The 72,089-nt window shown below is 40.7% G+C and overlaps 2 protein-coding genes, 1 long non-coding RNA gene and 1 pseudogene across 4 annotated transcripts in view; 2 read left to right on the top strand and 2 right to left on the bottom strand.

Annotated features, from left to right (window-relative positions):
• Nucleotides 1–13,835: 13,835 nt before the first annotated feature.
• On the bottom strand, nucleotides 13,836–14,970 carry LOC103284697 (MICOS complex subunit MIC26-like; annotated as a pseudogene).
• Nucleotides 14,971–15,016: 46 nt separating this feature from the next.
• OSTM1 (osteoclastogenesis associated transmembrane protein 1) lies at nucleotides 15,017–39,877 on the top strand. Its single transcript, XM_054721999.1, has 6 exons — nucleotides 15,017–15,497; nucleotides 22,692–22,806; nucleotides 29,902–29,999; nucleotides 33,373–33,540; nucleotides 35,696–35,861; nucleotides 37,752–39,877. The coding sequence occupies exons 1-6, from the start codon at nucleotides 15,096–15,098 to the stop codon at nucleotides 37,805–37,807; spliced, it is 1,005 nt and encodes a 334-aa protein (XP_054577974.1). The 5' UTR covers nucleotides 15,017–15,095; the 3' UTR covers nucleotides 37,808–39,877.
• A 24,850-nt stretch (nucleotides 39,878–64,727) lies between these two features.
• On the bottom strand, nucleotides 64,728–66,049 carry LOC129150584 (uncharacterized). The gene is made up of 3 exons (XR_008557296.1): nucleotides 66,031–66,049; nucleotides 65,573–65,726; nucleotides 64,728–64,814 (listed from the first exon to the last, which is right to left on the bottom strand). It is a non-coding gene; the product is annotated as an uncharacterized LOC129150584 (long non-coding RNA).
• Nucleotides 66,050–66,854: 805 nt separating this feature from the next.
• Nucleotides 66,855–72,089, top strand: part of SEC63 (SEC63 homolog, protein translocation regulator) — a 68,206-nt gene continuing 62,971 nt past the window's right edge. For both annotated transcript variants that reach the window (XM_054721754.1, XM_008156209.3), the window contains exon 1: nucleotides 66,855–66,993. In XM_054721754.1, coding sequence (XP_054577729.1) covers nucleotides 66,870–66,993 — 124 coding nt within the window. In that variant the 5' untranslated portion in view covers nucleotides 66,855–66,869. The remainder of the gene's footprint in view (nucleotides 66,994–72,089) is intronic.

The raw sequence follows: 72,089 nt of genomic DNA, 5'->3' as shown, positions 1-72,089 counted from the left end.
GTGCCCTTGACCTGAATCAAACCTGGAACCCTTCAGTCTGCAGGCTGCCGCTCTATCTACTGAACCAAACCAGCTAGAGCTGTTATTTAATTGTTAAATTTTAATGGGGAACATCTGGGGCATGAATTTGTGTGCCTAAGCCAGTGGTCAGCAAACCGCGGCTCACGAGCCACATGCGGCTCTTTGGCCCCTTGAGTGTTCTAACACCACTTCTTCAAAACAGACTCGCCCAGGCCGAAAACCGACTTCTACGCATGGGCCACGAAGTTTCAATCGCACTGTACGTGCGCGCCCGCACGTGGTATTTTGTGGAAGAGCCACACTCAAGGGGCCAAAGAGCCACATGTGGCTCGGGAGCCGCCGTTTGCCGACCACTGGCCTAAGGGATGGTGATATCTCAGGCACTAAAGGAAATCAGTGATGGGAGAACCACTGTACTGAAGCCTCTACTGATGCCCAGGGTCAAACAGTTAGAAATAAAAGAAGAAAGAAAAGGTGACATCAAAGATAAAGATCTCACTGATGAGCAAGTCACTGTTTACCCAGAGTGAGCACTTCAGGTTAATCAAGGGAGTGCAAAGGGTGGCATTTATGTCCTTCAGCTCTTTTTAAAGCTTTATTTTTTTTAATCCACTATCAAGATGTGCCTCCGTGTTGCTCCCTCCTCATCTCCCTACCTTATCTCCATACTCTTCTATGTGTCCTGATATTATACAGGGGTTTCTTCACACAGCCATCTCCCCTGCGCCTATGACACACACCAGGAGCATTTTTTCCCCCCCAGAAGTTCACCCCCCCTCATTACCCATTTATCCAGAACTCTGCCTGGTGTCAGTTCTCAGGAAATATTTGTTGAATTGTTGACTATCTCTGAGATTCAGAGTTTGGGCGTATAAGCCAGGACTGTGAGCAGGGTGGTTCTGGGCTGGTCTTTCTGGAATCTGGTATGAATCTGGTATTGCCGCTCCTCGGCAACTAAGAGCAATTATTGCTGTTACAGGAGGCTGTGTCTGAGTGTATGGTAAGAAAGGAAACCCATATGCTGTGCTGTGGCTCTCCAATGCAAGTGTCAAAGACAGGGGAGAGGAAGATGAAGGGTGGGCAGACACGCAGAGAGCACTGGAGTTCTGAAATCTGTTTTGAGTGAAGCAGGTCAGGAGGATCAGATTGGTGTCCTGGATAGAGAACAAAAAGCTTCTCTCAATAGAAATCAATGAAGTAAAGAAAAAATTAATGAAGTAGTTATAGCTCAAATTTACCCAAGATACGGGCTGCAATAAATATTACTAAGAGGTGAGTCCATGTTCCGGAGAGAGTAGACAATGTTATGCCTTATGCCCCACAGAGTTTTGTCAGTGACAGTATATGCCCCTTTTGGAGTTTCTCCACTTTGCCTCCTGGTAGAGCCATCATCAGCTCCAGTAGAGCCTTGACCTCTGACCCAAATGGTGACCTAGGCATGAGATGAGGGATAAAGTCAATAAAGGGAGCCCTGGATTCCTGTGGCCACCCTAGAGGCAGGGCTGTGGTGACCCCAGTTGGCACAGGGCCCTTTCCTCAGGCCACTCCATGTCATCTTTAAAGCTTTCATGAACTCTCAGCAGCTGCATTCTCTTCACTCTCTCCTGTTTAGCAGAGCATCATGACACACTCAGCTCATCCTAGGATTGTAACCACTGTTCCAGCCAGAATGTCTCATGGCTGCTCTGGCCAATTTAAAAAGTGATTTACTTTTTCCAATTCACACTGAGTCTAAACAGTATAAGGCAGAGAGGAATATGCAACTATTAAAGCACGTTAAGAGTCAAGACAGCTAAACTGCACAATTCAGGTCAGAATGTACACTTAAAGACGGAAATATCTGAATTGTGTACCCCACTCTCTGTCACCAGGTGATTGCATGATTCTGCCTTGCTTTGTGTTCTGTAGACATGAGCTTGTTCCTTAGAAGAAGCTTCTTGGACATTCTCAGGGTGCTTGAGGAAGAGCTTGGTATTTTGAATGCTTTTTTTTTATTCCATAATTCCTTTGGTGAAAAATTGAAAATCTGCTTACAGTGTATCTAGATAAAAAGAAAAATGAACACCAATTGGTATTCAGTGAAAAATACTAAACCTGAATTATATGTCACATTATATGTCCTATCATACTTTTAAAATAGGTTTTATTTTTATTGTGAAAATTTTCCACCATACACAGAAGTAGGGTAATAATCCCTGATGAATCCATCACCCAACTCCAATAAGCACCACGTTTTGCTTTCTTGGCTCCTATCTTCTTCTTGGTTTGGCTATGGTTTTTTAAAGTTTACCCCAAATAGTACATGTCCTTTCACCCCTAAATACTTCATTACACATAGAAAAAAATGACATTTCATAGTCACATGGCAATGTCACATCTAATGAAAAATAATATTCTTTAATATCATATAGTACGATTTTAAAGTTTCCCTAATTGTCTAAGAAACATTTACTTTTGCAACTGGTTTGTTCAAATCAGGATCCAAACAAGGTACACTTATATTTGTTTGTATAGCTCTTAAAACTTTTAAAAATATTTTTTGGATGTTGCTGTTATAGCTTTTAAATCTTCAAAAATGTTTATTTACTATAGTCTCTACGCCCCCCCCCCTTATTGTCACATGACATTGACTTTTTTCAGAAATCAGGTCATTTTTTTCCTGAGGAATATTTCACATTCTGAACATGCCTGCTTGTTTCCTCACGGTATCATTCAGCAAAGATTTCATATGTCAATGAAGCAGAGATTTAAATGGCTTTTCTTTCTCTTGCAGTACTTCCTGAAGACTAGAAGTAAGATCTAATGATTTGAATAAATTCAGGTGTTTGTTTTTTGTTGTTGTTGTTTGGGCAAGAATACCACTAGTCAGCGAACCCCCAAAGATAAATATTTTGCATAGTTATTCTTCCTCCAGATTGTGGATGCCCTTTTGACCTTCATCTCCATCAGCTAAGCATGTACCTAATGCTGCTTAAAGCCCCAGGAATCTAAATTGAAAGAGAGGCTGAAAACTATGGTACATCTACACAATGGAATACTATGCTGCCATAAAAAAGAAGGAATTCTTACCCTTTGCAGCAACCTGGATGGAATTGGAGAACATTATGCTGAGTGAAATAAGCCAGTCAATGAAAGAAAAATACCACATGATCTCACTCATTTATGGATAATAAAGAACATTATAAACTGATGAACAAAAAGATAGATACAGAGGCAGTAAAGCATCAAACAGCCTGTCAAATTACAGCAGGAAGGTTAGGGAGAGGTGGGGAAGATAAGAGATCAACCGAAGGACTTGTATGCATGCATATAAGCATAACCAATGGACGCAAAACTCTGGGGGGTGAGGACATATATGGGAGTGGGGTGGGGTGGGGGGCAATGGTAAGATATGTACACATATAATACCTTAATAATAATAAAAAAAAGAAATGAGCAAACTAGAAAAAAAAAAAAAAGAAAAGAAAAGAAAGAGAGGCTGAGCCCTAACCGGTTTGGCTCAGTGGATAGAGCGTCGGCCTGGGGACTGAAGGGTCCCAGGTTCGATTCTGGTCAAGGGCATGTACCTTGGTTGCGGGCGCGTCCCTAGTAGGAGGTGTGCAGGAGGCAGCTGATCGATGTTTCTAACTCTCTATCCTTCTCCCTTCCTCTCTGTAAAAAAAAAAATCAATAAAATATATATTTAAAAAAAAAAAAAAGAAAGAAAGAGAGTCTGAGTCTCCCTCCTTAGGTTCTGACCCACGTTCTAGTTTAATGTCTGAACTTTATCACTCACTCAAATGACCAATCCCCCAAATGACCTCCCTCTTCAGGTGACAGGTGTATTCATAAGATTGGGGTCTGACTCTGACCCTTGCCTCAGCAGGCTATTCATATCAGAATAGAAACTATCAGCCCCACAGTCCCCAAATTCATACACAGCTGGGAAACAGAATCATGCCTGGGATGGGGGTAGAGTGGAAATGTATGTTCATACAAGGGCCAATATTAGCTCTTCTGAGCAGAGAAGGATGATCTGAATGAGAAGTACGGGGGAACTACAATGTGGAAATGAGAAGAAGGATAAGTATGGATCAGAAAAATATAACTCATGTTTTTCAAACAGGTCATAAGAAGTGCATCCCAAAGATGGTCAGAATTAGCATTTCTTTGTGGGAACTCCAGCCACCTTGCTTCTAAGAGCCCCTTGCTTCTGAGTGTTGCGTTTTGTCCCTAGAACCAGTCCTGTGGCCATTCTGGGGCACTGATCCTTTTCCTCTGATGCACTCCCATTATTATATGTTGTCAGGTCCAGCCTGACGATTGAACCGGGCTGAGGTAGGGAGGTGGGATTTGAGAAGAGAAAGAAAGACAGGACAGCGGGATTCGGGAGGTCCACAGCTCTCGAGAAGCTCTGGCAACTTTTATTAGTAATACAGTGCTTTTTATACATAAGACACTAAGCAGGGAATCACTCACAAGGAAAACATTCTTTGTTTCTCTAAAATCACTACTGGAGGGATAAGTTGAAGGACAGGTTCTTGTTACAATAAATCTCACTAGTTGGATACATATTTCTTGGTAAGCCATGAAAGTAGCTCTTATCCTACTGATAGCAGTCATATAAACAAACCCTGGGAAAGCTCTGTAGGCAGGGGCTGCTCTCGTTATACTGATTAGTTGCCATCCAAACAGGCCTGGGAAATCTGTGCGGGTAGGGTGCCAGCCTTGCTAGCCCCTACAGGTGCAAGGACCGTGTCAGCTTACAGCCCGTTCCCCACAATATGTCTCATGGCTTCCTGCTAAAATCTCATACTAGGCGCCACTACCCTCTGCACCAATCTCCAATCTGGCTATGCAAGTCCCCCAATGCCACCATTAGGGCACATTCCTGGCCCTTCTCCTGTCTCTGACAAGTCCCTGATGCTGCCTGCGGAGTCACTAACACTGCTGCCTCTGGGGACTCATGCTCTCAACTTCTCAAGACAGCATGATTTTAAAAACAAAACTACATATTTTGGTTCTTACTGGTTTAGTTCTTCCAGCCCTTTTGCTGAGAAGAGGAGTCACCTAAGGGGCTGGATTTGGGAAGAAAGTTAATGCCAGACTTCTTTGTATGCTTAAATAAACTCTCTCTCCCCCTTCCTTTGTCCAATGAACCGAATGTCAAGTCCCTGCCCCTGGACATCCATCATTTCCCAGTAAGCCCCTGGGCTTCTCAAGCTCCAGACCTCTAGTAGGCTGCCTTCCCTCCCACTGCCAACATACTCAGATGTGTGTATCCCAGAGCCCACATCTGTTAGGCATATACTGGGACCCCTACGATGTATGTTTTGTCTGCCTCACTACTTTATTCTTCTGCTATCAAAAAGGCCCTAAGAAAAAGTTAATAGTAAGCCTAAAAAAACTCTGCCATACTTAAAAAAATACATAAAAAAAGGCAACAGGTGAAATAGTATAAAACACTTACCTGTGTAAAGACATCATTTCATTCAAAAAGTTTAAAAATATCACTGAATTAAAAATTATAGAACCTGTAGAACATTACATTTTGAAATTGCCTTAAAATCATTTGACCCTTTTGGGTAAATAAACTGAGGCTCAGAGAGATTACATAATCACAGTTGATTAATGAAAGGGCTAAATTAAGTAAAACTGGTTACAAAGTGGAATATATGTATGGGAATTTGCATATCTATATCCATAGCATCAGTTCACATGCTCTATTTTGAAGAGGTGAAGAACCCTTTGCTGTTAGTCATCTTGAGTTTGTTGACTATCAATGACAAACAGCTGAAGTTTGAACATTTCTCTCTTAACTCTAACCCTTTACAAATCAACAAAGGTCAAAAAAAATAATTTAAAGGTCAAGTAAGTGATACTCACAATGAAATAGAGTGCTTCCAATTTTACTCTAGCAGACAATGCAATTTTAATACCTTAGCTTACTTACATGGTTTACATACAAGTTTATACAGCTTATAGTATTTTATCAGATGTCTCTGGAATGTGTGCTGGATGTGAGACTTTGGAACACAGAGATGGTTTTAGCCAAATAATCAATGAAGCAGAGATTTGCACTTATTTGGTTCATGTGAACCATTAGATAGCTTACCTGGGTAACTCAGAGCCCAAGGCTTGGATTTTCTCATGTTAGTTGATTTCTTCTAGTTCTTAGCATAGGTACATAGTAGATGCTTAATTAATGCTCAATCCTGAGAGTGACAACTAACATTTGTAAAGCATGATACACTCTATCAAATCTTTTCACATATAAAGTACTGATAATTATAAAAGCTTTATTATATGCTGTGTAATTCCAGCCTGAATAAAAAATGTTGTGAGACTACTATTAGCATTATATTTCTAACTCAATAATAATTTTTTTTTTGGTAAAAGCTGACACATTAAGCTATGAAGAGAATGATAAGAAGGCATTGTGCCTTTCAAGGAGATATAAATATGTGATAAATTTTCTGCTTGCAAATATTAGAACAAGTATCAAGAGGGAATAGACATAGGCCCACATAGGGTCAATTGGAATCTCCTGGGATTAGGTTTCCTAGTCTAGAGCAGTGAATGGGCATAGGCCTGGGACATAGTTTGTAGGTTTATTGATGCGGTGGCAATGAATGCAAGGACAGTGAATGCTGGACATATGAAAAAATTAATGCTGGCCTGCAAGTCTAGTAAACCTTTTTCTGTTTTCTTTTTATTTTAAACATAGCAAAGGGTAGGGAGACTAACATAATGGACACCCACATATGCATTGCTTATATCTGATAATTGTTAATATTTTGCCATATTTGCTTCATATTTTTTGCTGAAGTATTTTGAAGAAAATATATGCGGTATACATCTCTTAAAATGAAGGATCAGTTGTCTACATAACCTTAATGCCTTTATCACACCTAACAAAATTAGCAAGTATTTTATAATATTATCTAATATCTACTTTATAAAATAAACTTCATATTATCATTTCATAGGCAAATGAAATTATGAGCATTAAGTGAAAAATACATTCTTTAGCAGCCGATATTCACCTTTGTTGTCCCATAGGTGGCTTGGTGTTGTCAATAGCACTCTAGGGCTGAGGACACCTGCATTCTGTTTTTGGTGAGATCACACACTAGTTGCTCAGTTCTCCTTTTCTCAGGTTCCTTGCTTGTAAACAAAGAGAATGGAATGGATTATTTCCACTGGGGTTTATATGAAGAGTTGATAACATGTAGGCCTAACTATTATTTGGCTTTATTTTCACACACTGTTGGGATAATTCAGGAATGACGCAGAAACAAGTTGTTTTGCTCTCTTAATCGATTCGGGATTCCATAACAAAATACCACAGACTGGGTGGCTTATAAACAACAGAAATTTATTTCTCACAGTTCTGGAGGCTGGAAGTCCCAGATCAGAGTGCCAACATGGTTGAGTGAGGACCTTTTTCTCTGTTCCAGACATCTTGTCTCATTCACATGGTAGAAGGGGCTAGGGAGCTCTGTGGGATCTTTAATACACACACACACACACACACACACACACACACACACACACACACACACATATATTTCAGAGAGGAAGGTAGAGGGAGAGAGAGATAGAAACATCAATGATGAGAGAGAATCATTGATTGGCTGCCTCCTGCACGATCTGGGATCAAGCCCGCATATGTCCTGATGGGGAATCCAACTGTGACCTCCTGGTTCATAGTCAAGGCTCATTCACTGAGCCACTGTGGCCATGCTGTGGGATCTTTTTTTTATAAGAGCACTAATCCCATTCATGACCTAATTACCTCTCAAAGCCCCCACCTTTTAACACCATCAAATTGGGTATTAGGATTTGATATGAATTTTGGGGGAACACATTCAGACCATAGTCACAAACATTATTTCTATCTAAGGTAGCATTCTTTCTTTGCACGAATACACTTGTATCACTAACTCCTTATTCTTTTTTTTTTTTTTTCATGGTATTAACTGGATGGTGTTGCTATTGCTGCTCCTTAAATGAAACTAAGCCAGAGGGTTTCCTGACTTTTCCAGGGTGGCATAGGAAAAGAAATGCATGTCCCTAGATTTTCATTTCTTGGCTTGTGTGATGGTTAGTTTTATGTGTCAACTTGGTTAGGCCACACTACCCAGATATTTAATCAAATACTAATCTAAGGTATTTAGTTGATGTAAGTTAACATCTACAATCAGTTGACTTTAAGTAAAGCAGATTACTCTCACTGTGTGTGGGCCTTATCCAATCAGTAATGCCTTAAGAGCAAAAATAGGTTTCTTGAGAAGAAATTTTGCTTCAAGATGTAACATCAGCTCCCACTTTAGTTTCCAGCCTGCCTATCTGCCCTGCAGATTTCAGACTTATCAGCCCCCATAATTGCATGAACCAATTCCTTTATTCCATAAATGAATCTCTTCATATACACAGTATATATCCTATTGGTTCTGTTTCTCTGGAGAACCCTAACTGATACAACCTGCTTTACAGATCATAATAATTTTATTTTATTAAAATATATTTTTATTGATTTCAGAGAGGGAGGGGAAGAGATAGAAACATCAATGATAAAAGAGAATCATTGATCAGCTGCCTCCTGCACACCCTACACTGGGGATTGAGCCCACAACATGGGCATGTGCCCTGACTGTGACCTCCTGGTTTATAGGTCGACATTCAACCTCAGAGCCACGCTGGCTGGGTACAGATCATAATAATTGTAAACGTTATATATGTTTGTTGCAAGTTAACTTGGATTCCTATAATTCAGAATTTTATTAATGTAGAATTTTAATTACTTAGACAGATGTTACTTTGAAGTCTAGCTTTTTAATATCTATGAAGAAAAGCATTGGGCAAAACTGACAGATCTCCCATTACCTAAAAGGAGAATAATGCATAGATTGCATAGAGGGTGAAGCATCTACTACACCCTGGAATTACCTCCTAAATAACTGAGTACAAATCTTTAGCTCAGGCTCTGGTTTTCAGAGGTGTCTAGATTAAGACGATAGCAGAAATGTACTATCAAAGAATGACCTCAAGAAGCATGGCTCGGTGGTTGAGTGTTGACCTATGAACCAGGAGGTCATGATTTGATTCTCAGTCAGCGCACATGCCCAGGTTGTGGACTTAATCTCCAGTGTGGGGTATGCAGTAGGCAGCCAATCAATGTTTTTCTCTCATCATTGATGTTTCAATCTCTCTTTCCCTTCCTCCCTGCAATCAATAAAAATATGCGTATTTTTAAAAAGTAATAAAAAGAAGTGTTAAAAATGTGGATTTTGGGTACATGAGTGTTTGGTATATTATTGTATGTGCTCTTTTGTATTTTCTTTATTTCTCAAAAAAGAATAAATTCCCAATTGCAGATTATGAGAAAAACCTAATGCTGAGCTGCTATCTTCTATATCTCTGGATATGAGAAATACACCTTTTGTTTTCAACGTCGGATCCACAAAGTTGTTGTAGCCTTTCTTGGTATATTCTTTGTCTAATGCTGAGCTGCTATCTTCTATATCTCTGGATATGAGAAATACACCTTTTGTTTTCAACGTCGGATCCACAAAGTTGTTGTAGCCTTTCTTGGTATATTCTTTAAGTTATTATTTCATTTTTTCCTATAAAGCTAGTTTCAGGAGATAATGGAAAAGAGATTAAGCGCATTTAAACTATAAATTCAAAATCATCAGATTTCAGGAATGGTGACTCTATAGGCGGGAGAAATTTAAAAATGGAAGGGGAGTTGATTTATTTTTGAAAATTATTTCATGCTAAGTTGAAAACACAATTACCCAAGTACATGCCAAAAGTTGTAACGAGACAAGTATAGCTATGACTCTATAATTCAGCGTTGGGCTACTTACATTTTTGATCCTTCCTTCTTTTGTCTTTAAGCTAAAACAACTTAAAAATGCTTATTTCACAAGGATAGATTTAAAAATTGGTATGTGATAAAGTAGCAACTTAAATTATTGGATATATCATTTTCATTACATTTTGCCACCTATTCACTGCTCCTTCTGCATTCTGCTGATTTACTCTAATCATACAGGGTGTGGCAACAATAGGTTTACAGTTGTTTGTGAAACACAGTTTATTCTTATATTATTATTTATTAATTCTTGTATTATTTTCCATATGAACAACTGGAAACCTACTTTTGCCCTACCTTGTACATATTTAAATCATTTGGGTCTATCCAAAAAGACATTACTTGTGATAACTTAGTCATTATGTAACTTCTTCTAATGTTAGGCTTTAATTTTAAGGCTCATTTTCACATTTTATTCCTTTTCTTTGGATTAGCCATTTTATGAAGGCCATCTTTAGTTCCTCTTGTGGAAAATACAGTATAACAGTGTTTCTTTCATTTCATAATGAATGATACAATTAAAATTTAATTAGAAGCACAATAGTAAGGGAATTAAGAGCTACTCTGAACCTGTAAATGATATGTTACACTTTTAAATTTCTCACATGTTGCAACCCATCTTCTCTAAAAAGCAACCACATGTAAATTCAATTTGAGATGGAGCTTTTTAAAATAACATGATTGCTTGTTACACTGAACCTCTTCCTTGCCATGTGCCCACCAAAACTCATTTTATCTAAAGGAGAAAGACTCACAGATGCTTCAAGGAAGAAAAGGGGTATTTTCACTACATTTTCTTCACAAAGCACACTCTGTACAAGTATTCAAGGGTGAGAAGACCTTACTCTCATTAACACATGTCCTACCTACTTCTCCCGTTTTCATAGCCCTACAAAGAAGCACATTTGGGAAGTGACTTATCCATCACATAAATCAATTTTGAATAAATATGTAGCTTTATACTTAAAACAATGCTTAAAAACCTAATACTTCCTATTAGAATTTGTGCCATTATTGCTTCTAATCCCATTACTTTTTTCCCCTTCAAATTTAGATGATGTTGCAATTATAGGCTTTCTCATTTGGATTGGGAATAATTAGTTTCCTGAAAGGTAGAATAGAATAGCAATTTAGAAGTTTCAGGTGAGAGAGTTCAAGGCTGCTGACATGACCTACTGACATGTCTATAGGAAGAGGAGTGGCTTTGCTCCCAACTGGATTTCAGGCAATTCATGCCTAGGGCTTGAAAGGTTTCATATAGCATGGCCTGAAGGTTGAGAATTAGTATCTTAAAATCCTATCCTACCCATCTTATTTTTTAAAAATACTATATTTTTATTGATTTCAGAGAGGGAGGAAGAGGGAGAAAGAAACATCATTGATCGGCTGCCTCCTGCATGCCCCCTACTGGGGATCGAGCCTGCAACCCAGGCATGTGCCCTTGACCAGAATGGAACCTGGGACCCTTCAGTCTGCAGGCCGACAGGCGATCTGCTGAGCCAAACCGGCTCCGGCCCCATCTTATTCTTCACATCTGGGTTCAGAGGGCCTAATCATGGAAAGAAGCAGAGAAATAACCAAGTGCTTGTGATCATTATGGAAATGACTTGCAGGAAAGCCTAAACATGCAAGTTCTTAACATTCACAGGATGACCCAGAACTTGTGTTTTGAATGCAGTGGACACCTATTAAGTTTGTTATCCAGCCTCCCTTCTCTGCACACTTCTCCCTTTCTCCCTCATCCACGTGGTCTCACAAGACAGCCTCTGAGCAGCTGTGAGGATAAATTATGACTGCCTAACTCTCATCCTGGCCATAGTTTGGACTGACAGAGACTCAGCTTTGGAAAATTTTGAATCAGGAGTAAGATCTGGCCTTTGTTTAGGTTAGAATCTTCAATGCGGGAGATATAAAAATGGAGTTCGTGCAACCATATTTTCTACTATAAAGACTGGTAGTTAAAGAGATACACAGAGTGAAACAAAGATGGAGGGAATGTCTGGTGCATAGTTCTAGTTCTATCCTGAGACATGGCTTGGTTTCATCCTTATACTTCCCACTTTTTATTTAAGTGAACTTGAATTCGTTTCCCCTTTTTGAAACAGAAATAGAATGTATTGATGGAAGCCTATTGTCAAGTCCCTCAGTCACATTATTGCCTTTATCAGATCAGCCAGGAGTTATTCTCAAAGGTGCAGAGAATACAATCTCTGAAGATCTAAGTAGACAATCCAAGTACCCCATGAGAGTCAAATGAGGATCTTGGTTTATATCTGACAGGTCCAAGATTTATATGTAACTGTGAATGTGTGTGTGTGTGTGTGTGTGTGTGTGTGTGTGTGTGTGTGTAAAATCAAGTAATTAATTTAAGTAATTGTCATAATGTTTAGAATATTAGCATACTAATGAGAGAGAATGGACAGGCAACTGTCTACCCCATGTACTGAAAACAACAGAATAGTTTTGTTTTGTAGGTAATTTTTTTCTCTAATTTTTAGGATGAAAAATAGTGACCCTGTCCATAGTTTTATCATTCAAACACAGAAAGCATAGCTCTCCATTCTACATATAAAACTGGGGTGGACACAGCTGGAAAGAGCTGGATAATTACAATATCAATCAGATCAGGGGAGAATAATGACTTTACTTGAATAGAGCATTTGGGAAGGAATTAAAATGGAAAGGAAAATAAAATAGCAAAGCAAACTATTTAACATTGGTATGGTCTTCAAGTGAGCACAGTTGAAAGATGGTAACAAGTGGTATTTGCTCCAAATGTTGCTATAGGGCCGTGGTGGGCAAACTGCTGCTCGCGAGCCACATGCGGCTCTTTTGGTCCCTTGAGTGTGGCTCTTCCACAAATACCACGGCCTGGGCAAGTCTATTTTGAAGAAGTGGCATTAGAAGAAGTTTAAGTTTAAAACATTTGGCTCTCAAAAGAAATTTCAATCGTACTGTTGATATTTGGCTCTGTTGACTAATGATTTTGCCGACCACTGCAGGGGAATTGAAGAACATCCACTTCTCTTAGGCATAGACATTCAAACACTTTATTTGTAACAATTGCTTCCTTCTGCTTCTGAAGTCATGTACACAGTGAATATAACTAACACAGAATACTTAAAATTTGATATTAAAGAGGCATCTTGATATGAAACATAACATCTTATTGATTTCTTTAGCAATCTGTATATCCCAGAAAATGAAATATAGAACATAAATAATAAATAATAAAACATACTCTGAAACTGTCAAGAGATACATAAATTCCATATGCTGAATAGGAGTTAGTTTAGTAACTGCAATTTACAAAGCATAAATGAAAGAAGAGTGACACAAAACAGATGAGAAATAATTTTCTACCAAACTTGTCAGACAACCATTTTCCAGGTCATTAGCTTAAATTATTTTTACAGCCCAGCAGTAATATAGGATGCTTATTAGAGAGTATTCCCTACTATTGCCTTGGGCATGTCAGAAACTAGATGGGAGTTTGAATTTGAGCAGATTTTCCAGGTTTTTTTTAACTGGATGGAGTTTTGTGCTACACCCCGGGAATCCTTCAGTCCCAAGCAAACCTGGACATTAGCCAGCCTTGGACCAGGCTACAGAGTAAGAGCTTAGTCCTGCCTTGTCCAACACAATACCACTAGCCAGATGGGCCTTTGTACAGTTAACTAAAATTAAACATTCAGTTCCTCGGTCATAGTACAAGTGTTCAACAGCCACATGTGGCTAGTGGCTACTGTATTGGACAACACAGATATAGTCTTTCCATTATCACACAAAGTCTATTGGAACGTGTTGATGTAGACAGTTTAGTGTGGTTTTTGTTGTTGTTTGTATTTTAGTTTTTCCTGAAGAAGAAAGCCAGTTTACTGCATTTAATACCGACTACTCTGCCATTTTTCTGTACAAATAATGGTTTACTGTATGAATTTCCAAGGTTTACCTATAACTGATTAAAGTGGGCAAAGCATGGAGTAATCTGCTTACTTCTAGGAGAATTCTTCTTACATCCTAGCTTTTGAAAGTTCTCCTTCACCAGTCTTTTCCGACTATGCATCCTGGTAAACCCCAGTCATGTAATTTCCTTCCACTGACCTGGACAAATATGATGGCTTGTCGTGGATATTAAAGAGAGGCAACTAATCCCATGAGAGCAGGTGGATACACCAGCGTCTTTGTTTTTGAACTAGCCAAAAGGAGTCCAACAACGCCAGCAACACCAAGTCTTGGAACAAATGCAGAGCGGTGCATTTTGGAGATATTCATAGCTGTGTAACCCCCACTGAACCCAACTTCGCGTCTTGGGCTCAGTGTGGGAGTACCGTTCCCGACACCAACTTTTATATGCTGGAGATAGGAGACGCTTTCTTCAAGCTGAGTCTTCGGCTCCTCCACCTACTTAGTTGACTCTCGGGAACAGAGTAGAGTGCCAGCTCATTAACCTTCACGGAAGTTTGGTGAGCTGAGTCCTTCTTCTGTGATGCATAGACTTTGAAGGTGAGCAGGCTCAGGCTGGCCGGTCGCACGGACCTCTGAGTTACTTTGCACCTGTCGCTGGCAGTGGCGGCTCTGGCGGGTCCGCGGTTTTTTTTGTGTTTGTTTTTTTAAAGCTTGGAAGCCACGAGGCTCCACTACCAAAACTACTCACCAGACGTTTTCACTCTTTCCGAACAGGATGATGGGTGAGATTATGTTAAGAAACACCAAGTAAACCAATCTGCACAGGCACCTGCCAGCGGTCTTAGGGCACTAACTCGTAATTCCCCCGCGTCCGTCTTTCTGCGGTGTGACTTCTGGAGGGCAGGGAACGCCCAATGCAGTGGGCGATCGAAGGCCACGACCCCTCCCTCCCAACCCTTCAAGATTTAATTGTTCAAAAGCGGTGGAAACCCGTCTTCTCAGGGCGGGGGAGTTCGGCTCACGGGCCTTGCACACCCCTCTGTCAGCCGCACGACGCCTGCAGGGGGCGCGAGGCCTCCCGAGCGTGCGCACTGCTGCCCGCGCGCCGGCCCGCGGGGCTGCGAGAGGTTCCGGGCAGCCAATGGGGCGGGGCGCCGCGCGCCGGGGGGCGGGGCCATGACGCGCGCACCTCGTGACCCCACTCGCGGCCTGCGCCCAAGGAAACCGGAAGCAGCGGCGGTCGGCGGCGCCGGCTCGGAGTGGAGCGTCGGCGGCGAGCGCCCTGGGGTGGGGGAACCCCGCGATGGATCCCGACGCGACGGTTCCGCGGCGGAGTTCGTTGCTGCTGCCGGCGCTGCTGCTGGGGCCGCTGCTGTGGTCGGGGCTGGCTCTGGGCACGCTCGCCGTGGACGGCAGCCCCCGCAGGGTCCTGTACGACCTCCTGTCGGAGCAGCAGTTGCTGGAAGTGGAGGACTTGTCTCTGACCCTGCTGCGGGGAGGAAGACTAGGGCCGCAGTCCCTGCCCCCGGACCTGCCGGATCTGGATCCCGAGTGCCGGGACCTGCTGCTGGACTTCGCCAACAGCAGCGCAGAGCTGACGGGGTGTCTGGTGCGCGGCGCCCGGCCGGTGCGCCTCTGCCAGACCTGCTACCCCCTCTTCCAACAGGTCGCCAGCAAGATGGACAACATCAGCCGAGCCGTGGGGGTAGGTAGGGGAGCACACTGGGACCTCTGGCGTGAGGGTTGGGAAAGGAGGGCGAGAGGAGGCTACCTCGGGGGCTGGGGGCGGGGCTCAGCTTTCCCATCTGTGAGGAAAAAGGGGTTGGACTAGGACTGTCGAGTTTGAGCATCAAAAAAGTTGGATGGCGTTTTAGGGCTTGGGCTTGAATTTTTGCCTCCGTAGCTGCTGTTGGGCATCCTCTTGGGACATACTGTGTACAGACAGATATGACTAGTTCTCTTGAGGCTCCTCCACCCCTCACCCTAGCTTTTTCCTTTCCTTCTCCTCCTCTACTCCCTTCCCCAAACTCCGCCACAGCTTCCCATTTGCACCTGGAGTCCCCAGGAAGGACCCCGCCTCCCCTGAAATCCTAAGTGGAGTGGGGAAGCTGTAGTGGTTAGGAGCTTGGAGTTTGTAGCCAGAAATGTTCAGGACCCCCCCGCCCCCCCCACACTTTATAGAAGTTTGTCCTTGTATTATTTTATTTATTTATTTTTTAAAATATATTTTATTGATTTTTCACAGAGAGGAAGGGAGAGGGACAGAGAGCTAGAAACATCGATGAGAGAGAGACATAGACCAGCTGCCTCCTGCACACCCGCCACCGGGGGACGTGCCCGCAACCAATGTACATGCCCCTGACCGGGAATCGAACCCGGGACCCTCCAGTCCGCAGACCGAGGCTCTCTCCACTGAGCCACACCGGTCAGGGCCTTGTATTATTTTAGAGTCTCAGTTTCCTCCTCTTATTAGCCCTGTCCTCCCCGCAAGTGCTTGTTTTCTCATCTGTAAGATGGGGATAAAAAGAACTCTTAGAATATTGGCACATAGTAATTGTTCTTAGTAAACGGGAGCTAAAATTTTAGTACCCTTAGAGCTTTTCTGGTCATGTGGGTAGGGGCTATAAAGGACTTAAAAAAAAAAAGAAAGCCCTGGCTTGTTTGGCTCGGTGGTTAGAGCGGTTGGTAGAGCCTTGGCCCGCTGACCGAAGGATCCGGGTTCGATTCCCTGTCCAGGGCATGTACCTGGGTTGCAGGCCCGATCCCGACCTGAGGTCGAGGCGTGCACAAGAGGAAACCCATCGATGTCTCTAGCTCTCGCCCCTCCTCCCTCCCTTCCACTCTCTAAGAATCAATGGGAAAAATATCCTCGCGTGAGGATTAATAACAACAAAAAGACACAGAAGATACCTTCCTGTTCCTAGGAACCTTGTAGGGTCTAGAGTAGGAAAGGATTAGAGTGGCAAGGGCTGGTGGGAGTCACGAGGTGTGGGTCGGATATGCCTTGTAAAGGAAAAACATGAATAACTGGGATTGTGGAGTGGGGAAGTTTCTCTGGTATTGAGAGCACAAGTAGTCTCATGAAAATGTGGTTGGAATTATTTCATAAATCGTAGTTGGTTTGGCAAAATACATACTTGTATATAGTTACATCTTGTTTTAAGTCAGCCTGATATCACTTAACATAAATCTATTTTTTTATATAAAGAGGGGATTTATTGCATTAAATAAACCCTGTGGTCAATCTTTCTGTAAAGAGCTAGTTTTCAAAGTAGTTTAAATAAATTTAGGTTTACATGCAATATTTTTCAGGCATACTTCTACTGGGTATGGCAAGGGGGAGATATATACATCTCACTATGATTTAAAAATAAAGCCCCCAAGACTTATCCCCGTAAATAGGGTATTATATGGCATCATATTCTGTTTTGAGCAAAGGTGAGTTGTTTTATGGCCAGAATGACTGATCATGATGCAAAGCTTGGGTCTTTTAAGGCAGCAAAAGCTTTTTTCATTTGTGCAGATACTGTGGAATTAAGACGAGGATAAATAATTACTGCAAACTCTAGTACGATATTAGGGGCATCACGCAATCTGTACATATTTCCGCATGAATTGCCCTTCCCAGTGTGGAGGTGGCAAACACTTCCTTCTCCTTCGTGCCTCTCAGATTCCACCAGTGACCTGGGCACCCGGCTCGCCTCACCCTTGTGTGAAAGGAAGAGGGTAAAGAGATGAGAAAAGGCAGAAAACCCTTTCCCCAATCTGCATTTCCTCTCCAACTCATTCTAGACTTTTCTAGTGCAGTTTGGGATTATGGATTTATCGTGCAAATAATCTGCTTGGTTGTTTACTTTTTGCCAAACGGGCATGATGAAAATGGATGGTTGGGTTTATTGTGGTTAGGGTTCTGCTAAGTGGTTATGAGTATTTGAGTATTAATATTTTTAAATACAAACCAAGGGCCAGTGTTTTTTGGTCACTTACTAGGTGTTGGGAATATAAAGATATAATACAAAGTTTCCTTCCCAAAGGAATTTCTGTTCAGATGAGGAACCTAGGCATATATAGATGGATATTAAGGTTTAAGAAACAGCCTCAGAGTGATTATGTAACTTATCCAAAGCCATGTAGTGGAAGAGGCTGGGTTTGAATTCAGAAGGATACCACTACATAGAGTTGTTATAAGGATTAAGTAAGTCATGCATTTGGAGCATTGAGAATCATTACATCATAATGATGTACTCAGTGAGTACATCATTATCATTGGGATTATTCATCACTTCCCTTCCATTTCCATGGTTGCCACCATCTTTTCATCATATCTGAACTATGGAAATGTTCTCTGCCTAGAGACCTATGTTCTCCAAACTCTGCTTTTAATGTCACTGTCCGCAAAAATTTTTTTGAATTTCTCATTGTCTGAATCTCTTGACCCTCAAGACTCTTCATAACCTTGCCCTAAATTGACCCTCTGCTGCCTCTACTCCATTTACTGTATTTTCCAGCGTATAAGACGACTTTTTAACCCAGGAAAATCTTCTCAAAAGTTGGGGGTCGTCTTATACACCTGGGTGTCGTCTTATAGGGCGGGTGCTGAAACTTCCGAGCCAGACTGGAGAATCTGCAGTTGCTGCATACTGTGGGGGGAGCTCAAAAACGGCCGCACTCCATTCATTTCAATGGAGCCGGACAGAGACCGCAAGTGTCTCCCATCGGCTCCTTTTTGTGCCACATACGGTTTCTGTCCGGCTCCATTGAAATGAATGGAGTGCTCGCAGCATACGGCGGGGATGCGGCCGCAGCCGTTTTTGAGCTCCCCCCCGCTGTATGCGCGTATGAAAGCAGCAAGGGCGGCACTGTACAAGTACGGTAGAAGAAAATCCACTCACCAGGATTCGTGGAAAGAAGTGACTTAACGCGGTCCCAACGACAAGGTGAGGGGGCGCCTCACCGGGAAGGTGTAAGTGAAGGGCGGAGCAAGCTGCAGGCGTCCGGGACGCCCGGGGTATGGAAAAAAGAGATAGAGCTGTGCCCAGAAAAACACGCCTCTTTCACCCGTCTGGCCCGCCCTTGTATCCTATTACCGTACCTCCTTCTCTGCCTCTCAGATCTCGCTCCTGAGGACTGCAGTGAAGCGGCGTTGCTAACTCCCCAGGGACTTGCCCGGCACTTGCTCTCTCTCTATTGTTTGTTATCTTCCTCCTATCATCATCAGTTCCAGTTTGGTTGACAGCTTAGAAAACAAACAGCATGGCAGCTCCCGTGGGTTTATTGTCTTATCCTTCCTTTCAGCTTTAGAGTGAATTAGGAAAAGTTTAATCCACTTGCACTGTTTTATGTTTACATGTTTGATGACAAACAGCCTTATGTTTATAAGTGACAGTTTTCCTGCTAAGTACCTGCATGTCATAAGCATTTGAATTAAAATTACCATATTGAAATCAAATCTGATGTTTTTTTAAATTTTTATTTGGTGTGCATTGGAAGAGGGGTAGTCTTATATGGCGAGTATATCCCAAACTCTATATTTTAACTGGGAAAGTTGGGGGTCGTCTTATACGCCGGAAAATACGGTAGCTATATTAGCCTACTGCATACTTCCTGAATACCATGTAATCATTCCATTTTCACCCATTGATCATTTTATTCTCCTAATTTAGAATCCTCTTTATTTTCTCAGTATAGGGCTTAGTTCAAATCTCACTTCCTAGTTTCTCCCAACTACACTGATTCTTCCTCAACTGAACTATCCCACACATTGGCCCCTTATGCAGACTAAGCTGTATGGATTTTAAAAAAATACGTTTTTATTGATTTTAGAGAGAGGAAGGAAGAGGGAGAGAGAGATAGAAACATCAGTGATGAGAGAGAATCATTGATCAACTGCCTCCTGCGTGCCTCCTACTGGGGATAGGGCCCACAACCCTGGGCATATGCCCTAACCATGAATCAAACTGTGACCTCCTGGTTCATGGGTCAACACTCAACCACTGAGCCACACCAACAGGGCTATATTAATTTCTTTGTTGTTACTAATCCTCACCCGAGGATATTTTTCCATTGATTTTTAGGGAGAGTGGAAGGGAGAGGGAGAGACAGAGAGAAACATCAATGTGAGAGACACATTGATTGGTTGCCTCCCACACGAGTCCCAACCAGGGCCAGGGATTGAGCCTGCAACCAAGGTACGTGCCCTTGACCAGAATCTAACCCGGGACCCTTAAGTCCAAGGGCTGACGCTCTATCCACTGAGCCAAACCAGCTAAGGCTGTATTGATTTTTTTTCTTTTAATATATTTTATTGATTTTTTACAGAGAGGAAGAGAGAGGGATAGAGAGTTAGAAACATCGATGAGAGAGAAACATCGATCAGCTGCCTCTTGCACACCCCCTACTGGGGATGTGGCCGCAACCAAGGTACATGCCCTTGACCAGAATCTAACCCGGGACCCTTAAGTCCGAAGGCTGATGCTCTATCCACTGAGCCAAACCAGCTAAGGCTGTATTGAGTTTTTAAATAGCCAGGCATCTGCTTATGAAGCTTCAACTCATGTAACTGATTACACCTAGCCAACTATACCCACCTAGAGCATTTCAGGTTGGCAGCAAGGTAGCTAGGTGAGAAAGCATATATCAGTTACTTACTAGGTGTCAAGTGATTAACGTATGTTATGTAAGACTCATGATTATGAAACTGAACCTCTGAGTGGTTACCGCAGCTGCTCAAGATTGTCAGCTAGTGACTGAGACTTGTCTGACTCCTTAGGCTATGTTGTAATATTTAAGAAGTGATAATAGAAATTTTCTTCTATGGCTGATATTGCTCTGAAAGCAGTTTCAATAAAGGAGCTTTTAAAATGCTTTCTTTAATTCACTATTTTAAAAGCAAGCATTTATTTGGATGTATCTTTTAATGAGATGGCAAAACTAAGCCTCAGCGAGGGTAACCATACTAAAATAAACATTAGATACTAGAGGCCTGGTGCATGGATTCGTGCACCGGTGGGGTCCCTCAGCCTGGCCTGTGGGGATCAGGCCAAAACCGGCTCTCCAACATCCCTCAAGGGGTCCTGGATTGAGAGAGGGTACAGGCCAGGCCAAGAGACCCCACCGGTGCACGATCAGGGCCGGGGAGGGACCGCAGGAGGGCTCCAGGGCGTGTCCTGCTCATCTTGCCCAGTCCTGATGGGCCAGATCCCAGCAGCAAGCTAATCTACTGGTCGGAGCATCTGCCCCTGGTGGTCAGTGTGTGTCATAGCAATTGGTTGAACCGTTGGACACTTAGCATATTAGGCTTTTATTATATAGGATTTCAAAGCAAGAATTCTGCCCTTATGTCCTTCCCTCTTTTCTCATCCCCACATGGTCGATCAATTCTTTTCTAGAGTTATCAGTCTTTCTCTTTTATTACTTATCACACTATTTAATCCCTTATCTTTATGTATCTGGGGAGGTTCTTGAAGCCCAGTGCTAATGGCATTCCCTTATACTTTTGTATCCTCAAAACACCAGGATTTTTATAGTGCTTAGTAAGTACTAGGAGTTCATTAACTTTGAAAAAATGAAGGGTCATCAGGACTCAGTTCCTTGCTTGGGGCAAAAAAGGAAGGGAAATATATAAGGATCAAATAATTTAAGAACTTGGACTTATTATTTGCATAGCCTGAATTTCATTATTAAAGTGATCTGTGGGAAGAAAGCATATTTTTTTATCTGGGTATAAACTTTGGGTACAAACTGGATGTGTCACATTTTCTTGTGGATTATAAGATTTTGAACCAAAAATCACCTAGAAGCCAAAACCGGTTTGGCTCAATGGATAGAGCGTTGGTCTGCGGACTGAAGGGTCCCAGGTTCGATTCCGGTCAAGGGCATGTACATTGGTTGTGGGCACATCCCTGGTGGGGGGTGTGCAGGAGGCAGCTGGTCGATGATTCTCTCTCATCGATGTTTCTAGCTCTCTATCCCTCTCCCTTCCTCTCTGTAAAAAATCAATAAAAAAATATATTAAAAAAAGGAACTTGGACTTACTATTTGCATAGCCTGAATTTCGTTATTAAAGTGATCTGTGGGAAGAAAGCATATTTTTTTATCTGGGTATAAACTTTGGGTACAAACTGGATGTGTCACATTTTCTTGTGGATTATAAGATTTTGAACCAAAAATCACCTAGAAGCCAAAACCGGTTTGGCTCAGTGGATAGAGCGTTGGTCTGCGGACTGAAGGGTCCCAGGTTCGATTCCGGTCAATGGCATGTACATTGGTTGTGGGCACATCCCCGGTGGGGGGTTGTGCAGGAGGCAGCTGGTCGATGTTTCTCTCTCATTGATGTTTCTAGCTCTCTATCCCTCTCCCTTCCTCTCTGTGGAAAATCAATAAAATATATTTAAAAAAAAAATCACCTAGAAGATGAAACTAAATGTTTTGTGATAATTTATCCACCAGAGTAAAAAAGTTATGTAAATAATATATATTCATTGTAGAAAAATTTAGACAGTGTGAAAGAGGCAAAAAAAATAAAAAAATCAGCATATTTCCATTATGCCCACATAACCACTGCTACATTTTGTGAACAACTTTCCAGAATTTTTTCCTATGCACAAAAAGTTAAGAAATATGACATGCATGCAATTTGGGCCTAAATTGTTGACACTTATTTAAGAACAAAGATTTTCTTCCCTTGCAAATGAACGTGGTATCAACAAATGTTAGCTGCTATTGTTTTATTACAATTGTTATTATTAATGACATTACTTGAATATATCAAATAAAATGTTAAAATGCTTAGAATAAATATTTTAATTTTAAAAGGTGTTTCTTTGTTTTTTTGGTCTCAAGTTGTTTGGAAGCTCTTAAAAATACTCACGTTGTATTTTTCTTTTCTTTTTTGTTACAGAATACTTCAGAGAGTCACAGTTGTGCCAGAAGTCTCTTAATGGCAGATAGAATGCAAATAGTTGTGATTCTGTCTGAGTTCTTTAATTCCACATGGCAGAAGGCAAATTGTGCAAGTAAGTAATTCTTTCATGTTCATGTTGCAGTTACAGTTCAATAATATAGAGTCAGATTTTAATGAACCTTGAAATCTTTGAATCTATGGAATACTTTTTATTACTATGTTTAATGAACTGTGATTGGAATCGGGGTTTATTAGTGGGAACCACTTGGGCAAATACTGAAAGGCAGAAAAGTAGCAGTTACCAGCATGAGCTTTGCAGTCAGAGAGATCTGGGTTTGATTCTAAATTTTGGCACTTATTAGCCATAACGTACTAGCTGCCAGACCTTGGGCGTGTAACTTTGCCTCTTGGGATTTCAGTTTCCTTATCTTTAAATTGATAGTAATAATGGAACCTATGTTATACCATTGTCTTGAGGATTAAATGAGATCATTTGTGTAAAGTACTTAACTCAGTACCTGACACATAGTTAATGTTCAAGAAATGTTAACTGTTTAGTAATAATTATGATATTACTGAAAGATGCTAAAGTCTTCTCTTTACCTTTGCACATAAAAGAAAACCCATTTCTTACATATCTAGCCATTGTTTATGAAATCATTTGCCTATAGAAATATGTAAAAGAATAACCCAACAAGGAAAAGCTGGAGTTCATCAACATAAAACCAGTATTACATGAAATGTTATAGGGTCTACTTTAAGAAGAAGAAAAAAATATATAAAAATATGAACAGTAAAATGGCAATAAATACATATTTATTAACAAATGAATCTAAAAAAACAAAATAAATGAAGAAGCCGAACAGAAACAGACTCATAGATACAGAGAACATTTTAACAGCTACCAGATGGGAAGGGGGTTGAAGGGATGGGTGAAAAAGGTGAAGGGATTAAGAAGAACAAATTGGTTGTTACAGAACAGTCATGGGGATGTAAAGTACAGCATAGGGAATATAGTCAATAGTATCCTAATAACTCTGCCTGGTGTCAGATGGGTATGAGATTTATCAGGTTGATCAATCACTTAGAAAGTTATATAATGTCTAATCATTGGGGCGAACACCTGAAGGTATAATGTATGTCAACTATAATTGAAAAATGATTGAAAAAGCAATAATGTAAAATAATACAAGGAGGGTTTGCGGGGAGGGGGTAAGAGATCAACCGAAGGACTTGTATGCATGCATGTAAGCATAACCAATGGACACAAGACACTGGGAGGGGGGTGAGGGTATGTGCCGGGGGGTAAGGGAGACTGGGGGAAGGTCAATTGGGAAAAAAAAAGGAAACATATGTATTACTATTTGTAATACTTTAAACAATAAAAAAAAAAATTAGGAAAAAAAAGAATACAAGGGATATTTACTCTTTTAATGTAATGGAAGAAGGCAATCATATCACACTAATTTTAAACAAATTGTGCCCAATCAGAAGTTTTTCTAGGATGTTGTCATTTTGTATTGTAGGGGACCAAAATATACTACCCCAAAATATAACTATAAGAGACCAGATCATGCCACCCCAAAATATGCCCCTTTGGCATAAGGATTATTTTGAGCTAATTATTTTGAGAAACAGCAGAAACAGGAGAAGCTCTGAAAATAGTAGAAGTAACATTTTGTAAGGGAAATTTGTATTTATAAAATCTTCATTTGTGAGAGTGTTTCTATATATTCCAGGAAGAGCTCAACTCTTTCAATTCACATTACAAATAATATGGAAACTAGTTCTTGTGGAGAATGACTGCTAAGAAGTAAAGGAAATATATCTACTAATTCTCCTGTGCAGAACTTTGAAGCTGTTATCAGAAGTGCATTGTGGACATAAGGATAGTTTTGTTATTGAGATGCTTCTTGGTTGTCTTATGCATGTGACAGTTGAATAACTAGCAGAATGACCAGATTTGATGAGACCATGGATTGTTTTATGGTTAAGTGTTTTCGTTCTTTGGTATTTTTCTCTTTCAACTTTATTGAGATATAATTGACATAAAACATTGTGTAAGTTTAAGGTATATAATGTGTTGATTTGATACACTTATATGTTGCAAATGATTACCACTGTAGTGTTATGTTACACCTCCATCACAAGACATAATTACCATTTCTTTTTTGTGGTGAGAACATTTAAGATTTAATCTCTTAGCAACTTTCAAGTACTTAATCCAGTATTGTTAACTATAATTACTACATCAGATTCCCAAAACTTTCTCATAACTGGAAGCTTGTATCCTTTGACCAACATCTCCCCATTTCTCCCACCCCCAACCCCTGGCAATCACCATTCTCCTCTCTGTTTTTATGTGTTCAGCTCACAGTTGACTGTATGTCAGGGTTTATTTCTGGACTCTTGATTCTCTTCCATTGATTTCCTTTCTGGTGATAAGTGTCAATCTTCCCCAAGTTGATCAAACTCCCAGGGGAGGGATTTATCACAATTGAGTTTCTTTTGGAGGATCTGTCTTTAGGCAGATAAGGGGAATCACAAAAAGCTTCTCTCTGCATCTGCTGTTTCAAGTGCCTTCAGCTCAAAATAATTCTTATGGCAAAGAGGTATATTTTGAAAGGTATATTCTGATACCCTTCACTTATTATATCTTGATTCTTTAAAAATCAATAATAAAACTTAATGGTTAACCTGAAGGTCAATTAACCAGGACCTCTTTTCCCCATATTTTATCTATATGGTAATATACTAAGCACTAGACTCACTCATCCGTATCTTATAATTTAAAATGTCTTAGTTTTCATACTTATTAAACTTACGTTGTCCAGGTTCAAAGTTTCCTTAGTTTATACCATATTTTCTGAAGCTTGCCCTATTTTTCAGAAATTGGTGATTGTCTCTATTGTTTTCTATAAAACTAGTTTTGAAAAACAGCAGATATCTTTATACAAATTCCTATTAGATGCCAAATACTTTACGAAAGATGTATAATTCCTACTATGATAATTCAGTAGGTTTCCATGAAGGTCTTCACTTGAATTGTTAACATCCTTAAGAATGGCTTTTGAGCTGATGCTTCAGCCCTCACTGAGAAAGAAGCTATGCTAATGTGACCTTGATGAGGCTGCATTGATTATCTGAGATGAGGAAAATTTATAATGACCACTTCATTTAGTGCTTATAGGAAGCTTTATTATCATTAATATTCCTTAACTTAATAATTAAAATATATAGCCTCTCACTGTTTATAACTTCATGTTCCCAGTTCCTATAAAAGGATAAAAGGAATTTTCCTGGAGTTCCTTTATTTTAAATCAGAAAGTCAGGGCTCTTTAATAATGAAGACATTTTTAGCCTCATTATATAAATGAATTTCTTTATGCTGTATAATGCCACTGTTTAATGATCACTAAAACATTGATGATACTGCATTAATACAGTATATTACAAGATGTCCAGTCTATATAACTAGCTTTTATTTAATGTTCCAGTTATTTTAAGGGAAGAGGAATGGCTGTCAGTGAAATAGAAGAGATTAACTTCTTTGTTCAGAGAGCTTCCTTTGTAAATCACTTTTTTCTTTTGTTTGCCCTTTTTAATTCTACAAATTACTTTTTTATAAAGAAATTTACATACTTTGTATGGAAGAAATTAGCATTGCTCTCAATTATTCATGTACTACTTTTGTAGGCAACACAGGGATGGACACACACTCATCTATCCCTATATTATGTATGTCATTGCCATGACATGGCTTATTATAACACAGATGTACAATTGCCATGGATGCGATTGTATTCCCAGGAAAACCTATTCAATCTGGTTTGCCCAGTATACTAATATTCTGCATATTTGTTATTGTGTTTCTTTTTATTTATATGTACTCTGCCTCATGCTTAAAATGATTCAAGGCAACTTTGTGATGACATTAAACCAGGATTAAGGCGGGGGGGCTTATGTTATATTTTAAAGAATTCAGTATGTGAACTTTCTGAAAGCTGATGGATGGAGTAAAATTTTTAAATAGTAAAGAAAATGTGGCATAATTAAGAAGATACTTAATTGAGGGTCTGGAAGGTATATTTTATATTTCAATGCCTTACTAATTTGATGTATGATTCCCCAGTGTGCCACTTTGTTTCTCTGGCTATTTGCTAATTTATGAAGTGATCCCTCAGATTTTTAAATGATAATGTGAACAGTTAGAAAGGAATTCACATTCTTGAGAAGAAAAAGCTGCAGGGAATATAGAGAGAGTAAGTGAGCTGAGAGAAGGAAAGACTGTAGAAATAGGTTCACTAGCAGGGCCTTATTATACAAGGTGCAGACTAACCCGTGTACCTGGGGGATTGTGTGAGGGGTGAACGGGGCCCAATTCCAGCTCAGCCTCTGGAAGCAGGAGTGTTGGTGTGTGTGTTGTTTGTGTGTGTGTGTGTGTGGTAATTAGTTTACCCACAGGGGATGTCTTTAAAATTTGCACAAAGAAGTCTTAATTGCTATCGATGACCCATTCACCAGGTTTAGGTTTGTATCTCAGGCACCAACACTGATCATTTGGTAGTGACCGAATCTCTGCATGGTGTAATACATCTATGGGCAGTGGAGGGAGGAGTGGTGGCAGGTATTTTTTTTGACTCTGAGTATTGAACTTTAATGGTTAGAATTTATATGTAAATATTTAATTATTTTTTAGTGTTTGAAGGTGCAGGCTCAGGAATCAGACTGAGTAGAAATTTCAAGTTTTCACTTAACAGTTTTGTGACTTTGGGCAACTTCCTTAATTCCTCTAAGCCCCAGTTCCTTATTTAGAAAATGGAGATAGTGATAGTTCTTGCCTCATGGGATTGTTGTAAGAATGAAATGGGGAAAAAAAGTGTTTAAAGAACAAGCATAGCACAAGTACTCAGTTAATGTTAGCTTTCATTGTAATGATTATTGTTTATCATACTACATGCATATCTCATAGTGTGTCATATCCTAGTGACTACTGTAGGGAAGAAAAACATCTTTTTCCTCTGTTTTAGGTTTTCTGGTTGAGACTCTGTAAATTAGACTGGCCAAAGACAGGTTAACAAGAGAAAAACAAACAGAAGTTTTTAACATATGTATTGCACTTGTATACATGGGAGCCCCCAATGATGAGTAACCCAAAGGGATGGTTAGAGTTTGGGTTTATATGCCATCTTACGCTAATGAAAGAAAAGGGACTTGGGGCTTCTGGGTGGAGGATACAAGTTATGGGAGGGTGACCAGAAAAGGTATGGTAAACAAGGGTTGTATAGTAAGGCTCGTTACAGAGATGGAAGTTGGTGCCTCTCCATTGGTAAGAGTTGTTGAGTCCTCTTCTTCCTTTTACATGATAGGCAAACATCTTTGCAAATGGAAATTTCCTTTATAAATATTTAGAAAATAAAAACTTGTGCCCTGCTTTTAGAGTTTTCTTGCATCTGCTGGTTATCAATGGCCTTTAGCTCAAAATAATCCATATGCTATAGAGGCTTATTTTGAGGTGGCATAGTCTGGTCCCCTTCACTGCCTACTCAGTCTCTATTATCCATTGAATTCTTTCATTTGCATTGCCACCTTTCTCTTGGATAATTGCAATAGCCTCCTATCCTATCTCTCCATTCCCAGTTGAGAGCTATCATAATAGGTGGCCCTGAGGGGGTATATAATACAGCTACCAGTTAAAATTAAGGGGGGCAAGAGTGGGATTGATTGCTACAGAATAGAAAACAGTGGGAACATCCTTTGTAGAGTAATTGGTAGTGCATCTATAAGGATTGTTTTGTGAATTAGAATTTGAATTGTGAATTAGAAGTTTACTGTAACTTTAGAATTTTCTAAAATAATATTCTACAACCAGAATTAGAGTTAAGAAAGTAAATGGAGTCTGTCCAGGGTTGAAAATGTTTGTATGTGCAACACAAAGAGGATCAGGATTCTAGGAGGGTGAAATTGAAACTGCTGACCATGAGTTCTAGGATGTGAAGCTAGGCACTTGAACCTACCAGATGAGAGGGTAAACTGAGAACATGGAGAGGTAAAAGCAAAGTGAGGATAAAGAATAGGTTTATTGAAGAAGGGAGAATAGGTAAATTGGGCTACATTCAACATAGAACATAATTAAAAGGAATGAACTTGAGCTAATGCTAAGCAAGGGAAGCAAGTTGCAGAGGAATATCATTTGTGTGAGATTTTTTAAAACATGTAAACAGTTAGGTATATTTTTTCTCCCCCATGTTTTACTTGAAGCCTCTTTATCAGTATTTCAGGCAAAATTCCCACCAGCTTGTTTCTGTTCTCCCAAAGGGCATATGAAAAAATGTTACCATGTTAGATGCAACAAATGACCCACTAGTGACGATGAGACACAGACCTACAAAATTAGATACAGAAAAGGATAAAAAAGGAGATGAATTTAGGTAAAATTAATGTAGGATAAACAGTCTTATGCCTAAACAGCACTAAATCCTCCTACTAAGGCAGCATTTGATAACGGATGTTCATGATTAAGACGTTGTGCTGACAAAGATTGATTGGTGTATTGTTTTTTATAAAGAAAGAATATGGGATTATTTTAAGATTTTCATGAAAATGGTTATTATATAAAAAACTAGAGGCTTGTTGCACAAAGAGATTTGTGCAATAGGCCTTCCTTCCCTTGGCTTCCACCACCGGTTTTCCTCCGGCACCCGGGACCCAGGCCTTCGCTCCGGCTAGAGTCTGCCATCTTCGTCTTCGCTGCAGACTCTGGCCAGAGTCTGCCGTCTTCCGGGCAGACTCCAGAGTCTGCAGTCTTGTCTTTGCTGTGGCACTCTGTTCCTGTAGATCCCTTCGCCCCCTGCCCTCCCTCTCATAGCAGGCATCCTGCCCCACCAGGCCACTCCACTCCGCACCTGGAGCAGCTGGGCGGCCGCTATCTTTGGCCTTCTAATTTGCATACTCACTGATTGGCTGTGGGCAGAGCGGAGGTACGGTCAATTTACATGTTTGTCTATTATTGGGTAAGATAACTTTTGGAAACTAAAAGGGGTAAACTTTATGTATATGGGAAACTCCCTTATATGGAACACTTTAAGCTTGTTTAAATAAAGAATTACTATAGTGTGAAACAAGATGATAGCTTGAGGGAGAGAAATGGCAATATATAATTGTTGCTTGAGATATATTAATATACTTTTTTGCATTTTTTTGACAGATTGTTTATCGAACAAAAGTGAAGAATTATCAATTAGCACGTTAAACTTCTTCAATCAATTTAATAACACCTTGACCTGCTTTGAGCATAACCTTCAGGTATTTTATATCTGATACTTGAAATTAAAATGAATAAAAAATAATTCCAACTCTTATGGCATTAGTCTATACACACAATATAGAGAAGTTAGTGGACCTAGATGTCTGCTAAGTTCTTCCATTACTAGCCCTTAGGCAAATCACAGAAACTTTAGTTTTCTTTTTTCTACCTCGGGGATAGCAAGATCTACCCAGCCTACCTTCAAGTATTTTGTAGTGAGGACCCAGTGAGATAATGAACATGAACACATTAACTGAGTCGTGTGATTGTTTAACTTAAACGTAATGTTGTTCTGTTGGACAGTAATTGACTTTGACATTGTGCAGTACGGTATTTTGCAATGCATACGATTCTGTGTGTCTATAGGAAGCTTATTCTTTGTGTCAGTATTCACTTACATATATTTTACCTACTTAAAAAGGCACTGTTTAGTTGGTAACTTTGAGTATTGAAGTAATAATATAAAAGGTAGCCTTCAAGAAACCTGCCCTAGTGCTTTTCAGTTTGTCCTCCTCTGATCCCTGAATGTTGGTATTGGAACCTCCTTGATGGTGGTGAGGATGAGATTAGAACTCTGATAAAATTATAGTTTTGAAACTCCCTTAACAAGTAAATAATCCTCACAAGTAGATGTAAACATATTTAGGATATAGATATGTATGATTTCCTCATGATAACACAGAATTATGAATTTTCCTGACAATAATAAAAACCGTGTTCTGAAAGATGTTAGTAGATGGCCTTTGTACTAATACGGTTGGGAAATGCTTTACTACAGGACTTCACAATTATAGTGGAGTAATGTGTGTTGTAAAACTTGAAACCGTAAATTTTGTATATCAAACCTATTTACCCAGAAACTCTTTGCTTTAAGAGATTAGTATTCAGATGAATGCATTTTAGGGAAATTAGCATTTCTCCTGGAATGTTAGTTGCAAATATTTTTCCTAGTTTGTTTTTTGTCTTTTTTTTTTTTTTTTTAGCAAAGATGGAAATTTATTGAAGAACGAGTACAGACTCCTATGTGGGGAGAGGGAAAGAGTCCCACAGAACAGACTCCCACGTGGGGAGGGGGAAAGGGTCTCCTGTTTTTTGTCTTTTTATTGTGCTTTTTGTTATGAATAAATTTTAAAGTTAGATTTATAAATTTTTTTTAATGGTTTGCAGATTTTGTGTCACACTAGAAGGCCTTTTCCCACTTTGAGATTATTTTTTAAAATTCTCTTATGATTTCCTTTAGTACCTTTGTGGTTTTTATTGCTATTTTAAAATATATGTGCATTTAAAATCTAATCTAATAATAGACAAATATGCAAATTGACCATACCTCCGACACACCCAGAAGCCACGCCCACAAGCCACGCCCACCATCCAATCAGAGCGAGTATGCAAATTAACCCAAACCAAGATGGCTACAGCCACAGAGAGCAAGGTTCCCTAGGTAACAGAGGAAGCCAAGCTTTCTGCCAGCCGTTGCAGGCCTAAGCCTCCACTCAAGCTACAAAGTTTCAATTATAGAAGGTAAACAAATTCAAACAAATGGTGGCAGAATGGAGCTTGAGAGAGCAGGCCAGGGTTGCTACCACACCCTGGCCGGGACCACCCGCTTAAGGCAACAAAGTTTCAATTATAACCCCAACACAAATGGATTCGGGCCTCGGAGGGAGCCCCAGGCGTGGCTCTGCTCCAGGCTACAAAGTTTCAATTGTAGAAGGAAAATAAATTCCAGATACCAGGGTCTCCGCTTGCATCCCAGGGGGCATGGCCCACCTGCAAACCACCACAGGCCCCTCGCTCAGGCCGCCCCATGCCCCAAGGGAACCCCACCCTGATCAGGGACACTCTTCAGGGCAAACCAGCTGGCCCCCACCCCTGTACCGGGCCTCTATCCTATCTAATAAAAGAGAACTATGCAGATTGATCATCACTGCAACACAATATAGCTGCCCCCATGTGGTCAAAGATCCTGCCCCCATGTGGATACAGGATCGCCACCACAAGATGGCCAGCCGGAGAGGGCAGTTGGGAGGCACCCGGCCTGCAAGGGAGGGCAGTTGAGAGGGATCAGGCTTGCAAGGGAGGGCAGTTGAGAGGGATCAGGCCTGCAAGGAAAGGCAGTTGGAGGTGATCAACCCTGCAGGAGAGGGCAGTTAGGGGTGACCAGGCCAGCAGAGGAGGGAAGTTGGGGGCAAACAGGCTGGCATGGGAGTGATTAGGGGGTGATCAGGCTGGCAGGCAGAAGCAGTTAGGGGCAATCATGAAGGCAGGCAGGCAAGCAGTTGGGAGCCAGCAGTCCTGGATTATGAGAGGGGTGTCCGACTGCCCGTTTAGGCCCGATCCCAGGGATCGGGCCTAAACGGGCAGTCGGACATCCTTTGAGGGGTCCGAGATTGGAGAGGGTACAGGCTGGGCTGAGGGACAACCCCCCTCCGTGCACGAATTTCGTGCACCGGGCCTCTAGTTTTAATATAAATGCCTAAATTACACTCTCCCATCAAGGGTCTGTGCTCAGTTTTTGATTGAACACTTTTAGCTAAATGCACAGTTGTTCTGTGAAAAAGAGGCAATGGGCCATTTCTTGTGACAGAACTAGAGTCTTAGTTTCTCTGTCAGATAGATGGTGAGGCTAACGTTATGGGGGCTGTATCATGTTAAATCCTCTTATTAGTCCTTTCTCTTTCATTCTGATATTCAGTTAACATAGCATTTCTCCAGGCCACAAGGTGAAGAATAAAGTGAACTGACTCTTTAGAAAACACAGCATTAGTCCTAAGTAGAAAAGACTGAGATTCACTAACATACTATCTTGTATGTTATATCCATTACCTTCATTTTAGGTTAAAGAATTCTTTGGTGTTAGTCCCTTTTTGTTGAGTAGAAGGACCTGGATTATAAACCTTGGGGTAAGAGGATCGTGTGGGATGTAGTTTTAGTGACTTTTCCTTTCCCATTAATGAAGTCCTCTCTGTTGAAGTCAGCACAGGCAAGCTCATATTTTATTTATGCGGTGAAAGTAGGATACATAAGAGCAAATGTAAAATGATAAGATAATTTAGGAAATTTTTGTTGTCCTCAGTTAACAGAGGGTAGTGCAGTGGTTTTCAGAATTTAGAGGTAACTGGAAAGTGCCAAAATATTTTGCTTTGTGCTTTATATGCCAGGTTTCTAATCCTTGGGACCTATAATACAGGTAGTGTAGTCCTCCATTGTAGATGATAAAATGGAGACTCAGAGTGATTTAGTGACCTGCTCAACATCATAGCTCAGCACTTAACATACTCTGTTATTTCCTGTTTTCTAGGAGGGCAAATAGCTTACATTAAAGAGATGTAATGTTTATTGTATGTATTACATGTGCCTTTGACATTTTAGGAGAGCATACACAGTCTTCTGCAGTTAAGAAATTATTCAGAAGTATGCAAAAACTGTCGCAATGCATACAAAACTCTGAGTAGTATGTACAGTGAAATGCAAAAAAGGAATGAACATGAGAATAAGGCTGAACCTGGAACACATTTATGCATTGATGTGGAAGATGCAGTAAGTACTTTGCTTCTAATAAGATACATATTTTACAGTGTTGTTGAATATGCCTTCAGTATCATTACCCCTTTCAGTGGTATATTGGAATCTTCATATTCTGTCTTGAACCAAAAATAACTAATTATAAAGTAGTAAAGTTTTAGAATATCATTATCTGTCAAACTAAAATAGAAATCAACAGGTCTTCAGAACTGAGTTGATACTTTGATACATTTTGATTTTTAAGTTTGATAATGTGTATTTTCTGAGTTGTGTGGGCTTTGTTATTGTTTACATTTCAGTTTCTTATTCATGTGTTGCTGATTCAAGAACTTTTGCTGTCATGTGTTTCTGAAGCCATTCCTCAATTAGTTCCTATCCCATTGCTTTATTTCTTTATATCTATTACTATCTGAAAATTTTCTTTACTTATTTATAGTCTGTCTTCCCCCACTAAAATACAGGCCACATGAGGATAAAAGGACCTCATGCCCCTTTTTGTTTTCTGTTTAGTATTTAGAACAGGGTCTAGCATATAACAGGCCCTTAGTAATATGTATCGATGGAATGAATGGTCAACAAAAAAGCTTTTTCGCCATTGTATAGCCTGCCTTTTTATGGGAATATGATGTCTTGAGTATTGAGGCATTAGAGGAAAGTGAGTAATTACTGGCTAAATGTAGAGAACTCAGGGTCAAAATTGATAAACTTAATGATGAATATGAATTATCATAGCAGCTCAGAGTTAACTATAGTGGATCAATGATATTCAGGATGGCAAAAAGCATTTCAAGTAGATGCACCCTGGGGATTTTTGTGGGTTTTTTTTTACTGCTTTATTACCAATGTCTGGAATAGTACCTGGTTTCTTTCTTTCTTTTTTAATATATATATTTTTATTGATTTCAGAGAGGAAGGGAGAGGAAAAGAGAGATAGAAACATCAGTGATGAGAGAGAATCATTGATTGGCTGCCTCCTGCACGCTCCCTACTGGGGATTGAGCCTGCAACCCAGGCATGTGCCCTTGACCAAAATCGAACCCAGGACCCTTTAGTCCCACAGGCCGATGCTCTATCCACTGAGCAAAACTGGCTAGGGCAGTGCCTGGTTTCTTGTAGCCTCTCAATAAGTAATAAATAGATGTTTTTAAAACAATAGTCTATTTCATTGTTTTTAAAATAAAGAAGAAAAATGAATATTGGTTCTGTGACATAAGTGGAATTACAGAAGAAATCGACATGACCACCTATTTTAGAACATCTTCTTGCAATAAGCAAAACTTACAGTAAACATATAATGTATTATTTGTAAACCGTACCTCAAGTAAACAAAATCCAGAGAAGAACAGTTTTTTACATTAAATTTGATAGTTTCCTTATATTATCAGACTGACAGAAATCAAGAGCTCAGTGAAAGTAAGATATTGCTGCCCCTAACTTGTATCTATTGTATGCTACTAAACAAGATATTATTATTGTCTAAGAAAGTTTCCATGACTCATTGGGTATTATGTACTTAAACAAATATATTTGCCATGAATATGAACCTTTTATATACCTCAGATAAAATATTAAGCATTTCATAAACAGAGAAGCCCTATAAAGTTGATATTTTTATTTTCATCTAAAAATTTTGCAACAAGATTAGAGATTACATATGTTAACAGGAAAAAAAATTTTTCCTGCCCCACTCCCCGCATTTTATTGAGGTATAATTGACAAAATTATAATATAATTAAAGTGTATAACGTGATGATTTGACATGTATGCACTGTGAAAGGATTCCCATAGTCAAGTTAATTAACACATCTATCACATCATATAGTTACCCTTTTAAATCTTTTTTAATGAATGAAGCATGGTCTTACGATACTCTTATTGATACAAGTTCTCTGTTTCAACTCTGTGAAAGGTCAACATTATTTGGACATTAGGACATTATTTTGAACTTAGAATATGAAACTTTTGTATGGATATAAATTTGTACAATGACTAATTGTGAACCACCTTATTTCCTGGCAAAAGATATTATACTCAATGATCCATAGATTTTTTTTACCATGTATATTTAGTTTAAATTCTAAGTGTTTGTTTAGTTATTAACCAAATAATTGTATGAAATTGAAGACAAACCAAATATAAAACAGAGTAATGTTATTTGTTATTTTTCCAGATGAACATTACTCGGAAACTTTGGAGTCGAACTTTCAATTGTTCGGTCCCTTGCAGCGATACTGTGCCTGTAATCGCTGTTTCTGTGTTCATCCTTTTTCTCCCTGTGGTCTTCTACCTTAGTAGCTTTCTTCATTCAGAACAAAAGAAACGAAAACTCATTCTCCGTAAGTGTCTTTTTGTAATTGTTCATTTATTTAGTTAAAAACCTGTATTTTAAAAATTTAGGCCTGGCCTGGCCAGCATGGCTCAGTGGTTGATCATTGACCTATGAACCAAGTGGTCACATCTTGATTCCCAATCAGGACACATACCCAGGTTGTGTGCTTGATCCCCAGTAGGGGGCATGCAGGAGGCAGCCAATAATTTATTCTCTTTCATCGTTGATGTTTCTCTCTCTCCCTCTCCTTTCTTCTCTGAAGTCAATAAAAATATATTTTAAAAATAAAAATTTAGGCCTGTTTTAAAAATGATATATACTCTGAGAACTCAAAAGTTTATTAGCCTTAGACAATTCTTTACTTCAAATTTCACAATTATGCTTACTAATGAAAGAGATGTATAAGAAATTTGTAAGTGTAGATGATCAAAAGTCAACATACAGTATCTTTCAGATGCTTTAATTGAAAAAGCTAGATTCCCTGGAATAAGGTTGGCAACAGTGGAGGAATAAGCAACAAAGATGTTGAAGACCCAAATGGCCACAGTGGGGAGATAGAGACAGCTCTTAGGCCCCCTGGAGCCATGGCAGAAGCACCTGGAAGTGCAGCTGGCAAGGATAAACCATAGCTTACATACAGTTCATTTCTGAACAAATTGAAATTGCAGTTGCAAGAACATTACTTGACATATAACATGTGCTCGATTCAAATTAATACCTTTCCTTGGTTCCCTTCAAATAGGGCAGAGCAGAAAAAGCACTAACTAGAAGATCCCATTTAGCTGAAGAAAAGTGCCTCTAAGTCTCTTGAGATGCTTGTTTATTATCAGAATGAAAGTAAGAGCTTCTCTTTCAGTAATTTTAGTTTATAAAAAGAAAATGTTTTTTAGGGAAAAAAGTTAGGCTCCCCCCCCCCCACCCCCCCTTTACACTATTCTAACACCCCCTATCCCCTCTTTCCCTCTGGTAATCTCCATACTATTGTCTGTGCCTATGAACTGAATTATTATTTTTTTAATCCTCACCTGAGGGTATTTTTTTCCATTACTTTTTAGAGAGAGTGAAATGGAGGGAGGGAGGGAGAAAGAGAGAAAGAGAGAGAGAGAGAGAGAGAGAGAGAAAAGCATGGAGGTGAGAGACATCAATTGGTTGCCTCCCGCAAGCTCTCCCACCAGGGCTGGGGATCAAACCTGCAACCGAGGTACGTGTCCTTGACCGAAAAATCTAACCCTCCACCCTTTGGGCTGACTCAACTACTGAGCCAAACTGGCCAGGGCTGAACTGAATTCTTTTAAGAGAAATTTATATTTGGATTTCTAACTTAGAGTTTTGAATATGTAATTTTATTATACTTTATAGTACTTCCATTTGTGAGTACTTTCACCTGTATTACATATTTAAGATTGTGATGCTCAATATGTTATAAATTATGTCTGTTTTACTTGGTACTGCTTCTAACAAAGTTATGTTGTTTGAGTTTGATAGAAAAAAATAGACGTAGGTTTTTGTTTTGTTTTTTAAATACATTTTATTGATTTTTTACAGAGAGGAAGAGAGAGGGATAGAGAGCTAGAAACATCGATGAGAGAGAAACATCGATCAGCTGCCTCTTGCACACCCCCTACTGGGGATGTGCCCACAACCAAGGTACATGCCCTTGACTGGAATCGACCTGGGACCTTTCAGTCCGCAGGCCAACGGTCTATCCACTGAGCCAAACCGGTTTCGGCGAGACTTAGGTTTTAATTCTTAGAAGATTGAACCTATTTTGATTCAAATATAAATTAATAGATGAGTACTATATTTTAAAAAAATACTATAGTTTACATTAAAACAATGAATAATCATGTTTAGAGAATTAAGTATAAGTTAAATTTAATATTTTTGATTTATATAGCCAAACGTCTCAAGTCCAGTACCAGCTTTGCAAACTTTCAAGAAAATTTAAACTGAAACCTACAAAATGGAGATTTAACATCATATCCCATGGATGAATGGTGAAAGATACAGCTTGGTCCAAAAGAAGATAAAGTTCATAAGAAATTCAAGGACTTCCGATTTATTTTTAAAAATAAGAATTTTCGATTTTTCTTTCCTTTTCCACCCCCTTTTTAAGGTTTTGGGTATTTTTAATTTACAGGCATAGCAGTGTTGTCTATTTTAAAGTGTATTTATTATAATAACAAAAGATGCAAGGACAATCTTTGTTTTATTTTGTAGGCATATTACTATTCGAGACTTCTGGTATCTTATTAACAATATCTCAAGTAGCAAAGTTTTTGAAAACCAACATTTAAAAATTAATCAGTTATAGCAAAGACTTTGAAAAAGAAAATATACTTGCCAAAAAGTAGCAGATCCAAAGATTAATTTACATTACCATGGCAGTATTATTGTTACATATATATTAAATATGTCATACGTTACAAATAATAAGTAATTCATTCTCTAGTTTTCTTAAAGTCATTTTTGAAACCACTAATTATAGACCTCCCTAATAATTTTTAAAAGTGGGAAGACCCATTACATTTATCTTTGTAAAAAGATTTATGGTAACTGGTTTCTTACTTGACTTTTTTAATACTATTTTACACCTTATTTTTGCCTTTATTTCATAAGTAATTTGAAATCATTGGACTGCTTTATTATATTCAGGGCAAGATGGATTCTTTTTATACCAGGGATTTTGCATTGTGAATTACATTAAGTTATTTGACAATTTATAATTTATTACTACTTTAAGTCAAATGTAGCATTATCACACTGTATTTAAATTGTGACTTTTTAATGGAGATTTTCTTAGAATATATGGGGATTTTTGGAAGGGAGATACAGGAGGAGTAAAAAGAAGCTTAAGATTCAGACAATAGACAGGGTCCTGAGGGGATGCTCACAATAAGACCACTAAATGGTTTACTAGTATACTAGGGACATGAGTCAGAATGAGCCTTATATAGAAAGCAGTTAAGATGATGCTTATTTTTTTCTAAATTATTTAAATCAGATAAAAATGATATGATTGTTATGAAGTCAAATATTTCATTCTCAGAAAACATTCTATTTGGAATGTTTCTATCTTTTTAAAAAAAGCTTCATTTCTGAATTGTTTACAATTTTTCCCCTCAGGTTTTTAGTGTTAGGTATTTCATTTGTTAATTCCTACTTACTTTCTTGATGGAAACAGGCTTTGTATTAAAATGAGTTTGGTTAAATGTTACAAGAATTTTAATATCTTCGTGTACTGTAAAATACTCTGTAGAGAGACAAGAAGGTGTTTTTGTTTTTAAATGTTTACCATATAGGCAGAGTGAAAGAAAAGGCTCATCCTTGGATATGTAACATATCCACAAGCTGTAACAGTTTTTCTAGTCTGCTGTGATCCATTAAAAATGTGCTGGGTTTGTTCTGTTGTTACTGTTCCCGCTGCTGATACTAATAGCACTATTATGATTTGAAGCATATAGTTGAGGGCCATTGAAAGCAATCTTTCATTAATGCAGATAAAGCCAGTTTACATGTGCAAAGGTACAAAATGGCAGATTCGATTCTATAAGTAGTGACTCTGAGCACTTTTGAATATTATGTATTTCTAAAAACCATCGCTTTTGGAAATGTTTGCTAATAAGCACTTTAAAAAAGAAAAGGCAGCCTTTACTATTTTTCTGGTTGAGTCATTGCTCTTTAGAAGTAGCATCAGAAAGAGATGTATTAAGTATTAAGTACTATACTAAAGGGTGTAAATATTTCATTTTTTAGTCATATTGAAAAATTCTTTGCATATTCTGAATTCTTAGACACAGCATATGTGTGTACAAGAACATCTTTAGTTTTTTTTGACACTTTGAAATAAAGAAAGTAGCTTATGGAAATTGCAGTGCCATATTTGATTTTTTAAAATTCCTTTTTAAAATTTGAGCTGTAATTAAACATCACATTTCAGTTTTTCAGGTATTGAGTTTAAATATCTACTTTAAAGTACCATCTGTCTTACAATTTTGCTGCAAATAAAAATGTACTTTTGGATTTTGTTGTTTTTGTTGGATTTGAGAAGTAGGAATAGCATCCGCTACCTTAAAGTATAACTCTAAATCAAGAAATAACACCAGGGCATAGTTGGTTAATATTACTTCAAATGGGACCAGTATTTTGATTGTTTTAAAAAAATATGTTTTTATTGATTTTAGAGAGAGAGGAAGGGAGAGGGAGAGAGAGAGAGAAACATTAATGAGAGAAACATCAAAATCGATCGGCTGCCTCCTGCACCTCCCTTGCTGGGGCTTGAGGCTGAAACCCAGGCATGTGCCTTGACTGGGAGAACTGGGACCTCCTGGTACATGAATCGATGCTCAACCACTGAGCCACACTGGCCAGGTGGGTCCAGTAATTTTGTAATCTTTCATGGATGAGCTCTACTTTTTACTGCAATATACTCCTTATAAAATGAAATGTTTTCCCAGAACAACATTGCAGTTGGGTTGCATTTCTGACCCAACTACAGGTATATAATAGGCATCACCAGCAATGAATTGTGAATGCAAAAATATAGTAGTAACCTATGTAGCATTTTGTTTATTATTTTTTCACATTCCATATTATTCTGTATTAGTTTCAGGTGTACAACATAGTGGTTAGACAATCATATACTTTACAGAGTGGTCTCCCTGATATTTCAAGTACCCCTGCCCCCCCCCCCCCCCCGCCCCCCGGCCCGTGCATAGCTATTACAATATTATTTTTCCACCATTGACCTCTCTCTGGCCACTCCCACCCCCAGCACATGCCCTCACCCTACTAGTGTCTGTGTCCATTGGTAATGCTTATATGCATGCATACAAGTCCTTTGGTTGATATCTTACCCCCCCCCCCCCCGCCCCCACCCTCCCTGCCTTCCCTCTGAGGTTTTTTTTGTTTTTGTTTTTTAAATATATTTTATTGATTTTTTTTACAGAGAGGAAGGGAGAGGGATAGAGAGCTAGAAACATTGATCAGCTGCCTCTTGCACACCTCCTACTGGGGATGTGCCTGCAACCAAGGTACATGCCCTTGACCAGAATCGAACCTGGGATCTCTCAGTCCGCAGGCCGACGCTCTATCCACTGAGCCAAATCAGTTAGGGCCCCTCTGAGGTTTGACAGTTAGTTCGATGTTTCTCTGTGTCTGGATCTAATTTTTGTTCATCAGTTTATGATGTTCATTATATCCCACAAATGAGTAAGATCATGTGGTATTTATCTTTCTCCGACTGGCTTGTTTCGCTTAGCATAATGCTCTCCAGGCCCATCCATGCTCTTGTAAATGATGAGTGCCTTCTTTTTTATAACAGCATAGTATTCTATTGTGTAGATAGATGTATCACAATTTTTTAATCCATCTGTCTTCTGATGGGCACTTAGGCTGTTTCTAAATCTTAGATATTGTAAATTGTACTACTATGAATATAGGGGTGCATATATCCTTTCTGATTGGTGTTTCTGATTTCTTGGGATATATTCTTATAAGTGGGATTACTGGATCAAATGGGAGTTCCATTTTTAACTTTTTGAGGAAACTCCATACTGTTTTCCACAGTGGCTGCACCAGTCTGCATTCCTACCAGCAGTGCAAGAGGGTTCCTTTTTCTCCACATCCTCAACAGCACGTCATTTGTTGATTTGTTGATAGCCATTCTGACAGATGTGAGATGGTACCTCATTGTCTTTTTGATTTGCATCTCTGGGATGATTAGTGACTGAGCATGTTTTCATATGTCTCTTGGCCTTCTGTATGTCCTCTTTCGAAAAGTGTCTATTTAGATCCTTTGCCCATTTTTTGATTGAGTTGTTTATCTTCTTTTTGTTAAGATGTATGAGTTCCCTGTAAATTTTGGAGATTAAACCCTTACCAGAGATAATATTGGCAAATATGTTCTCCCATGCAGTGGGTTTTCTTATTTTGTTGATGGTTTCTTTTGCTGTGCAGAAGCTTTTTATTTTGATGTAGTCCCATTTGTTTATTTTCTCCTTAATTTCCATTGCCCTAGGAGCTGTATCGGTGAAGATATTGCTACGACATATGTCGGATATTTTGCTGTCTGCTTTCCTCTAAGATTTTTATGGTTTCCTGTCTTACATTTAAGTCCTTTATCCATTTTGAGTTTATTTTTGTGTATGGTGTAAGTTGGTGGTCAAGTTTCATTTTTTTACATGTATCTGTCCAATTTTCCCAGCACCATTTACTGAAGGGACTGTCTTGACTCCATTGTCAAATATTAATTGAGCATAGTGTCTTGGGTCAATTTCTGGATTCTCTGTTCTGTTCCATTGGTCTGTATGTCTGTTCTTGTACCAGCACCAGGCAGTTTTGAGGAAAATGGCTTTGTAATATAGCTTGATATCTGGTATTGAGATCTTTCCTACTTTGTTCTTTGTCAGGATTGCTGCGGCTATTTGGGGTCTTTTTTTGTTCCATATGAATTTTTGGAGAGTTTGTTCTAGGTCTGTGAAATATGCCATTGGTATTTTAATGGGATTTATATTGAATCTATAGATTGCTTTGGGTAGTATGGACATTTTAATGATGTTGATTCTACCAATCCATGAACATGGTATATTCTTCCATTTGTTTATGTCTTCTTTCTTTTTTCAATGTCCTGTAGTTTTCCAAATACAGATCTTTTACTTAAGTTTATTCCTAGGTATCTTAATTTTTTTGTTGCAATGGTAAATGGGATTGTTTTTTTAATTTCTCTTTCTGTACGTTCATTATTGGTGTATAAAAAACCCCATAGATTTCTGGGCGTTAATTTTGTATCCTCCTACATTGCCGAATTCATTTATTAAGTCTAATAGTCTAAAACTTTCAGCAAACAAAAGCCCTGGGCCATATGGCTTCACAGGGGAGTTTTACCAAACATCCAAAGAAGAACTAAAACCTATCCTCCTCAGATTATTCCAAAAAATTCAAGAGGAAGGAATACTTCCAAGCTCTTTCTTTGAAGCCTGAATTACCAGGTAAGGACACTACAAAGAAAGAGAATTACAGGCCAATATCTCTGATGAACATAGATGCTAAAATCCTAAAAAAAAATCATAGCAAATTGGATCCAGCATTACATTAGAAAGATCATACACTATGACCAAGTGGAATTTATTCCGGGGATGCAAGGATGGTACAATATCCACAAATCAATAATCGTGATGCATCACATAAACAAACAGATAAAAATCACATAGTCATATCGATGCAGAAAAAACATTTGACAAAATCCAACATCCTTTCTTGATAAAAACCCTCAGCAAAGTGGGAATAGAATGATCAGATCTCAACATAATAAAAGCCTTATATGACAGACCTACAGCCAACATCATACTCAATGGGCAAAAACAAACCATTTTCCCTAAGAACAGGAACAAGACAAGGTTGCCCACTCTCACCACTCCTGTTCCACAGAGTAGTGGAAGTGCTAGCCATAGCAATTAGACAAGAAGAAATTAAAGGCACCCAAATTGGAAAAGAAGTAAAACTGTCATTCACAGATGACATACTACTGTACATAGAAAACCCTAAAGATTCCTAGGTAGCATTTTAAAATGGAAAAAAATATGTTCTAAGTCTTTTATAGTTTCTGTCTGCTGAAATTCCCATCAATTTTTGCTTGCTGTCCATCCATTCCACTAGATTCTTTAGAAATTCAATCAGTTATTTTAATTTGTTGATTGATTGATTGAGAGAGAGAGAAACATCAACATGAGAGAGCATTGATCTGTCTCCCACATGTGCCCCAAAAGGGGATTGAACCCGCAACATGAACCCGCAACCCAGGCATGTGCCCTAACTGGGAATTACACCTGCAACTTTTGGTGCACGGGAGGACACTCCAACGAACTGAGCCACACCAACCAGGACAATCAACAGTTATTTTAAAGTTCCTATTGGATAGTATCAATATCTGGGCCACCTCTGGATCTAGTTCCGTTGACTACTTTATCTCTTGATAATGGGCCATTGTAATTTTTTCTTGCTTTTTAATGTATTTTATAATTTTTTATTGAATGTCAGAAATTGCATTAGAAAAAACAGTAGGAACTGGTATAAATAGTATATATACCTACAAATGGGCAAATCCTATTAGCCATTAATGTGGCGGGGGGGAGACCACATAACTCATCAGTAATTGATCTGGATTTGAGTTTTATTGCTGACCTTCAATATAACACAGATTTCAAATTCCTTCGGTGGTGGACTGCTGCTACTTTATGTTTAGTGTGTGGAATGCCAGAGTTTTCCTCAGTGTGCCTCCTTCACCCTCAGCTTTCAGCCGACTGTACATCTATGCAAAAGTGCGATCTCTCACTTACCCTACCTACCTCCTAGCTGTAGAGAGCTGTTGCTTGTTTCTTTGTGCAAGACTTGTAGTTGGGGCCACAGTCTCATGCAGGCCCTGTGCTCTTAACTAGTTAACTGCTACATATCCAAAACAAAAACCATCCCACAAGCCATGATATTTTGAATTTAATTTAAAAAATCAATTTACAATGAATATTATAAAAATAAAGATGTTACTCACAATTTGGGTGTTTTTGAATATTTTCAGCTGAAAATTCTCACGAGAAATGATTTTAAAGTTGGTCAGGGCTGCCACTTAGGGAGATCATGGTGTGCGGGAAAGGTCCGCCGCTTCTGCAGACGCTTACGGCGGCGTACAATGGGTTAAACTAAGGGTGGGCCTTCCTCTCCTGGTGGCAGTCAGACTCTGCATTGTAATGGGGGTCCTAAGTGAGTGGGAGTTTCCTGATCCCCTCATAGGCAGCAGAACAGTATCAGTGCAGGATCCTGGTCACAAGTGCCGTGACTCCTGCCCCCTCCACCACCACAGCCAACCTTTTCCTGGCACCAGGGCACGGGAAGGTTTTGTGCCATTCCTCTAAATGTTAAGAGATAAAACAACAACACGAGATTGATAACTTTGGAAAACAAAAAAAGGAACCAAGTCCCCAAGGGGGCGGGGGTAGTGAAATTAATTCAGTGGAAGGGTTTTGTAGCAAATAAGACATAGAGAAAATTAAGACCATATTAGAATATCTCCAGAGGGAGACACTTAGGAAAATAATTTTAGAAATACAGATGAAGTGTAAGAAATAAGGAACGCAGTAAGATGATTTAAATGTATTTAGAATCCCTGAAGCAAAGAAGAGAGAAAAACGGGACAGAAGCAATTTTTTAAAAAGCTAATAGCTGACAATTTTCGGAAACTGGTAAAAAATGTCACAAATTATGAAGCCTAAGCCAAACCTAAAACAACCCCAAAAAAACCACCCCCCAAAAAACCTAGTCACATTCACAGTAAATGAACAGCAAAGAAAAAAATCTTACAAAACATCTAGAGAAAAAAGACATTACCTTCAAAAGAACAATAGTTAAACTTATTGCTGGTTTCTCAAAAGAAATAATGAACGCCAGAAGGCAAATGGAAAATTTTCACAGTGCTAAAAGAAGTAATAACAATCTAGAAATCTATGCCTAGACACACACACACACACACACACACACACACACACACACACACACACACAAAATGTTCTTCAAAATTAAAAGAGCAATAAAAGCATCTCTGGACATCAAGGCAATTATCACAAACAGGCCTGCATTAATGGAAATAAGACAGGTGTTCAAGCAGAAGTAAAATGAACCTAGATAGAAAATCAGAGGGGCAAGAAGAAAAGATTGATGAGAAGGGTAAAATCTGTGGACAAATCTAAATAAATATTGACAGCATATAACAATAATGCACTGTGGGGTTTAAAACATTATATGTGGAGAAAATGAAAACACACAACAATGGCATGAAAGTCAAGAGGAAATTCTTGGAGTTAAAATGTTTTAAGATCATTGCACTGTCTGGGAAAAAAGGTTCTTTTGTGCTGTTCCTGGAAGTTGAATTGACTGTCAAATGGGTACTGCTAAAGACTTCTGTTATTTTTATTTTTTAAAATATATTTTATTGATTTTTTACAGAGAGGAAGGGAGAGGGACAGAGAGTTAGAAACATCGATGAGAGAGAAACATCGATCAGCTGCCTCCTGCACACTCCCTACTGGGGATGTGCCCGCAACCAAGGTACATGCCCTTGACCGGAATCGAACCTGGGACCCTTCAGTCCACAGGCCGACGCTCTATCCACTGAGCCAAACTGGTTAGGGAGACTTCTGTTATTTTTAAATTGGATTGAAGGAACATTCTCCCTCAGATCCAATTCCACTTCTTTCATGACATTTTTTAAATGACTTTCTTCTGCTTTTGACTCGTAACATTTCTTAAAGAAGCAACTTACCATACAGGACAAAGCCAGGGCTTTGGAGTCAGATCTGGATTTACACTCCTGCTTGTCCCTTTACTTGGACAAGCAATTTACTGGAGCTTTCCCTTTTCACATCCGTGACATCGAAGGTAATAACACTAGCCTCGAGGGATTATTGTGCAAATTAAATGAGATTAAGTATACGAAGAGCCTGCAGTGTCATGGCTGATACCGAGCTGCTCCATAAGAAGTCGTCGTCTTCCTCACGGGCTGCATTGCGCACGAACTGTACTGTGCAGTTTGGCAGTTCACCTCCCGCCCTGCCTTCCAGGTTCCTATGCTTGTGATGATTATCCCTCCCCTCCTGACCAGATTGCAATCTTCTCCAGGTCAGGGACTACTTCTCCTTTGCCTCTTGTATCCCTAGTTCAATGAATGGTTTTTGGAGGCAAGAGTAACACTTGTTTGGAGAAAACGTGTAAATTAGATGAAATACACTCCTGAACCACACATGGTGTTGGAAGGTGTCTTCATAGCTGCCATTGTAGAAGGATGTTTGCAACCTTGAATTAAGGTTCTTCAGCTGCCCACGAAAAGCATAAATGGTGAAAGCGTCACTAATTAGTGAAAAGAAAGAAGTGCTGTTTTACCATTCAGAAACCCTCTAGTTCCATGGTCGGCAAACTGCACTCGCGAGCCACATGCGGCTCTTTGACCCCTTGAGTGTGGCTCTTCCACAAAATACCACGGCCTGGGTGAGTCTATTTTAAAGAAGTGGTGTTAGAAGAAGTTTAAGTTTAAAAAATTTGGCTCTCAAAAGAAATTTCAATCGTTGTACTGTTGATATTTGGCTCTGTTGACTAATGAGTTTGCCGACCACTGCCCTAGTTGAAACACCGAAGAATCCAGCAAGGCCAATGCTGAGTATCATGGATTGCTGCCCTTAAAACCAGCATCTCAAATCATATATAATACCTTTCCTGGGCAAGAATCCCATCTGCTTAATCTCTGCTAGATGAGTGTATATGAGATCTGAGTGTTGAAAAATACCAAGCTAAATCAGACAGTTAAAAAAATCAACAGAATGCCCATAACTGGTTTAATTGATCTTCCGGTAATCACACACATTACCTATTTATTTGCTATAATGAACATGCCATTTCAGCTAAAATAAAATGTAACTGCTCAAACCGTGGCATCACAGGCAGGGCACTTTAATGCCGCTTTGTGTTCCATTGTAAGGTTCAGTTAAACAATACGGTGTTGTCCTTTCTTCCTTTGTAATCAAGACCTTTCACTTAGGATTAGGGCTCCTCAGCCAATTCTCCTGAGGGAACATTTGAAGCAGCAAATTTCTATGTGTAGGTTACAGCCTGGCAGCAATGACAACATTCAGAATCAAACCTGCCGGCCTCATTAGCACTCAAACTGCACGGCTCTTGGTGAGCCCCCTTCTGCTCTAATGGTGATGAATCTCGCCTGCCATGCAGGCTATGCAAGGAAAATCGGAAGGGGGTTGGCTGTGCATCTGGAAAATGGCATTGTGATGACTCAGGTGGGATCAAAGTTCAGAAAATCAATCCAAGTTCCCCCCAAATGAACAAACATTCACCTGTTCTCTGCGTCAAGGTCAAATCCCACTTCAGTGGAGCTTTTTAGACGGTTCCAGCCCCACACATCTCTCTCTCTCTAACTCTGGTTGCAATTATAGTTCTCCCTACATTACTTAGGACTGATTATTTATTCATTTATGTGAGTCATATTGTTGTTCTGTATGGGCTAACACTAGTCTCTTCAGTTAGACTGCACGCTCTCAGAAGTCGGGGACTAACATCTACATGATTCTGGGCCCATAAGAAGGGCCCAATAACAGCACCTGACTGAAGGAAATACCCTCTGTGGGATTTAACCCTTGATGACTCTGCCTAGATAGTCTGCAGTGGGGACAGCAGCCTGCAGGGAGCTCCTAAACCTTATTACGCCTTCTCTGCTGTGGATCAGATTCCATTTTGTTTGTGAAAGGGAGTTATCATGGTGACCAACAGATTTGCCCACCTATTCATTGATTTATTCATTCAATACATATTAAGCACCTACTATGTGCCAAATCTCATTTCTCAGAACTCGAAGAACTGAGAAAATCCTTGCTAACCATTTTGGTTGAAATGGGGAAAACAGTTGAAAAGAGCTAGAAGAAAACTTTCTTCTCACACACTTCCCTTCAACCCCAACTATTGAGCCGGAGCACGCTTGGGTACAGCTTCCTTCCCTTGTGCGTTTATTCACCACTTTCCCCCAGCCTCACCTCTACTGCTAAAACCACCGCCCTGATAGGTGGAACTGCTCCTCCCCTGCCTCCCTGGCCGTGATAATAACAGGCTATTGCATTTTCCTGTGTGAAACTGATTTGCTCAGGTCTCTGCTGGGCAGGCTGCCCTTGCTAGGTTGGATGGGTTCCAGCTATGTTCCTCTGGATAGGATTTAGTGTGGATCAGGATTCCTCCTAGGGCAGGAAGAGGGTGGGGAGGGAAGAGGAAGATTAAGTTCGCTCTGCTCTCTCTGCCTAGGGCCGTGGTTGGCAAACCGCGGCTCTCGAGTCACATGCGGCTCTTTGGCCCCTTGAGTGTTCTAACGCCACTTCTTCAAAATAGACTCGCCCAGGCCGAAAACCGACTTCTGCGCATGGGCCACGAAGTTTCAATCGCACTGTACGTGGTATTTTGTGGAAGAGCCGCATGTGGCTTGCGAGCCGCGGTTTGCCAACCACTGGCCTAGGGGATTAGATAACTTATTTTATAAATTATAAACAAGAAGCCCTGTCTTGGGTCTGCCCTCATCCCTAGCCCAATAACCACTGACCATGTTTTAACTCCTCCAGAGAAAAGTCAGAGCCTCAGTTGCCCATGGGATGATCTGAGCTGTTTCGGGGGTGTTGGAGCAGCTGCCATCTGAGCTGAATCTCTTGGGAAATCTGAGGTCACTCTCTTGACGGCTGTGAATCCAAGAATGATGCACCCTACTCCCTAGCTTCCTTCATTTTCCTACTAGAAACAGGATGTGCTAGAATGATAGGCTGTTAGAACTAAGAGGCGCCTTAATCATCCTTTATTCCAGGCCTCCTTATTTCTCAGGTGGAGAAATTATGAGTCAAAGAGGTTTATCCAAACAGGCAGAGCCAGCGCTGTGTGCAGGTCCCCTGACTCCCAGACTGGGGCTCTCTGATACGCTCTGTCATCTCTCACCATTCTCTTTCTATCACTCTGTTCTCTCAGTCTATTCCTTCTGCCTTGACTGACTCATCTTACTGTTTTTCTTCCTTTTACAAGTATAAAAGCAAAAATTACTAATATAAGAAGGAAAGCAAAAATGAGCAAAACTGGTTTCCTCAACATTCTGCTAAACACCTTTGATTTGTCCACAGTTTGTTAATAACTATTTCTTAGATTTCAATCTGGTTAAGCATTCAGTCTATTGATTTACTGTGGACTCCTAGAAGTTTATTGTCTTTCGCTGCTTTGCAAGCGTAACTGCTGAACGGAATCTGCAGGCCAGCTCGGCGGTTCTGTCCTGCAGTCCAGCATCCTCTTTTCCTCCATGTCACCTCCTCAAGCATCCTTTAGGACAGGCTCGGCCTTCACCGCTGAATTCCTTCATGCCACAGGGAGAAAAGCGCCTGTCAGAGCATACAAGTGAGTAGTAAGTGATGGTCCAATGAAAAGCTGATTCAATGATTAAGACAGAGTTCTTATGTGGACCTACTATCGCCATCTGTTTTTTTGAAATCCATGAATATATATCAGTAGGAACCAAAAATGTATTTCCAATTGCAGCAGATCATGACAAGTGATGATGGACCAAGCCTCGTGCCCCTATCAGTTGGGTTTATTTCAGATTATTCACAGATTTTTTCCATTAAAAGGAAGTAAGTGAAATACAGGCAATTTGTGAGGAAAATATTTTAGGTGAAAGAAAGGATAAATAATTTGATAATCTTTTGATTTCCTAAGAAGGAAAAATTATAAGATCTGTAGCTTCCTCTCAGAGAATGCTTTACACTCGTTAACTCAGAAAAAGTTTGTTATTGCAACGAGAAGGAAAAGGGAAGTTATCACATAAGCCTCTGGGAAGCAGGAGTGATTAAGTGACACTGCCGACCTAGAGTGCAATCTTGTTTTCATGAGAAAACACCTGAAAAAAACGTGAGCAGCCTACACAGTCCACAGCAAGCCTCTGTAAGCAGATATTGCCACCTCTGGGACCACTAGAAAACAAAATCAAATCTTTGGGCAAATAACAAAATGGAACTTTTAGGAATTAGGAAAATAAGGAGCCATTTTACTTTACAAACATGGTGATGAAATCACATTATATCTGTGTTTGTGGTTCCATTTTACTTAAAAGTATTTTATTTTTATTTTTTTTATTTTTTTATTTTTTATTTATTTCTTTCTTTCTTTTTTTTTATTATTTTTTAAAAGTATTTTTTAAAGTTGGTAGGAGTGAAGACACCCCACCCCCATCCTTCCCACACGTACCATCCAGCCAATGGCAGGGCACCCTGGGAAAGTGGAAGTATGAGGGAGCAAAATTTTTAAGTGCCATTATTACTCTGACGTTCCTTAAAACCACTTCTCTGGAGTATCAGGCAAGTTCTCCTAACCTCTGGGGTTTGGAATGGTTTTGTAGGTTCATGTGACAACAGACTTCAAAACAAAGGCTTTTGGAGACGGGTCTGCAACTAGCTGCTCTCATCTCTAAATATGACTTCTAAGCAGGCGTATGCCCATGGGAGAGGGAGTGGGATGGGGAACCAGGGAAATAGTGGGAGAGAAAAAGAGGGGGTTTGGTGGAAGGATGGGCGAGAGGGGGAGTCAGAACAAAGGACACATGGGGTTCCAGTGTTCTGCCTCCTGGCCCCTCTCGTTAGCACAAGTGACTGGGCTGCCCATGGATTCACAATCCACTCTAGCTCTTCTTGGGAGCTGCTTGAGGCCTGAGGCAGAGGCTGACTCTCCCAGGAGAGTGTGGCTGCAGCAGAGGCAGAGGTCAGACTGACAAGCTCTGACGCGTGAGTTGAGCGGTGGGATGATGTCAACAACAGCTGACCTGTCACAAGCCCTGAGGACGAAAACCAATGGGAATCTTGTTTTGGAGCCGCCAGTGCCCAGCTAGCTCTTGGCTAGGTGCTTGGGAACAGACTGACTAACATAATGGAGTAACTTTGTAATCTGTCATAATGCCATAAGCCACAGATCCACAGGCCTTGACCCCTCACAGGTACAATAAGCTCCTTTTTTCAGTTGCACATGTTCTCCCTGTGGGGAGTGGAGAGAGGGCGCTTTTTCTAAATCATATCCAAAGCAGATGTTTTCCTGGAGAACAAAGCATTATATTCATGAGCAGCAATCTTACGTATAAACCAGTTCTTTTTACTAGCCAGTTAACTAATTGACAGTTAAGAATTTGTATTAATAATATACTGTAGCCAGGCATTGCTTAATCTGACAGTTTTATTAAAAATGTAGGCAAGCTTTGCCAGCCAGCATGACTGTCAGCTTTATGCAGGAATCCTGCTTACCAAGGATCTTAACATGGCCTGTAAAACAATACCCCGCCAGCAGAAAATTGTTCTCCCAGGTCAAAGTCCAAGAGTCAGCAGAGTTACTCACTTGGAGGACTTTTTGTTGTTCCTTCTGTGATGCATCTGAACAAGGAATTGATTTTTGTCTCTGTTTTCTTAAAATCTTATTGGCATGATTCACTTGTTCTGGCCGTCCCATTTTTTTCAAGACCCAGCTTACATACTTCCCGAATCTTCTCTCATTTCCTCCTCTGATGGAACTCAAGTATCTTCCTCTTTCCACTGTTCCAGCACTTGCACTAAACTTCTCTTGTGCCCTCGCCTCACCTTGGGGCACAGTCTGTCCCATCTACGCTCTCATCCTTCCTCCCATGATCCCTTGCCCACAGCAAATACTAAATATTCACTAGGTCAAATGGAATTTACCCTTCAGTGGTATTTCTAATCTCAGTCAGTTAGTCTGTAAACAGTCTTTTGACCTCTATGCTTTTTATAAATATCTCTAGAATCTAGTCCCTCTCTGTGCCAAGACCTTTAATACCTCTTGCCCATCTTCCTGTTTCAGCCTCAGCCCCCTTGAGAGGAATATCTCAAAGACAAAAATATGTCTGTGGGACTCCTCTGCTTAAAATTCTTCCACAGGTATTCATTCATTCCTCAGATATTTATAGAGCACAGACTGTGTGTCAGGTACTGTGATGGGAGCGGGGACTTCAGCAGTGAACAAAACACTCCAAAATCCTGCACTCATGGAGCTGATATTCTAGTCGGGGGGACAAACAATACATAAATAAGTAAGTATATGAGTGCTATGGGAGAAAAAAAAAAACACAGCAAGGGGGATCTGGAGTGAAGAAAGGGAAGGCCCTGCCAGCATGGCTCAATGGTTGAACATTGACCTATGAGCCAGGAGGTCAAGGTTCAATTCCTGGTCACCCGGTGGGGAGCATGCAAGAGGTGGCCAATCCATGATTCTCTTTCATCATTGATGTTTCTATCTCTCTCTCCCTCTCCCTTCTTCTTTGAAATCAATAAAATATATTAAAAAAAAAAAAGAAAGAAAGAAAGAAAGGGAAGGCCAGTGCATCCTGGGTTGGGCAGGAAGGAGAGGCTTCTGTGGGAAGGTGACTTTGAGCAGGGACTGGGGAAGTGAGGGAGAGAAGCAAGTGGAAACCTGGGGCAAGAGCTCACCAGCGGAGGGAACAGCAGTGGAAGAAGGTCCCGTGGTGGGAGGGAGCAAGCCGGTGTGTTTGGGACAGAGTGAGGGTAAGAGGTGGGGGGTGGGGGGGAGCGGGGTTGTGTTGGACTTTGTGGGCATTATAAGGACTTTGGATTTTACTGTGAGCGATATGGGGAGTTTAAAATGTTTCAGCAGAGGAGAGTTTTAATCTAACTTCAGTGTTTAAAAGGTTACTCTGGCTACTATGGGGAGTAGAATGCTAGGGAGGGCTGGATAAGGTCAGAAGTAGGGAGACCTGTTCAGAGGCTATTGCAGAAAAATCCATCAGAGAGATGGCAGTCACCTGGACAAAGGTGGATTGTGCAGGTAGCGAGAAGTGGCTGGCTTCCATGTTTTATCAAGGTAGAGCCAACATGGCTTGCTATTGGGATGGATGTGAGGAGGAAGGGAGAGAGGTGAGAGGGAGGAACCAATGGTGACTGCAAGTTTTAAAATATTTATTTTAAGCAATTGGAAGAATGGCTTGTCCTAGGACTCTGTTTGGCCCACCTTCCAGTGTGGTCACCCTCCTCTCCTTTTCTATATTCTATACTCTATACCAGGGCTCCTCAAACTTTTAAAACAGGGGGCCAGTTCACTGTCCCTCAGACCGTTGGAGGGCCGGACTATAGTTTAAAAAAAACTATGAACAAATTCCTATGCACACTGCACATATCTTATTTTGAAGTAAAAAAACAAAATGGCAAAAACACCCGCATGTGGCCTGCGGGCTGTAGTTTGAGGACGCCTTCTCTATACACTACTCACACCTACCTCCTCCATGTTCCATACTCACATTCTTTCTCATGCCCAAATCTTTGCTCATAACAATCCCTCCTACTGGGTTGCCAAAGTATGGCCATTTGTCTACAAGGTGAATTCCTCTTCCTCCTTCAAAACTTCCAAATCTCTCTCTCTCTCTCTCTCTCTCTCTCTCTCTCTTTCTCTCTCTCTCTTTCTGCTCCCCTCCCCTCTCTCTCTCACACACACTCATAATAGGCATATTTTCTTGCTTCTTTGAATATCTAGTAATCTTTGATTTGATGGCAGACATTGTACCTTTTACTTTGTTGGGTAATACATATTTTTCAATTTTTATAACTATTCTTCAAAGTTTTTCTGAAATGAAGTTAAGGTACTTGAGAATCACTTGATCCTTTGGGGCCTTTTGTTTAAGATATTTTAGAGTAAACTAGAGCAGTGTTTAGTCTAGGGCTAATAATCATCCCCCATTATCGAGGCAAGACCCTTCTGAGGACTACCAACCCTCCATGAATTCTGGGGTTTTCTGGTCTGGCTGGTGGAAACAGACACTATTCTTAGGTCTGTGCAAGTACCAGGCATTACTCTCTCTGACCCATTTAGATAGTTATTTTTCCAACCTTGGGTTACTCCCCCTCCTTGCCCCCCATATTCATGCTGATAAATACTCTATAAACTATTTGAAGGTGGTTTCCTGCAGTCTCTGGGCTTCTCCCCGTGTGCAGTTCTCTCTTCTCTGGCACTCTGTCCTGAGCACTTGACCTGCCTTGGTCTCCCGAGACTCTCAGCTCCATCTCCTCCATTCAGGGAGTCCAACAGGATCCATCAGAGTTCCACTTGGCTGTGGCCTAGAAACCACTCAAGACAGAAAGCTAAGGAAATCATAGGACTCGCCGAAACCGGTTTGGCTCAGTGGATAGAGTGTCGGCCTTCGGACTCAAGGGTCCCAGGTTCGATTCTGGTCAAGGGCATGTACCTTGGTTGCGGGCACATCCCCAGTAGGGGGTGTGCAGGAGGCAGCTGATCGATGTTTCTCTCTCATCGATGTTTCTAACTCTCTATCCCTCTCTCTTCCTCTCTGTAAAAAATCAATAAAATATATTTAAAAAAAAAAAAAAAAAGGAAATCATAGGACTCGCCTCATTTGTTTCCGGTCTCTCAGAGACCGCTGTCCTCCATTGCCTGATCACCGCTGACTCACACATTTAATCTGGTCATGTTGCTGTTGCAGGTCGGAGGGTAATTCAAGTCCCTCTTACTCCATCATGGCTGAAAGTAGAAGTCCTAAAGGCTCCTACAAATCTGCCCTGAAAAAGCTTAAACGGAAGCATTGGGAGGATCAAACTCAAGTAACTTAGCTCCATGTCAGGATATAACAAATCCAGTGTCCAGCAAATGTAAAATTCACAATGTCTGTCATCTAGGAAAAATTACCAGGCATACGAAGAAGCAGGAAGAGATGACCCACACCCAGGAGAAAAATCAACCAATAGAGACAGATCCAGAAATGACAGAGGTGAAGGAATTAGCAGAGGAAGAACTTAAAACATCTATTGTAAATTGTGAGGATGTGGAGGAAAGCATGAGCATGTTGAGGAGAGAGATGAAAGTTCTTTATTTTATAAAGAACCAGAGACTTGGATCCTAGTATTGATGCTTCCACAAGCTGGCTGTGGGATCCAGGGGAATACCTCTCCCTCTGTGGGTGAATGACGTCCCTGCTAATACTCTCTTCCTCTCAATCCCTTTCTCATCCCCTGAGTAATACATCCCATGTATCTGCATGTCTCCATCTCTGCCTCCCAATCAGCTCTCCCCTGGACTATGGCAAGTCTCCCATCCTAAAAACTGCCACACCCAATCCTTTTCTCCCACAACATAGCCAGAGAGATTTTTCTGAAATGAACAATAAACCATGCCTCTCTTCTGGCCTTCCACTGCCCTTAGGATAAAGTCCACAGTCCATCTTTCGGAATCAAGACCCCTCTTGGTCTGGTCCCACCCTGCTAGCTCCCTTGAGCCTCTCCAGAAACCATTCTTCTCTTGCCCTCACGGCTCCACTCCTGCCCTTTCACCTGGGAGCTTCCTGCCTAGAATGTATCTCCCGATGATTTTTGCACTCAATTTCTGATTCTTCGTCAAATTCCCAGTTTAAACACCAGGTCCTCAGGGAAGGTTCCCTGACCACCTAGGTCCCTCCCCATGACTCGGTTGGGCGCTGCTCTTGCTCTGCACTTTCCTATTTCTTGGATTCAATGGTCACAGCACTTACTTCACCACATTATCAATGCTGAATTGTCTCTGCCCGTCCCAACCTCTGTGCCTGTTCCCCATGGAGTCCCAGCACCTAACCCAGTGTCTGGCTCTAAAAAGAACAAACGAATGACTATCCTCTGTATCGATTCCAGTTCTGCTCCTCCATCCCACCCCCAGAGCCCTGTGCCAGGCCAGGGCCCTGTCACCCTGGATCATGACATAGCCTCAGACCAGCCTCCCTGCCTTCACACACTTCACCCTGCTCACAGCAGCAGGAGCCACTGTCCTCAAGCACTTTGATCATATCACTGCCCTTCTTAGAAGCCTACTATAGTTCCAATTGCCTCTTGAATTAAATTAAAACTGTTAATCATGGGTTTCAAGGGTCTCTACCAATTAGCTGCCTCCCTCCCCCCACATCTAACTGCTGTCATCTTCTCACAGGCCCTCAAGCGAGGCTTCCCCTGCTGCCCTGAAAACCTGCGCCATGTCCCCCCACCTCCCTGCTAAGCCAGTACCTGGGGCATCGCTCTCCTTTCTTAGCTCCCTCCCTCCCTCCTCTTTCTCCCAAGTCATATCTCTTCCCCCATTTTAGAAATACAGGCTAGGGCAAAAGCGGGCTTACAGTTGTTCATATGGGAAATAGTACAATAATGAATAAATAATAATACAGGAATAAACTGTTTTGCATACTCACAACTGTAAACGTTAAGTAGCTGTTTCCTAAATCAGTTCCATGTGGCTTTGTCCTTTCTATTATATCCTGTTTTCAGGTATGCAGGATGTCTGTGCTTATATGTTAGTGCCTCAGAGCCGGTGACTCCTGCTAGTTGAGTTTTGGTATCATCTGCCCTATTAGGGTCCAGCAACGCCAAGGACAAGGGACTGTGTCTTTTCATCCCTTGGGACTCCCTGTGACCCTCCAGCATGTTCTGTACCTGAGGTCCTTGCTCACCTTTGCAACAGAGATGGAAGGGAGACTGGAAAGTGGGAATTCCTAAAGGAAACCTGTTTTCCTTCAGGTTGCCCAGCCCAGACTCCAGGCAGTCTGACAGGGGCAGCCCAGCTGAGCAGCAGTTAGTGGTCAGCATCGCCGCCACGGGGAGGGTGGTGGTGGGGGGGGATCTCAGTGTGGTGGTGAAGAAGAGGGACAAAAACAAACCTGAGTGCCCACTCTGTGCCAGGCCCTGTGCTTGGAGCTTCACAGTTGTTATTTCATGCCCACGCCCCTGCTCTCTCCGCCCTCCCCTCCAAACCTGACCAGTTAGGTGAGATTATTTTTAACTTACAAGCACTTTAGGCGTCAGAGCAGTGTGTATAATTGGCCCTCTCGCTGACAGAGGTCTTGCAGATCCCCTAATGTGGGGAGTGGACCTTCCGGCACAGGGCTCCAGATCTAAACCCAAGGCTGACAATGTTGTATCCACACGACACATACAATGTTGCCTCCCACTTTACGTCTGAGGAAGATGCCCCAAGCCTGCCTGCCCCGCACAATCCTGCTCACCCTGTTTCTCCTTTTCTTTATTTATATATATATATTTTATTGATTTTTTACAGAGAGGAAGGGAGACGGATAGAGAGTTAGAAACATCGATGAGAGAGAAACATCGATCAGCTGCCTCCTGCATACCCCCTACTGGGGATGTGCCTGCAACCAAGGTACATGCCCTTGACCGGAATCGAACCTGGGACCCTTCAATCTGCAGGCCAACACTCTATCCACTGAGCCAAACCAGTTAGGGCTTTTATAATATATTTTTATTATTGATTTCAGAGAGGAAGGGAGAGGGAGAGAGAGATAGAAACATCAATGAGGAGAGAGAATCATTGATCGGCTGCCGCCTGCACATCCCACACTGGGGATGGAGCCTGCAACCTGGGCATGTGCCCTGACCAGAATCGAACCTGTGACCTCCTGGTTCATGGGTAGATGCTCAACCACGGAGCCATGATGGCTGGGCCCTGCTCACCTTGTCTGTCTAGTCAGCCCATGTGAGACAGGACTCTTCCTATAAATAACTACTTTTTAAATTCTAGCCAAAGATTCCTTTAAGAAGTTGATGAAAGCCATGGACTCTTTTCTGAGAAAAAAAAAAACACCCCCGACATGAACATATGACATTTATGCATAACATCGGTGTGCACGGACACTCTTCCCCTGACTCCTCGCCACCGGGTTATCCTGACCCAGGACCTACAGAGAGAACTGCACGTTCTCTTACGCCTTTCCTGCTTGCAGAATCCAGAACTTATGAAAGGGACGTGTCGGAGGACTCTGTGTCCATGTTATTTCTGTCCGTTCATGTTTCAAGCGATGTGCTGCAAGGAGTCTTGAGTTAACAATGCAAGTGCTAGCTTTATAGCGGAGACCTAAGAGAAAGCCCAGGGATTGAAAAGGAAGGTAGAGAAGGGGTTGGGGGAAGGCAATTTCATGCTCCGTTGCTCTGGCTGTACCCAGTGAATCTGTGGTCCCCACAGTCGGTTTGAGTCACTGCACCTTTATTCCCAGAGGGACTCTCGTCGTGAGGGTAGATGACACTGTCGTTCGGCTTCGGCTTCGTGTTTGGAAGCACCAGGCCAGAGTGGGCTCCATTTACAAGGGGGAGCTCCTTTTCAAACAGTGAACTCGTTTTCCTGGAAAACTCTTCCCTTTGTTGATGAGAAGGGAAAAAAGAAAACAGCTGGTCTTGTGGGAGGCTGTTTGAGGCTGAAGCGTGACATCTCTCGGGGGAGAGATGGAAGGGCCTTCTAAGGAGGCCACTTTTAACTGCGACATGCCCGAGACCAGTGTCCGTGGCTTCAGAGTGCCTGTGAACCCCCTAGAGGTGTATGCAAAATTCGGGGTGTAAAATATGCATTTTTCTTAACAAAAAAATAAGAAAAGAAAGGTCCAGAGCTTTCCTCAGGTCCTCAAAGGCTTCTTTGCTCACGAAAGGTTAAGGTCCATGGGTTGGGCCTGTTCTCTCCAAGTGTTTGAGGGAAGATGACCTCCCGCAGAACCACTGGGGGAGCTGGTTGAACACTCAGATTCCGGGGCTCCCCCCCCCCCGCCCCCAATCTTCTTAATCAGAATCTCTAGGGGTGTGACCTGGAACTCGGAATCTTTAACAACTCCCCCAGGTGATGTGGTTAAATTTCTGAATTACCTAGGAGGTTCCAGTTGTTTAACATCGCCGGTTAGAATAAGACCAACAATGACAGTGCAGTGCTCATATTTCCCCAAATAGGCCTGGGTTCCAATCCCAGCCCCATGACTTACTAGTTAGGTAACCTGGACAAGTTATGAATCCCTCTGAACGTGAAGGCCTTCATATGTAACTGTGGGGCTAAATAATTGACCTGACTTGAGGTAATATTGCCCAATGCTTAGTTGGAGTCCAAAAAATACTTACCGGTCCTAGCTCCTCTTAAACACTGAGTATTTCCAAAACTTTCCAGGTCCAATGTTGTTTTCTTAAAAATGCCTTATGAGGCTTTCCCCACCCCCCACCCCCAGCCCCCATAAAAATGTTGTCATTAAAAAATCAGGTTAATCATTTTCTACAAGGATCCACCATCCATGTGTAAAGGAGTCTTGTTATGTCATCAAATATGCTGAAATTTCTTTGTCTCAACTTTACAAAATAGCAATATTCATATTTTGCAGGCTCCACTACACTGTAGCTCCCTCCGTGGAAACCCATCCTACCCCCCTCCCCCATGCACACACACTTGGTTGTTTGGGGCACATTCCTTCCCTCTGGTGATTTTGCAGCCCTATTCTACAACAGTTGCATGTTGTCTGTCATTGGAAAATCATTAACACAACTGGTCATTTTTATACACCCAAGAACATTTATGATATAAACAGAAAATTTAAAAGACATACAATGTCTAAATAAAAACAACAAACTCTTCTCATTCATTTTCACATACAGTAACCAAAGTTCTCATTTGAGGGGAAAAAAATCAAAGAATTTGTCCCTGGTGCCTTTTTGAGGCTAGACATTTATTTCAGTGACTGGTGGAAGAATTGCTTGTTTTGAGCATAAGAAATTATGGCTCGGATGTGAGGGCGATCTGGCTGCGACATCTGTCACCCCATTGATCGCCAGGGTTGATTCGGCTGATCTGGCTGGCTAGGCCGGTGTCCCCCTCCTCCCTCACCGATCCATGTGCGTCCCTCCCGAAGCTGCGCGCTCGGTCGGTCGAAGAGGACGACCTTCCCCCCAGAGGAGAGGACCGGTCTTCGGTCAAGGGTATACGAGTAGCTGCGCTCCCCTGCTAGAACCTCCAAACAAGCTCTCAAGAAATTATGGCTCTGTGAAGAACCACAATTCTGCTTACCTTAAATTTATCCCCTTATTATTCTTAAATCTGTTTATCAGAATCTTTTTGAATAGGATCAACCCGGGTTTTGTATTCTTTGATTGCCATCTGCTGGTGGTTCTCCATACTAGAAAATAAAAATCCCCAGGAAGATAGCAACACCCTGGCTAATGCTTGATTTAAGTAGCTCTTGCAGCCTCAGAGAGAACGGGATTCTAATGCCCATGATGATATCAGAGCATCACGCCACAGTCCCAGAGAACAGGCCTCTCGGAAACACACCGTGGGCAGTTGTTTCCTGGGAGGATGGTTGCACAGCTACTAAGCATCACTCTGCAGGGCCAGTTGCTCACTCTTTTTTTTAAAAAGCAGACTTTATAAAAACAAAACAAACAAACAAAAAAAACCCACAAAAAACAAACAACAACCAAAAAAGCAGACTTTATTTTTTAGAGCAGTTTTAGATTCACAGCAAAACTGAGTGGCGAGTACAGAGAGTTCCCATATCCCCCCTGCCTCCACACATGCACAGCTTCCCCCACTATCAACATCTGGCACCAGAGAGAAATATTTGCTGCAGTTGATGAATCTACATGAGTGCATCATAATCACTCAAAGTCCATAGTTTACATTAGGGTTAACTCTTGATGTTGTATATTCTATGGGCTTTGACAAATGTATAGTGAGGTGTATCTATAGTAGAGAATAGTTTCACTGCCCTAAAAATCCTCTGTGTTCTGTTCATCCCTCCCTAAACCCTGGCAGCCACGGATAGTTTTACACTCCCCATAGTTTTGCCTTTTCCAGAATGTCATATAGTTGGAATCCAATAATACGTGGCCTTTTTATTTTATAATTTTTAAAAATATATTTTTCTTGATTTCAGAGAAGAAGGGAGAGGGAGAGAGAGATAGAAACATTATTGATGAGAGAGAATTATCGACCCACACTGGGGATTGAGTCGCAACCTGGACATATGCCCTGACTGGGAATCAAACCGTGACCTCCAGGTTCATAGGCCAATGCTCAACCACTGAGCCACACTGACCGGGCAGGATATAACTTTTGTACTAGATCTTTAAAAGGTTTGGCTGATATCCAAGAGTGAAAACTATATTCTGAGTAGAGGAAAGAAGGAAATAGTAGAAATGATGACCTAGTTCATCCTTTTGTTTACTGCAGGAACATACTTAAACCATACTAGTTAAAAACCACCTCTCTCTCTCGGCATCCAAAAGAGATTGCAATGTCTCTCACTCATGAACTCCTTTAATAAAGTTCATTTTAAAGGAAGTATTGCTAATGTGTAGACTGTAACCTGGAAGCTGGACTTAAAAGTATTTTCCCACCTGTTACTCCTATTCACAGCCAGACTGGACTTCATGCTATTTTCCAAATGTGCTCTGAGACGATTCCACCTGGATTTTTTCTTTCATTTCTAGTTAAGTTTCAAGACCTAGCTCGATTGCCTTCTCTCTTCTTTGAGGCCTTCAGATTCTCTCTGCCAAAAGAAATGACCCTTTCCTATGAACTTGTAAATGATTTATTTGTATATCTCTTATAACATTTACAATTTCTTTTTTGGGTTTTGTCACTTACTGAAATATTTTATTCTCCTTATTAGGTTGTGAGTTTCTGGAGGTTAGAGACCCTGTCTTAAACATTCTTGTACTCCCCACACTGGCTAATCGTGTGTGTGTGAGCTCTGAGAATGTTGAATGTTGAGTGACTGAGTTTATAATAATCTGTATATTTGGAGGTTGGGAGGTACATTCATTCTGGAGTTGAAGATGTTTTTACGTGGTTTACAGTTACTTCATGTATAGTTGCTACCACTTCCATGAATGCCCCTTCTACCTCCAACCCCTGCAGCAAACTCACCCAGCTTGAAACACGAAAGAGTGATACATTTTTTTTTGTTGTTGTTGTTAATCCTCACCAGAGGATATATATATGTATTTTTTTCCATTGATTTTTCAGAGAATGAAAGGGAGAGGGAGGGAGCGAGGGAGGGAGGAAGCAATAGAGAGAGAGAGAGAGAGAGAGAGAGAGAGAGAGAGAGAGAGAGAGAGAGAGAAACATCGATGTGAGAGACAGACATCAAGTGGTTGCCTCCCACACATGCCCCAACAGGGGTTGGTTATCAAGCCTGCAACCAAGGTATGTGCCCTTGACCAGAATCAAACCTGACACCCTTCAGTCCTCAGGCTGACACTCTAACCACCGAGCCAAACTGGCTAGGGCAAGAGTGATACATCTTGATTCACAATATGAATATATCTCACTAGGCCTGGCACCTTAAGTTTGTAGGTAGTGGAGGAGAAACATAGCTTAAAATGTATGGAGTCAGAAACTATTCTGTGGAAAATGCTTCTACTCATTAGATGTTAAATTTGTAAGCAGAGGATTTGATTGTCATTGAGCCTTGTCAAAAAGGAAAATCTATTTTAGTAGGAATATGCTCCATATGCAGTGCATACAATCATAAATGTATCATATCTTTTTAAAATTCTGATGGGAATCATGCAAAATAGAACTTATCAGAATTTTTCTGTTTGTAGAATACAAACTTACAGCAATTACAATTATTATAAATCAGAGGCCTGGTGCACGAAATTCATGCACTGGAGGGGGTGGTCCCTCAGCCCGGCCTGAGCCCTCTCTCAGTCTGGGACCCCTTGGGGAATGTTTACCTGTGGGCCTAAGCCAGCAGTTGGACATCGCTCTCACAGTCTGGGACCCCTTACTCCTTACCGCCTGCCTACTCGCTGTTCCTTACCACTCAGCCCTCTGCTCCTTAGTGCTGCCCTGGAGGTGGGAGAGGCTCCCACCACCGCTGCTGCACTTGCCAGACATGAGCCTGGCGTCTGGCTGAGCGGGGCTCCCCCTGTGGGAGCACACTGACCATCAGGGGTCAATTCCTGCATTGAGCGTCTGCCCCCTTGGTGGTCAGTGCACATCATAGCGATCAGTTGTTCTGGTCAGTTCACCTTAATGGTTGCTTAGGCTTTTATAATATAGATATTAACTTTTTTAGTAGACCTTTATTTTTTAGAGCCATTGAAAAATAAAGTGGAAAGTACAGAGATTTCTCATATTTTTTCTGTCCCCACATCAACATCCCTCCCCAGAGTGGTACATGTGTTACAATTGATGAACCCACATTACACATCATTATCACCCAAAGTCCATAGTAAGTATTAACTTTTGCACCTAATTTTATAATTTCATATTTTTCTTAATTAGAGAACCTCAATTTTATAAGCTTCAGGACTCAGAAATATTTGCTTTTTAACAAGATGCTTTATGTTTTTTTCCTGAAGTTCTAATATCTATAGAGATTTTTTTTTCTTCTTACTCAAATATCTATACCTTTGAAATTGCCCAGAGTGAACTCTTCTGTTGAGTTATGGCACTCTTCCAGGTTATAATTCAACCTGGGTGGGAAATTTCACTAAGTGCTATTTTATGGCTTACTTTGCAATGCCAATCATTACTTTTTCACCATGCAATTTAGCTGTGTTGTTGATGCATAAAGTTAATTCATAAAGAAATGACCTGAGTTTGTTGATACTTCATCGACAACTTGCTTTAGTACAATAAATTTTCAGCTTTGTAATCACAAAAGTATTGACAAGTCCAACATACTAATGAAAACTGAGGAGCCAAAATACAAACCTGCTCCCAATACTAAAAGAAACACATAGATCTCAACTCCTCTTTTAAAGTTGTTTTCATGGTTTTAGAGTTGAGCATAAACAAGTTCTAATGTCTTTCTAACTCACACCTCCCTTCACATTCTCTCCAAGTCTGAGATTGGGATTTCATTGGGTCCCAAGGGCCTTAGGGGGATAGGGAATGAAAGAATTGCAATTGTTTAGTACCTTTTACCTAGTCAAAGTTTCGACATGTAGGCTACGATTTGAAATTTCAACTGAAATAGTGTTGTGGAAGCTTTCTGTCAATCATAAGTGTTGTAGAAATGTTACTTTGTTGATGTTACTGTTGTCATTATGATGGAGGTTACTTTTCATTTTTATTAGAGACAAATAAAAGAAATTGGTTAATTTATATCTGAAGAAATTTAGCTCTTTTATAAAAAATTGTTTTTATTAATTTTAGAGAGAGAGGAAAGGAGAGTGATAGAGAGATAGAAACATCGATGACATTGAACGGCTACTTCCTGCACACCCCCTACTGGGGACCAGGCCTGCAACCTGGAGGTGTGTGCCCTGACAGGTAACCTCTTGGTTCATGGGTCGATGCTCAACCACTGAGCCACACCAGCTGGGCAGATTTAGCTTTTAATGGGAAAACAATAAGGGTGATTTGCTAGGCTTTGGCAGTGAAGGTTATTGTAAGGTTCGGGGAGGGGAAAAGGACTGGAAACACTATGTATCTACTTAGTAATTCCAACCTTTCCAGTCTTTTTGAGGCTAATTCCATTAAGCAGAAAATTAAATAATGTTGATTATGACTACACAAATGTATTTTGGTAGGTATAAATGTAAGTCAATACCAGTAGTACAAGGATGACTTGCAACGAAGAGTCAGTCTAAAGAAAAAGCAAATTATTAAAAGGAACCTAAAAATAGTTAGGCTTTCTACACTTGAGAGGAAATATCTACCTAGCAATTAAATATTCATTTATAGACACATATAGAGACAACTCAAAAATGCCTTTTAACATGTACCATTAGAACGAGAAGAAAATGTGGTTGTAGTTCTGGTTCTACCATACTCATTTACTTTTAAATATTTCATTAAAATGATCTCTTGAAAGAAACTACTGTGTTGACTTAAAAGCATCACAATGAATCAGAAATTGTGACTAATTAAAGGTATAATTCAGATTTGCTTTGGAGAATATTTGGATGATTTGAGTTTATCTAAGTTCAATAAGGTTAAGTTTTAGGGTGAAATGTGTTTATACTTTTGGAAATAGAATACATTTTCAAATCTTTAATCTGCTTTGGTAAAAGAAATAATGTTTTAGACTGGTCTGAATGTTAGTAAAATAAATGCGATTTGTTCAAAATGTTGTTTCATGGTTCAGTTCTGTTCAAGCCACTCTTATGCATGACCCCAAAGCTGCAATGAAAAGATTACTACTGCAGAAAAAAAGTCAGAAGTGAAATATTTATCATCAATAATTTGTGTTGCCACGAGATTACAAAACTGATGTGTTAGCTTTACGTAAATGCTGAGTAAAACATGTAATCAGAGCAATAAAAAATAACCAGTTCAGCATTATTAATAGCTGGGAAGACTTAATAACAAATCCAACATAAACAAAAGAAACTGGGATCCTACCTATATCAGCTGAGCCAACTTTTGTTTCTGAAGCAAGGCAAACAGTTCTGAGCATCTCAGCACTGGGTGATCACAATACTGTTCTGACTTCATAGTCCAGTCCTCTTCCTCTCATGTCTGTTTTATTTTCCCCATCTAATAGAGTCTTTGATAACTTTATACAGAAAAAAGTGAGGAGGGAAACTGATTTTCTGAAATTTCCTTTCAAAATGGGACATTTCAAAGGGAAGCCAGAATACGTGTGAACATAGTCTATTACAAAGGAAAGCATTACTGATCATGATAACACTCGTTTTGAGGACATGATATAAAAGATGACATATGACTAGATTTCTCTTCCAACAACGGAAAGTATACTGAAAGGAACTTAGTAAATAGAACATAAAGTCCTAAAATGGCTTTCTAAAAATACAGTGTGATATGTAATATGACAGACAGCAATTACGGCGTTAGCCTACCGCCTGGGTGGAAGAAAACCTATCAGCACTGGGATGCGGAGGTCACCGTCTCTACCGGCGTGGGGAATGCCCAGCTGTAAAACGGGCGCCTTGTAGACCTCAGCCTTTTTAATAACAAACATTACGCTGCAAACAAAACCTCGTGTCGCCCTGTTCTGGGTGACCCTTGTTTCCAAAATGTGGGGGCTGGAGGAGCGGATCCGGAACCTAAAGAACATTATTGTCAGCCATGGACATTAACAAGTGAGAAGGCAGAACAGGTGAGGTAGGGACAGGAGAGAGGGAGAGGCAAGAAAGTTCTGCGCCCCCAATCCCAGCCATGCGAACAGCCCGCACGCACTGCTCGGCGCGGAAGCCTCGGTCGGGGCTCCACTCACCGACCCCCAGGGCCGGGAGTGGGTCACCGGGACAGGAGGCAAAGAAGGCAGGGCGAGGGACTCTAGGACCAGCAGCCGGGCCCTAGGGGCGGGCGTAGCTACGGGCGCTCGAGGGGCGGGGCTGTAGCCTCGGGGGCGGGACAAGGGGCGGGACAAGAGGCGGGACCTCGCAGAATTCCGCGGCTGCGCGCGCCACGTCTCCCTTAGCGAGCGTGTGAAGCAGAGGCAGGGGGTGGGAAAAACCGAGCGGGGCGGGAACTCTCTCTTCTCGCGAGAGTAGGCGACGGCAGCGGCAGCGGCGGCGGCGGCGGCGGCGTGTCCGTGAAAGTAGCGTGGGGGCGGGGAGGAGAGGCGGCGTCGGCGTCCGAGCTACGCCACACCGGGCCGGAGCGCTGGGAGTCCGAGCGCCGAGCGGGGTCGTGGGGGCGGCGGGGAGAAGAGGGAGGCAGAGGAGGGTGGGCCATGGCGGGGCAGCAGTTTCAGTACGATGACAGCGGGAACACCTTCTTCTACTTCCTCACCTCCTTCGTGGGGCTCATCGTGATCCCGGCCACCTACTACCTCTGGCCCCGAGACCAGAACGCCGGTAAGTTCCTCTTGCAGCTGCCCGCGGACCTGCTCAGGCTTCCCCCGGGCCCCTCCGGGCCGCGCCGCTCCCGCCAGCTCGGGCCCAGCCCAGCTCGCCGCCGTCCCGGTGATCCCGCCCGCGCGGCCCGGTCTTGGCGTCCAGGCGTCCGCCGCTGGCGGGCCCCGGGCGCGGCGGTGTTCATCTCGGTGCCTCTGCGGGCTCCTCTCCACCAACCTTCATTGTCCTCCTACCATGGGGAGTTTCGCGTCTCCCCCTCTCCCCATTGTTCTGGACACCCTGCAGCCTCCTCCTGTCTCTTTGTCTTCTCTGCCTCTGGTGTTACTGAGTATTTTTCTTTATGGAGGGAGCCGGATGGGATGAGAGGATGGGGATTGGGAGTGAGAGAAGAGTTGGCAAGGAGGTAGCCGAGGGTGCAGGCACAACTCTCAGTCCCCAAGCCGCGTTCCGCTCCCCCACCCCCGTTTCCCGGTTGCAGCTGTCGTTACAGATGTTTTAGGTACCGTCTGAGCTGGGTGGCGTGTTTAGGATGCCAGCTGAGCTCACCAGCCGTCCCTCCCCCGTCCCTTTCCCTCCACCGCCTTGCATTTCCATTTGTGAACTCCTACTTGTGGTGGTTATTCATTCCCCTTAGCAAACATAGGCTTTTCTCTATTTCCTTTTCTTTGGCGTTTCCTGTTTATGGCGGAAAAAGTGCGAGTGCGAAGGATTAAGTCTTGGAGGTAGTTCATCTTGGAGGTAGTTATTGAGGTAGCTGGTTCATTTGCTTTTAGTTCCAAATCTTTTCACATTAAGTAACAGTGGGTTAGAACACAGAATACAGATTCTTGTCAAGGTATTTTATGGGTGGGTAATGCTTGGATTCCATTTGTTGCACTCTACTAGGACATATGGCAGGTGCTATTCTTCAAGCAGATGGAACTGTAAGGCCCTAATAGGTTATTAATGGAAGCGTTAACAGTGACTAGTGGGTTTTGAGTATTAACATTTAGGGAAAGTTTCTACTTCACAAGAGCTTTGCCTTTTTGATTAAATTTTCCCGTGAGTTGGGTGTGGGAGGTCTAGGTTGTCCAGGTTATATACTGTACTTTGGGGTAAATGTTAACACGAACATTTGAATGTGTTCAGAACTTATGCTTTAAAACTGTAGGGTTAGGGTTAGGGTTAGGGTTAGGGTTAGGGATTATTGCTTTGCAAAATTCTTGAGTTATATAAATATGTTAAAATTGAATGTAGGATAAATAATAAAGGATTCCATTTTTTTTTTTGCACGTTTAGCAGTAGTTAAAATACCCATTAGGTGCAGAATGCTGATCAAAGTTACCAGTTTTCTCATTCAGTGGGTAGTTTATGAAAATTGGATTTTGATCTTTCGTGCCTTTTCTTTCCTAAGTTTATTTAAATTGTCTGGGTTCTTTGGATAGTAGTTGTGTATACGTGATAAAGTCTATTGCTTCCCTTTATCTGCAAATCCTAGACCATTTTGGTAATTTTATTTCAATTAAAAAGAGTGCATTTTTCAGTATAGAGTTTATTTTCACTTATCACCCATTTGTATGTGTAGTTGGTTGTGTGGAAGACAAAAGGGTATTGGGAGAGTAGGTAGGTTTGGTTTGAGTTTTGCAAGAAGCTGTCCTGATTTCTAGAAATTAGTCATTTTAGTCTACACTGAATTTTTGAAATTTGAAAGTTATATATATATTATAATTATTATTTTTAAAAATATATTTTTATTGATTTCAGAGAGGAAGGAAGAGGGGGAGAGAGAGAGAAACATCAGTGATGAGAGAGAATCATTGATTGGCTGCCTCCTGCATGGGATTGAGCCTGTAACCCAGGCATGTGTCCTTGACTGGAATTGAACCTGGTACCCTTCAGTCCGCAGGCTGACACTCTTATCTACTGAGCCAAACCAGCTAGGGCTTGAAAGTTATATTTTCATGATGGATTTTATATGATAAAATTTGCCTGATAACGTGTCATAGGCAGGTCATACTTGAGCCCCTTCATATAGTTTGGTCTTTGGAAAAGTGGTAGGGAATTAATATTGACTAAGTCAGTATGGACTTCAAACGTTACTTTATTTAATCCTCAAAAATATACAATGAAGTAGGTACTATTATTATCACCTTTATTCTTCCATGAAGAAACTGGAATTTAGAGAGCTTAAGTAACTTTCCTATGTGGTGTGGTGGAGTCAGGTCAGTTTAGCTTCCAGTCCCTCTGTTATTTCCATATTGCTAGATACAAAGTTAGGTGTTTATCTGCCCTTTCTTTTTTATTTATTTATTTTTTAAAATATATTTTATTGATTTTTTACAGAGAGGAAGGGGGTGGGATAGAGAGTTAGAAATATCGATGAGAGAGAAACATCTATCAGCTGCCTCCTGCACATACTGGGGTTGTGCCCGCAACCAAGGTACATGCCCTTGACCGGAATCTAACCTGGGACTCGTAGGCTGACGCTCTATCCACTGAGCCAAACCGGCCAGGGCTATCTGCCCTTACTTCACACCTGGCTCTCTGCTTCAGATTTGCCTTAGCCAGTAAGTGTGCATATGTTAATATGTTTGTTTGGTCTTGCCTCAAATTGCATTATAAAAATTAAGGTGGATACTTAAATGCTATTCTAATCATCATGAAAATTGGTGTGTATCTTTAGAATAGAGTTGTTTCTTTAGAATTGCAGTGGTATTAAAAGGATGTTTTTATCATAGTGACATTTTCCCCAGAGTCCAGTTGCAGTATCTTGAATATCAGAGAAATCTTGAGTTATAGGTTCACCCAAAGCTCTAAATAAAATAAAGTTTTTCAGATGTTTGCAGCAAAATAATTTGGTGATTTGTACTGACAGGAGGCTACTTATAATATTCATCTCACTTAAAAAAACCATCATATTTTGCTGTTGTAGTATTTATTTATTTGTTTATTGAAGCTGTTTTAGACCCTCCAGGCCTTGTTAGGGTAGAAATATACTGTCTAAAATCTGAGAAATTCTGAAGTACATCTGTTCTCAAAGATTTTGAATAAAGGATGTGGACCTGTAATAGTATTTTTGAATAACACAATAGGGTATTTTAATATTTGAGTTTTAAGCTTATATTATTTAATTTTCCTGTGAAACTATAAGTAGCCAATACAAAAAGTTAGGCATATGAGTCTGAATTTCAGAGTTCTTATGTCAGTCTTGACTTTTCAGGGATATCCTCTGTGTTTTTTTTTTTTAGACAGAAAAAACTGGCTAATATCAGCTTTATGTTCAAAGGAATATATTTTATGAGTGTGCATATTTAATTTAGAGCAGCAGTTGCCAACCTTTCGGACCTCACGGACCACCAGTTGGTGACTGCTGATTTAGAGCATATAGTTTTCCTCAGACTTTAGATCTCAAAGGGATATTAGAGATCTGAGAAGTTTGAGTTGTTTTAAAATAAAGTCATTCCCACTGTGTTCCATCTTGATAGAAAGGGGTATGTATTAGACTGGTAGCATAGACACACTTAAGTCCTACACAGTAGAGGAAACCAGCTGGGTACTTGGCAGTATGAATTATATTACAGCATTTAGACTTTATAGATGTGGTGACAAACATTGGATTTGTAAATGCATTGTGTAAAATGGTTTTTATTTAAAGGTCATATTGCATAATTGCTTCATCTTGGAGAATCTAAAAAACAAAGATAGGCTTATTTTTGTTTTCTCAGATGTTCTCTTAATCATACTTTTTATTCAGACATAAAGGTCATAACAAATATATCCTTATTGTACTTGGACTTCCTTTTTAAAAATGTTTCCTATTAACAGACTATTGATAAGAAATGTTGCCATCTCACCATCACATTGCTTTTTTGAAAAGTGATGTTCATTCTCTTAACATTGTGGAATTGTGTTTGGGTCAGTATGGATGGAAGAATTTTCTCATATAGATTTCAGATCATTTGACTTTAGATTTTTGCCTGTTTAGTTAAATCTAGTAGTTATTGGTTGAACATTTCACTGTTTGCCTCTATTAGGAGCAGCAGACACCTACAGAGATGAATACAATGTAGTCCTGTTTTGATAGTCTGTAATATGAGTGTAGTGGAAGGATTATAATTAGACAAGTACACAAATTATTATATTCAGAGCACAACAGAATGTATAGTTCTTTTTTTTTTAGTAAGCTATAAAAATATTTTAAAATTTAAACCTAATAATTCTACTTCTGGGACTCTTCTGAGGATACAGTCCTTTTGTAATAAACTGAGTGTTTGCTTTTCTTTTGGACTTTGACATTTTATAGCAAATTGAGAAAAAAGAAACAAAAATGAACTGGTTTGCCATTCCCCCCTCCCTGAAATTTATGTGCTGTGTTGCCTTGTCCCACACATGTAGAATTGAAGTCCTTGCAGCAGTTTTATTTGTTGCACTTTCTCTTTTGTAAAATTCTATTTCACCAGACTTTTTATTAGAGGTATCATCTGATAAGTTGTTTTTAGTTACCTCTTGTTCTTAAAATTTTTGACTTGGATTTCTTACATACTACATTTTCTGCTTTGGATATACAGTTAGGATAGGTATGATTAAATTAATGAGACCAGAGACACTGTATTTTAGGCAATCTAGTTATTCTTTTAGTAGGGGAAGGCAGTTCAAATAAGTGATTAATCACACAGGCCAATGAGTTTAAACCTGGACACAATTCCTATCTCTTTTCTTCAGTGGTTATTTGCTATTTTTCTGATACCATCTGTATCTTTGGGCAAGTTACTGAACCTCTTGGAGCAAGTATAATGCATACATACCCCCAGGGTGATAGGGGAGTGTTCTAAATGAGAAAATTCATACATTCAACAAATTAGCACCTCCTATTTGCCAGACATTGTGTTAGGTACTGGAATATGGGGGTGAACAATATAGATGAGATTCCTGTTCTCTTGAAGCTTACATCTTAATGTGGGGGAGACATACTACATATAAACAATAAAAAATATCAGATAGTGATAAATAATATGTAGAGAAGTAGGGTATTCAGAGAATCTTCCTGAGAACATGTCTTCAAGCTGAGTGACAAAGAAGAGTCAGCCATTCAAAGACATGAATTGGATGGGAAAAGC

The sequence above is a fragment of the Eptesicus fuscus genome, chromosome 10 (assembly GCF_027574615.1).
Source record: "Eptesicus fuscus isolate TK198812 chromosome 10, DD_ASM_mEF_20220401, whole genome shotgun sequence".
NCBI lineage: Eukaryota > Metazoa > Chordata > Mammalia > Chiroptera > Vespertilionidae > Eptesicus > Eptesicus fuscus.
Note: the sequence above shows the minus strand (reverse complement) of the source record. Positions and strands in the feature narration are given on the sequence as shown.

What these genes read in the sequence shown, in the direction of transcription:
- OSTM1 (XM_054721999.1), top strand. Translation starts at nt 15,096, where the DNA reads ATGGATCCCGACGCGACGGTTCCGCGGCGGAGTTCGTTGCTGCTGCCG. An exon ending in GCATTGATGTGGAAGATGCA is followed by an intron (nt 33,541 to 35,695) that starts GTAAGTACTTTG and finishes TTATTTTTCCAG; the next exon opens with ATGAACATTACTCGGAAACT. An exon ending in GAAACGAAAACTCATTCTCC is followed by an intron (nt 35,862 to 37,751) that starts GTAAGTGTCTTT and finishes TGATTTATATAG; the next exon opens with CCAAACGTCTCAAGTCCAGT.